Source organism: Patagioenas fasciata, chromosome 2 (genome assembly GCF_037038585.1).
Source record: "Patagioenas fasciata isolate bPatFas1 chromosome 2, bPatFas1.hap1, whole genome shotgun sequence".
NCBI classification, from domain to species: domain Eukaryota; kingdom Metazoa; phylum Chordata; class Aves; order Columbiformes; family Columbidae; genus Patagioenas; species Patagioenas fasciata.
In genome coordinates this window covers 92676306-92748394 of record NC_092521.1, presented here as the reverse complement: position 1 = coordinate 92748394, position 72089 = coordinate 92676306, and the positions used below count along the sequence as shown (strand labels likewise).

Below are 72089 nucleotides of genomic sequence, written 5' to 3'. Positions count from 1 at the left end.
CAGTGTCATCCAAAACCTAAAGCCTTGCTGTCCTGAGGGCACAATGTAGACCGGCTTCTGCAACTCATCTGAGAGCAAAGTGACAGCCTGACAAGTGAATAATCCCAGCAACACAATGAAACTCAACAAGACCAGTTGAAAGCTGATTATTTATTTTTGTTTTTAACTGAGTTACCTTGGTATTTAGGCACTAGCATTACTTAAGCTGTGGATTAAAGTTAGAAAGCTTGCAAAATACTCCACCATGGCCTGTTTTATTTCCCAGGTGCCAGAAGCACCTTGCAGAGTGTCTTGGGGTATAAGGGAAAAGGGTAAGGAAACAATACTGTATTCTTCTGCCTGTCTGCATGTTACATCCTCCCCAACATGGGAAAACCTGGCCTGTGAATTCATTCCCTCTCCATCCATCAACTTGCACAGAAGGTGCTGTAACAATCTCAGGCAGATGACAGAAGCCCATGAATTGTACCTGGTGTTGTTCTGCCTGCCAATCTCATAACAACTGCTGGAACGGGATGGAGGTTCCCTGTGCCAAAACCCAAGCAAAATAAATGAAATCCAACGTCTTTTAAAAATAATGTTGTGTGCTGAGGGAAAATCTATTTCTTCTCCCTTTCCAATCAATGAAACTCGGTACCTGCAATTGTCTACGTGCAGGTGTCTGAGCAATAAAGAGGAATTACTTGTTTCTGACAGCAAGATGTCCATACCTAAAGCCCCTAACTGTATCAGTCATTCCTGAGTACTTTCCATTCTCTGCAATCTGGAAATCCTCTGGATGTACGGCTTAAAGAGAGAAGCCAGAGAGTGGTAGTCAATGGTGCGGAGTCTAGTTGGAGGCCAGTATCTAGTGGAGTGCCTCAGGGGTCAGTACTGGGGCCAATATTATTCAATATATTCATTAACGATTTGGACGAGGGAATTGAGTGTACTATCAGCAAGTTTGCTGATGACACTAAGCTGGGAGGAGTGGTTGACACGCCAGAAGGCTGTGCTGCCATCCAGCGGGACCTGGACAGGCTGGAGAGTTGGGCGGGGGATAACCTGATGGAATTTAACAAGGGAAAGTGTAGAGTCCTGCATCTGGGCAGGAACAACCCCAGGTTCCAGTATAGGTTGGGAAATTACATATTAGAGAGCAGTGTAGGGGAAAGGGACCTGGGGGTCCTGGTGGACAACAGGATGACCATGAGCCAGCACTGTGCCCTTGTGGCCAGGAAGGCCAATGGCATCCTGGGGTCTATTAGAAGGGGGGTGGTTAGTAGATCGAGAGAGGTCCTCCTTCCCCTCTACTCCGCCCTGGTGAGACCCCAGCTGGAATATTGTGTCCAGTTCTGGGCCCCTCAGTTCAAGAAGGACAGGGAACTGCTGGAGAGGGTCCAGCGTAGGGCAACAAAGATGATGAAGGGAGTGGAGCACCTCCCTTATGAAGAAAGGCTGAGGGAGCTGGGGCTCTTTAGTTTGGAGAAGAGGAGACTGAGGAGTGACCTTATTAATGTTTATAAATATATAAAGGGTGAGTGCCACGAGGATGGAGTCAGGCTCTTCTCAGTGGCAAACAATGAAAGGACAAGGAGTAATGGGACCAAACTGGAACACAAGAGGTTGCACTTAAATTTGAGAAAGAACTTCTTCTCAGTGAGGGTGACAGAGCACTGGCACGGGCTGCCCAGGGAGGTTGTGGAGTCTCCTTCCCTGGAGACATTCAAAGCCCACCTGGACATGTTCGTGTGTGACCTCACCTAGGCGTTCCTGCTCTAGCAGGGGGATTGGACTAGATGATCTTTCGAGGTCCCTTCCAATCCCAAACATACTGTGATACTAGTTGTGTAACAAAAACTGCATTAATACACACCCTGGATGAGTCAACCAATCACATGCACTTTTTTTTTTCCTCCCCATTCATTACACTTCTCAAAGACACTACTGAAAATTATATTATTTTAGCGCTGCATAAACAATGTAGATGTAAGCTCTTAACATATAAAGCAATCAAGCTAAGAAGCCAGTATCAAGTGACTTTTTCTTTTTTTTTCTTCTGATAGTAAATGCAGAACACAATAAGCTCAATGTGGTTTACAAGGTGTTAATAAACCCTTGGGTAAACAAATATCTTTATGATTCTGAATGAGTCCTGACACTGGTAGGCAGTCTTAGGTTTATAGTTATTTGCAATGCAAGACTGAAAACAAAAGCAAAAAAGTTTAAGTGCAGTCACAGAAGTGGCAGATACAGTGAGATGGTTCCCTCTTCTGGCCAAACCTGGAGGAGACTAAACTCTGATTTTACTTTTTTAAGTGAAATCAGATCATCTGTAGAATTAGAAATAAAAATATCAGTCTAATTTTACAAAAATTCATCTAAACATTTTTAGAATATATTTTTAGAAATTAGTCCAGAGATGATGTAATTTTCAGAAAACTCTTTAGTGAACATCATAGATCTGGGCTGTGAACTTCATGTTTAGATTACCGTACTGATAAGCAAATATTAGCATAGGTCTCAGAAACATGTCTAAGTCACACTTCTTATAACAAATATGCATTCTTCAAAAGAAAGAAACTGTAAAAAACAGTTAAAGCTAAACTGAAAGACTACTTACCAGCATATTAAAAACCAAAAAAGTCATTCCCTTGTTGACTGTGAATAACCTTGCAATTTCCATCAATGGTCCAATCCAAACACCTGCTGGTATCTCCTTTTTAAATATTGCACCTGAGGACCTAACTACACCGCTAAGAGTGCAGGTGCTCGTTCAAGAGCAAATAATATCTTTTTACCACAAGGTAAATACAAAAATAATTTAATACATGAATTTGTACTGAGAAGTCAGGAAATACCAGGCTGAATTGGAAGAGTGACTCCTAGGACAATTGGTAACAATATTTAAATTAATAATATAATTTTAGAGTTGAATATGTAATAGTCTGGTTTTATATGGTCAGAGACTATTTTGGACCTTATCCAAAGAAATAAGATCAGCAAAAAAAGCAATGTAGAAAACAAAGAAGATGCAAGAACTATTTATAGTAATTTGTTACAAAACACTAAAGAAAGAAACTCATTTTAAGAACCACCACAATATCTTACATCAGTGTTAAAGCTGCTTGAGAAATGATTCTGAGCACAACTGGTAACAGTTAACCACATAAACACAATGCACAAAGAGTGGACAAAGAACCAACAAAGAAACGGTTGAAAAGCCAGAAAAAAAAAAAAAAACACCACTTCCTAGTTAACTCTCATCAAATAAAGGGAAAATGGAAATGATGGGACTCCCACAGGACCTAAAGTTTTATTCTGATTCTAAAGCTCTAACACATAATGAGGAATTTGGGGTTGATGTTGACAGTCGAGTTCTTCTACTGAAATGAATGCAGAAGTATAGACATGAAACCGTGTATTTTATGCTTCACGTTAGCTTTCTATGAGTAGACTAAGTTCAGCCATTTGCCTACTTTGAACAACATCTACTCGCCTCTGGGAACCTTTTCTCCCACATTCATCTCTCTTTTAGATTTGCACCCTGGAGAAATTCCCCTAAATCCAATATTTTTTTTGCAATCCCAATTACTGTAATACATTCCTGACAAAACCCAACATTAAGTTTTGGTGCTGAAACAATGTGCTTTCCAAACTGATACTTTTCTGGGACATTATATTGCCTCTCCTAGGAGACTTATAGCCTCTCATTCGTTGAAAATCCTATCAGCCTTAACTGCTACAATAAAAAACAATAGAGAGATTTCACTGTGCAGCACACGTCACTCAAGCCAAAGAGCTACCTGGTTAATGATGACAAACTGGGGAAGGACATGATAAAATATTTATCCTGTTCTACTCTGCTTTAGGACTTCTGCTCTCTTAGATTTCAGGATCTACTAACAACACTAAAGTGCTTCATAAAAGGATCCTTTCTCCCTCCCCTAAAAGTTGATATGGCCAAACAATTCTGAATCCCTCTGATACCCCTCCTTTTTCCTTCACTTGCTTTGCTTCATTTATTATTCAGACACTGAGTCTACTATCCCTGGTTCATATCCTGCCTTCTTTTTTGTTGTTGTTGTTTAGGGAAAATAACAGCAAGTCAATCAAAGCTTAGTGTTAAAACAGTAACAGCAGCAACAGAGTTAAAAGCAAACACCACACCATTTTGGCTGTGCAGCAGCCCACAGAGAACTGGGAAGCAGGAGCACGGATGGAGAAAAGGAAAATTTTGAACAAGGTGCAAACTTGTGTGTACATGGCAGGAAAAATTTAAGTTGCTGTTGAAACAGTTCCATAAAAAAACTGTGGTAAAAGAGAGTAAATCATTATTAGAATGAAGGGCTACATCCAGAGTAGCAAATAGGGCACAGCTAAGGCACCGGATTGAGTACTAACCTATAATTGTCTACAGTACCTAGCTGCTGCATGTAGTCCACTATGGCCTCATCCCATGGCAAGTAATGCTCTCCCAGGCAATGCCCAGGCTTGGTCTGGGGTCTGTAAGAGTCGGTCCGAAAACAGAGCAGTATTTGCCTGAACATCATAATCAGGAACTGAAAGAACTGAGGCCCTAACAGAAAGAATGCATGGACAATGACTTGGAGAGAGGCCCGAGGAGAAGCATTGTGTTGCACTGGTTTCTCTGATACAGGGGGGCTGCTGCTTACAGTGGCTGCTGTATGGACTTCACCTGCTGCTTCAGCCAAACCAGCCCCCACCTCCTGAAAGGGATCCTTCTGAGGGTCTCTTCAACACGGGGACAATAGCTGCTGTCCAGAAGATGTGTTCTCACTTGCAGACTCAGTCACACCTGTCCCTCACCTGCTCCCCCAAACAATGGCCAACAAAAAGGAGCATGCCCAGAAGCTCGCCAAGGGTCCTCAGGTCACCCAGTGGACCAGAGAAAGACCCCTGAATGCTGACCACGTAAGCGTTGGCAAAAGAAAGCGTGAATATATCAGGCCTGCACAGTACAAGCCTGGGTTGTGAAATCAAGGCAGAGACTGGCCTTAAACAATGGGAGGAAGGGGGGGTGAAGAAGCATAAGAGATGACTCCCGAATGGACATTGTTGAGATCTTCCCACCAGAGGATCCAGAACCACAACAGAGGACCAGCAGGGCTCTATGGGACCGGAGACCAGAGGGACGCCTCTGAAGCTCTACTGGTGGTAAATGCAACCTCACTTCCCATCTCTACTTTAACTCTCCCCATTTCTTTTCCCTTTTCTTTTTCTTACTCTCTCTCTCCATCGCATGTCGCTTTACGGGCAAAATAATAAAGTAACACTGTTTGATTGAATCATAACCCCTTGGCTTTTTGGTTGTCTTAATTTTGCACTCTGAGATCAAGGTAAACGAACCATCATGAGTCCATCACTGAGTGGACCATGAAAGGGTCCAACACAGGACAGGGGTTGTTCTCAATACGCAGTGTAGATAAGGGCAGCCTGTTCTGGGAGAAGGCAGGGAAGGAAAGGATAAGTGTGAGTTTAGCTTTATGGACACAAACTATTAATTTGCCTTTCTAACTCTTCCTCCTCTGCATCGCTTTGCTCAGGCACCCTTTACAAGCAGCTCAGAAGTCTAACATAGATATTTATTGAGTAACACACAAAAGACAGCTAGGACAGATGAGCTATGACACTAAGCATTTATATGGTCACCATACCTCAATAACAATTAGGGTTTTTCAGTGAGGCAGGCTTCAGCCAGGTGGGGAAAGGTCGGTCTCAGTTGTTTCTTGGAATGGCTGCTCCCAGATGTTGTTGAATTCCTATCTGCCAAAGCATTTTTTTTTTCTTTCTATTTTTCCATGTTAGTGGTTTTCCTATTGAATCCCTGAGAACTTTTAATCCAGTTCAGCTATCTTACCTCTCTGCAATTTTACCTTTCCTGCCTTGTGTAGCTCTAGTTTAGGCACTTTGTCAAAACTCAGATTTCATCTGGAGTCTGAGCCAAAGTTACAATGACTTATCAATGCAGAGACTTGAAGGGGAGGCCACAGGCACCGTCTCTTAAAACATCGTAGAGGAACAAGTCCAAATCCATTTGTACAAGAACAAACTTCCTTGCCCTGAATCTCTCCCTCTAGTGCAGACTGTGCTTGTCAACACAATAAATAAAGTAAAATTTAAAATAAATAAATTTTTAAAATCAAAATCTTTCCTACCACAGCAGGATGTTGTCACTATCCAAGTATCTCGTTTTTCAAAATAAATTTTCAGGGAAACAAAACCTTCGTGAAGCAGACTGATCTTAAAACAGCTGAATTTTCTGATATAAAAGTGTTCAGTTGCAGTTTTTCTAACCAGCACTGCCAAAACACTCATAGAGGTACTATGAATGCTAATTATGAATGTTTATGTCAGCAAATTATTTAAAAGATCCTTAGTTAGAACTCTCTCTTGAATATTAAAGTACCACCACTCTCAATATGAACAGTAGCTTATACATCACTACTTTTTTTCCTCAGAAAAATATATCAACTCAGGAGGGAAAAAAAACAAACAACCACACCACACACACAAACACTCCACTTGGTTTCCCATAACAATTTTGTCCTAAAAGTTCAAGGCAATCAGTCAATTGATAAAAATAAAGTCATTTTTCAGTGAAAAAGTTATGAAATAGTCAGAAACGTTAGAAATAAAACATATTTTGCAGGTAAAAGTTATGTTACGGGCTTAAAGGGGACTTGAATGATACTTAGTTTTATGCTTCTCTTGCACTGAAATACAGTGAATTTTAATTTTAAAATGATCTAGCATTAAAAAGTTTTCTTTAAACATATGCTATTTATACAGCACCCAGCTTTTCTTCTAATAGCAAGCTTTTCAAAATACAACTTTTTGGAATAAATCTATAAATAAAACACTACTTTGCTTTTTGTCTAAGCTTAACTTCATCCTTATTGTTGTTAAATAAAAGAATGCCAGAAAGCTTTTATAGAGCCCAGAGAATCAGAATGCTTTGAATATTAAAACAAGGTTTTGTAAATTTCCTGAATAAAGCCAACTTCAATGATGATAAGCAGTACATCAAAGTAAGGCATTTATTTGGCAAAACTAAAGGCAAGAAAGTGCTAGTCAGGAATAGTAACCATGGGAAAAATGGACTCCAAATTTCAACATTTCTAAATGAATGAGGAACATTACATAAATTACTGTCAGGTGTTTTATACCCTACTACACGTAGTTTCTAGGATTTTCTTGGTACAGGAAAAATAGTCAACCAGAATGTATTCAGTATCATAGCTAAAAACAACAAATCCAGAAGTGTCACAAAGGCACCCCAAAGGTACATTTTAGGCAAACAAGAAGTTCCAAAACAGACTTTATTCTAACCAGAAAAGTATAGCCAATAAACTGACGAGAAACAGGGTCTATACAATTATTTAGCACTCCAACAACATAAAATACAGGTTTGGATATCAGTTGAGATTATTGGGGTACAACAACATAAGAATAATAAAGATCCAAAACGTGCACACATACACTCACAAGAAACACCACCAGAGGCCTCTCACTCTGGAGTACTCAGAAGAAATAATCACTCACCTGGGTTAGGCAAGGACTAACACTTGCCTGGGTTAGGCAAGGACTCATTCAAGGATATATCCAGTAGAGAAAAATAACCACTCATCCAAACGAGGAGATGAGGTGCTGTCAATCCCAGGAAGAGTCCTTAGACCGTGTTCCAGTCTAAGGGAAGGGATCCAGTTCACAGACCCGCTGCTCCGAGAACACCACTCAAAGGGGGTCTTTGTCAGGGATGCAGTTTTGTAGCCTGGTCAGATCTGGCTGTGGGCACTACAACATGGCCTAGAAGCTTCTCAGCTTCTCTGAGCACCTCCTTTGTTGAGGACCCTGTCAATCGACTGAGGGTCCCACCCCTCCGGCCCCATGGAGGTGAAGTCACCCTGCCCAGGAACAGGGGAGGATGTGACTGTCAGCACCTTGGCCACCCTCGATGTGTATGTTGGGACAGGCACAATGGGGCACAAAAGGTGCTAAGGAGCCATCAATTGCCCTCTTGAAGGCTCCAGATCTCAGGGGGATGAGAAACTGCCACAACAACATAAAATGTATGTGAGAATTTTAGCATGGCAGATCCCATGAGCAGAAGACTCAAAACCTGAGTCACATAAGTAGCAAATTTCTGGGAAAGATGAAACACTTGGTATTTACATGAACTTCTATACCCTAAAAAGCAGTTTCTTAAGAAAAGGCTCTATCAATTAATATTTTCTCTAAAATATGTGACTAATAATTTTGTTAAACAGCCATGACACTACTTTTCCCTTATATTTTCCTACATCAGTTTCTCATTGTTTTCAAGAAAAAATTAAACCATACCTTGAAACAAACAACTAAACCAAACAACCAAACACCCACAACACACACAGCAGACCTACAGATAACATTCAGAGGTTAAGAGGTTTACTCCTGACTTTTAAGTGACAGTTCAGCTTTCTGTCAAGTTCATGGATGCCATAGTTTGGTATAATTCAACTTCTGTTTCCTGATTATATCAACATAAACTGTAATTTGATTCCACTAGTTTATTTTATTCAGACACACAAATATTGCATATTGTCTTTCAGTTTTACTTTTTAAACTTCATGTAATATAAAGTATTCTTAATTGGTGGGATCCATGGAGAAACATAACAACAAAATAAAAAAACTCAGTTGGGTTTTTCCTCTCTTTCCAAAGGGGTTCTAACGTAACTCTACATAGCACCAACTTAGAAGGTTATATCTTGAAGAAAGACCAGAAAAAGCAGTTCAGATGCATCCATCAAAATTTACAAAAAATACGAGAACTAAACCTAAGCAAGGTGAATATCTGTTGAGATATCATCTACAGGGTCATAGATCATAGAATCATTTTGGTTGGAAAAGACCCTCAAGATCATTGAGTCCAACCATTGACCTAACTCTAGCATTAATCCATGTCCCTAAAAACCTCATCTATATGTCTTTTAAACACCTCCAAGGATAGGGGCTCAACCACTTCCCTGGGCAGCCTGTTCCAATGTCTGAAAACTCTTTTTGTGAAGAAATGTTTCCTAATATCCCACCATCTGAACCTCCCCTGGCGCACTTGAGGCCATTTCCTCTCATGCTATCACTTGCTGCTTGGGAGAAGAAACCAACACCCTCCATGCTACAACCTCCTTTCAGGTAGTTGTAGACAGCCATCGGGTCTCCCCTCAGCCTCCTTTTCTCCAGGCTAAACAGCCCCAGTTCCTTCAGTTGCTCTTCATCAGATTTGTGCTCCAGACCTGTCACCAGCTTCGTTGCTCTTCTCTGAACTATCTCCAGTACCTCATTACAACTTGCCCAGCTTCAATTCTACACCTTTAGATGGCATCTTAATAAAAGCCAACAGCGAATGACAGACTCACCTTGAGTGTCATTCATTTTTGTGGTAAACTGGCATTCATACCAGATGCACCACCACATGGAAGGAAAGTGAAATGCTGAAGATGAGACAGTATTGCAAGGTGTTCCCTCACACACAGTACACTGCAATGACTGATGTGTACTTCTCAAACAGGTCTACATTTACAAGGGATGATGCCAAGCACTTTTCTTTTGCATCTTTGAGGGTCTTCATGCTGAGAAGTGACTCTTGACATTTTGGCATATTGATGTGAAAAGCACAGATATATTTTCCTGCAGTTTTGCATGAGACATATGGGAATTCGAACAAACCTGTCACAAGTTGCCAACAGTAATTTGCAGCTTGTAAGAAAACATAACCTCTGGGAATATCCAAATGATATTAATATAGTCTGGCTAAACAGACAGAGGCCACAGTCACGCCTGGCATATAAGGGCATGACTGTCATTGACTTTGGATGGTGTAACACTTCCTTACACCATAGTTATACATGGTCCCAAAAGACTATCATTTAAAATAACTTCATGTTGGAGTTAATCACAGGCATAACAGTAAAGACACATATATATGTCCTTCATTTCTTTCAGGTTTATTGTGAGAACAGTTGAAGGAGTGAAATAGAAATCACCTTTAAGCCATTGAATGGCTTTTTCCTGAATATTTTCACTCAGAACATGTAGGCTATTTCAGGGCCTAAATGATGGGTTCAATCACCTGGAATACTTCTTACTACACTGTAATTTCTCCAAAAGTAAATAAAAATCAAAATGTCATCTATTGAGACACATCTGGAAATAGAAATAGTAAATTTTGTGCAAAAATAATTGGTTAGAAAATTACTCTTAAGCCACAAGTTTAGCAACTGCTGAAACAACTAGAAGATATAAAGACTTCTGAAGTTATAATGGATAACATTTTTAACATGAGTAGGGAAGACAATGAAATTAGTTGAGCATAAACTGGGGAAATATTCCAAGAAATACAATCATCTGCGAAATTTAAATAATTTGTCTCCTCTTAGAAATCATCATGAAACAGTAGGTTATTGATCAGTACCTCCTCATGTTTTCCGACAAGTATTAATATCACAGTACCACAGTATGTTTGGGATTGGAAGGGACCTCAAAAGATCATCTAGTCCAATCCCCCTGCTGGAGCAGGAACGCCTAGGTGAGGTCGCACAGGAATGTGTCCAGGCGGGCTTTGAATGTCTCCAGGGAAGGAGACTCCACAACCTCCCTGGGTAGCCTGTTCCAGTGCTCTGTTACCCTCACTGAGAAGAAGTTCTTTCTCAAATTTAAGTGCAACCTCTTGTGTTCCAGCTTGATCCCATTGCCCCTTGTCCTATCATTGTTTGCCACTGAGAAGAGCCTGACTCCATCCTCGTGGCACTCACCCTTTATATATTTGTAAACATTAATAAGGTCACCCCTCAGTCTCCTCTTCTCCAAACTAAAGAGCCCCAGCTCCCTCAGCCTTTCTTCATAAGGGAGATGCTCCACTCCCTTAATCATCTTTGTTGCCCTATGCTGGACCCTCTCCAGCAGTTCCCTGTCCTTCTTGAACTGAGGGGCCCAGAACTGGACACAATATTCCAGATGGGGTCTCACCAGGGCAGAGTAGAGGGGAAGGAAGACCTCTCTCGATCTACTGACCACCCCCCTTGTAATACACCCAAGGATGCCATTACCCTTCCTGGCCACAAGGGCACAGTGCTGGCTCATGGTCATCCTGTTGTCCACCAGGACCCCCAGGTCCCTTTCCCCTACACTGCTCTCTAATAAATAGGTCATGCCCCAACCTATACTGGAACTTGGGATTGTTTCTGCCCAGATGCAGGACTCTACACTTTCCCTTGTTAAATTCCATCAGGTTATTCCCCGCCCAACTCTCCAGCCTGTCCAGGTCCCACTGGATGGCAGCACAGCCTTCTGGCGTGTCAGCCACTCCTCCCAGCTTAGTGTCATCAGCAAACTTGCCGATAGTACACTCAATTCCCTCGTCTAAATCATTAATGAATATATAGAATAATATTGGCCCCAGTACTGACCCCTGAGATACTGGCCTCCAACTGGACTCTGCACCATTGACCACCACTCTGGCTTCTCTCTTTAAGCCAGTTTGCAACCCACCTCACTACTCTATTGTCTAGACCACACCTCCTCAATTTAGCTGTGAGGATGCTGTGAGGGACTGTGTCAAAGGCTTTACTGAAGTCAAGGTAGACCACATCCACCGCTTTGCCATCATCCATCCATATGTTTTTACACTTGCATTCTTATTCAATGTATACGTATCTGCAACATACCGAAGCTCAGCTAAATTACTTTTCTAACAGACCTGATAAAGGAGGGTTAAGTTTAACTCAGACCACTCATTTGTCCATAGTAACAGCTTGCCTGCAATGTCCTAAGAATGCTGAAATAACGTACTTTTTAGTCATTCTAATAGCTGTGATTCTGACCCAACAGCAAATCAAACGCAAAGAGAGGCTAGAAGCATAAGTAATCCTTCATCTACACTAACACCCTCAAAAATTACCAGATCTAAAACCTGTACAAATTCTTTGACAATCTAATTTAGCAATCTGCTAATGGAAGACAACCTGCAGCTGCACGATTCTCACACCTACCCACCCCTGCAATCTCCTCTGCTATGACTCTTCTCTTCAAGTCAAATCCTCACACACTCCTAACAGCCAACTCACGTAACTTCTTGCACAGGCAACAGTTTGCTATAGTTTGTTTCCATTAATTTTGTTTAACGTTTGCACTGAAACAGCAGTCAGGCGATATTTTAATTCCTATACAAACTTGCAGTAAAGACCAAGTTCATACCCCTGAAAAGCTTGCAAACCCCAGTCCCAGAATATTTAACATAATTATAAATATGTGATACCAGACCTGATCTTGCATTCCAAAAAGTGCTTCAATGAACCAAAAGTCCCCCTATATTGAGCAGAGGCAGCAATATGCCCCGTAAGACCCAAAGTCTATGATATCCAATCAGTACAGTCAAGTGATATACAACTTAATTGGGACTGAAGGACCACAGTTACTGAGCAATGTGCATCTTTCTATGCTACATGCTGCAACTGTTTTTATATCAAACCTGTGTAACCACTGGAAAGCCCTGGGGAATGCTGTTGACTAAAGAAACAACTGATGATTTAATATTCAAAATGAGAGGTCTCACTAGATATCCTAGGACCATGCTGGCATTTTTGTTATCACTAGAATCTCTGTCACTGAAGTCCCTGTTTATAACATTATACAAATAACATTATACAACTGCGGGTTAACACCCAGATCATGTTGCAAAGCAGCTTAATTTTGTGATCTTCCTACAATAGTTAACCTCAGATCACTCAAAGCAACATGGTATTAAAAAAATCATATTAAGTCTTTTTTTATTTTAAACCCCTGTGTTTGATTATAAGATACTTAACATTATGATTTATGGAACAGAATATTCACTCCTGAAAATTGATATCAAATTCATAATAGGTGAAATTTCGCTAAAGAAAAAGACGTGCAACCAACAGGTTTAGAATTCCTTGGGATATTGTGCTATAGACACAAATACAGAAAAGATAGGCACTAGTTTTGTTTACTTTTTAAAGGTTGGCTTTCTGTAGGTTTTGAGTCTTTTTCAATTTATGTATGAACTAACAGGAAATTCATCATCCTCCTCCATTTTTGTCTTTTTTTTGTGATGATCTATGGTACTGCCTCAATGATTCTACTTCACCATCTGTTTAACCTTATCAGTAAGACACTAGAAAACAAATCCTGTGCAGTACAATTTTATCTATACTTTGGTTATTCCGATCACAAGCAGTTACCCAAAACTAAGAAAAATTGTTATGGAGACTTGAAATGTGCTGCATAAACCACTTGTGAGTGAATTCAACTAAGGGCTCCTGCACTTTTCAAGGAAAAAAATTATACCCCAAAATTCCACTCATGATCATGGTTTTCATAAGCGAGAATATGCTACATTAGATACTAGACAAATAGATAATACTGGGCCGTGCTAAGGTATTGGTAGAACAGAGCTCAGAGCACTCAGAAGCAGGTTGAAGTTTTTTCATAAGCAAAAGACCTCAGATATCACAGCCTTGGTAACTTATTTGGGCAAAATAAGCAGCAATGCCATTTTGCATTTGAATCTTCAGTGCAAAATAGACATGTTTATCCTATAGAATAGTAGTTAAATTGGAAGTCTTATAGAGTACTTATCCATATACATTAGAAAAACCTCAGTGTAAGAAATAAGCAAAAATAAATACCTCATACCGTACACAGTCATGCTGATAACCATAAGTAGTCTCTTAATAAGAATGCTAGTTTATTAATTCTATGATAATTGATCCTTCTTGGGTTTTGAGACACTAGAGTCTCATAAATGGGCTACTGAAATTTTAAAGCAAATATAGGGCATGCCAGAAAGTGAAGTGCAAGCTGTCAGCCATACTGATTGGTTCTTCTAATTCCTTACAGAAAAAAGACTTGCCAGAGCAGATTTTTTTTCTTGTAGGCTTTCTCAAAGAATGGACAATGATCTCTTTTTCCTAAACAGCAGCCAGGAAATCTTATCTAATTATTGCTCCATTGTCTGCAAAGGCAGAAGCCTTTATGAAGGACAAAAATCCTAAATGGAATTAAAGAACACCTCTCCAAGAACTTGTTTGACTTTTCTGATTTTTCCTGGCAGAAATACCACAGTCTTACTGCTTCCCACTCTCATCATCAGAAAGAAATGAAGAAAATGAGAAAACATAAAGAAGCAAATTGTGACTGTCTCACAAAGGTCCTTCAATATTCAGCAAGCAATATTCCAAGTAGATTGTCCACCCGAACTTTTTGATCCAGCAGTTTTTAAAAACAGAATTCAAACTGATCAGTTTTAGTCTTATTTAGTTCCATGTACAGTACAAGGTCATAAAAAACAAAGAGGTTTGCTCTGTAAATGAATGCAAACTGTTCTACTTGTACGTGACATTTCAATAGTTATGCAGAGCTGCTTAGGGTTTCTGCCATGGCCTTTTATCCACCACTCAAGTGATAAAGACATGAGTAAACCTCAAGGAGATGGTGAGAAATTACCACAGGAGGTAGTATAGAATCAACAAAAACTGCCTCATATTCCATGCCATGCCCTAGTACAGAACATGGTTAGATGTGTGGAATTTCAGTGCTATAGAAAATATAGGGTATATTGCATCTCACTGGCTAAAAAAAAAAGGCTGCTATTAATTATAGCAGTTCCCTGAAATTCTCCAATTTATTCCAGAAACTGCCGTAATCCCTCTCCTGACAGACCCTTCAGTATTTCACCTCTCAGGAGAGCTGCATCAAATAATTTGTCCCACTCGGTCATGTACATTATAGAACTGCACATCTTTTACAGTAGGACTTCAATACAGTGGGCAGCCCAAAAGAACGAAGCTGATATCTTCTGACAAATGCCTCACGTGAAAAGAATTGAAGTATTTTTGTTTACAAAATAAAACAGTCAAACGCCTTGTATTTATTGTTACCCAAATGAGAGGCCAATAACATAACACAGGCTTACCCTTAATACACAGATTTTAGAGAACAGCTATAACCCAGTTACACAGTTTATACTTCACCAATCTCAAAAATTACCTTAGAGGACCACCACATCCTGCTAAGACTGAACTTGGTGTTCTGCATTCTGAAGGAATTGCATCACTCTTAACCACCCTTACAATCTCTCTCTTCCTCATACCTACAGAATGCCAAAAGCTTTGAAATGCATTACTATGCAAATATCTTGGGTGCCTTTACTACACATTTATATTGCAGAGTAATCAATAAATTATTATTTCAATATTTATTGGAATCTCAGAATAAGAAAGAAGACAGATTACACAAATCCATCTTAGTTGATTAATGGGTACTCCAGCAAAAGGCATACACTGATGGAGTGGGTCAGTATGCAGACTATATTACTGAATATTTCAGCTCGGTTGTAAATATAGTATCTGTTTCTCTTAGGGACTGTCACACTGAGTGCAGTATAAAAGGCAATAAATTTCAACAGATTAATTAACTCTTTGGTTACTGGGGCTGTGTGTCACCTATCCTGGCACCTAATAAAAAATCCCTTAATGCCAAGACATAAAGAAGGGCCTCTTTGGAAATGAGTTATTAACAGCATTTCGTGAATAGATGGAGAAATTGTAGCCCAGCCATTTAAGTGTCATAAAGTGCAGCAAAGGCTGCTGGAGGCCTCTGAGGGACGCCAGGCAATACCATAACAATCAAATCTGAGATGGAAGAGGGATTGAGCTGTCCACTCAGAATTTTTATATTGTCAAAGAGCAGCGAGGAAATAATGTGATCAAGAAGTGAATTAACCTTGTGTGTGAAAGAAAGGGGATGATCTGATGGAAAAGGCAGTAAAGTAAAAATCACTCCATAATGCCTACATTGCAGGCTGGTCATGAGGGGCCCCTAATGTCTGCAGGCTGTCAGGGAGCAGATCCAGCCCTCTCAGTACCATAAACCCATTACCTGCATTAGTCTATAATTGGAATACATTTATTCATACTTTGTAAGTTCTTAGGGTCCTGGTGCTGGCTAACCACACAGCATTAGTTTCTATAAGTGTTCTCTGTTTCCATCCTTGTGATAGAACATGGACAGTCTTCTGGGGCAATTAATACTCAAAAAAGGGATGAAAGGCTTACATACCATGTTACATTCATATGTATGTCTACATCACACCATATTGTTTAATCTGGTTTCCTCGGTGTCAACTGCCTATGAAGCTATGCTAGCATTTCCAGTAAATAACAAGCTGCAGAAATTTGCACTGTTGGAACTGACACAACCATATGGGAGGACTACACCAAGGAGGAAATAATCCATATCAGGTCTGACAAGGTTGTTTTGACCTAAATGTCTTTAGTAGCACGCTAGCCAAGCAAGAAGCAGTGAAAGTCACAGAGTATACTTCTGTCACGCAGGGAGTATGCATTTTTTTTTCCCTCCTTACACAAGATAGATTTTCCTTGGATCACTCTTTATGGAAGTGATGGACACAATCAAGGAGTACATTATGTCTACTGGGCACAAACCTCTTACATATACGTCATGCACAATCAGATGTGACATCAGTGAGATCCAGTATAAAAAAAACCCAACAAAACATGCATGGACAAACACAGTTAAGTGACCCGCACAGATAAATTACACACAGAGTGGGCTCACACTTGATGTTTTGTATGTTTAAAAGTATTTTCTGTTATTAATTAAGGCTGACTTCCTTATAAAAAATGTGTTCACTATTACTGCAAAGCAGAACATAAAACAGCACAATGGGTGCTAAAGGCCATCTAAGCAATTGGTTGCAGCATCACTTTATGAACTGAGTACAAGAAAAGCATCCTTTAAAGAAGGTCTAACAAATCCTTACCCTATTAGAAATAACTCAAATTACAAAACCAAAATGCAAATTTAACAAAGGTTTTAAAATGTACTATGGCTCTCCAAGTATTCTTACTTTAGTGAGTAAAATTCTGTTATCATCCCTTCCAGCACAATTTAGTCCATCTAGCAATCAAAACCAGGCTAAGAAATGGAAGCCTACAAGGTCTCGTTGTTGCTGCCAAGAGAATTTGCCAAAAAGAGAATTTTTCCTGGCCAGCCTGAGAGGGAGTGCACAGGACCCCTGGTATAAGTCATCTCTCAATATAGCCATGTTCAGCCACCATCCTGAGGATACCACTTGCTTTTGGCTTACAAATCTCCCCAGTCCAGCCCCTTGCACTTCTGACTCTCAGAATGTGAGCACAGTTTTAGTTTTACTAAGAAGGTTTATTAAGATCTACTGTCGTACCTAATTTTCAGAGGGCCTAGAATAAGTACTATTGTAGCTCTTGCAGTCCGCCCTTTCCTCTAACTAAGGAAAAAAAAATGCAACTGACATTTTTGTAAATACCACTTCTTAGACAAGCTTTTGTGAAACAGTGTGTTTATATTTATGCAGATGATTTGCTAACAGTAGGAAGGGATATAAAATTAAACAATCAATTTTATAAACAGAAAATATTTACTACTTATGGTGAACATATTATCTTCCTCAGATTCCATTCAGCAGGTCAACAATAGCAGGAGTTCAATGAGTTTGTAAAGCTTTGGATGTGCTTATAACAAAGAGATTACATTGTAAATATAACCCTTGAGTTACCCTTCTCTGCTCCTTCAAGATTGTCCACACTCTCGTAGGTGTTCATGACAAACATGCAAAATACCTAATGTCTGTCAGTATTATATCCACTTTTAGTTACCACCAGAAAATATACAAAAGCTTCTTCTAGGAGCATCTCTCCAGGGCATGTAAAAATGCATCCCTAATTTATCTGTCTCTTTTGTTCAACCAGCCAAATATCCAAAGCATGAAAGTGAACAAGGAATACTGGAGAATGCATTCAAAGCTGAAATTAGGTTAGTTGCTTCTCAACTCAGAAGGACAACACATAATGTATACAAATCTATTACGCATGAAAATATGGAATCAAACTGTTTAGCACTGAGCAGATTTAAAAATCACTTTCACACACACACACACACACAAAAAAAGTCTTTCTCCAGGTCTGCAGAGCAGCAGTGAGTGCCAAGCAAGGCCCAAATACAGCAAAATTAAATCTAGCAGAAGTCCAGGCACAGGCTGCGAAGCATTGTGTGCAGCAGGGATACAGAAACCATTCGTCCTATTCCTAGACTTCCAGTTCAGTATCAGGTGAAAACACCTCATCATTTTTAGTAAACTCACACTGCTAATCCAATTGCTTGAAATGAAAAATAGTTTTGCCAAAGAATATTACATTGAGGCAATATTTGCTGAACCTAATGGCATTTGAGCACATGGCCACAAAAAGTGTGTGACCAAAGATCAATTTTTCAGACTCTCAGTTTGGTGAGAAATAGACACTTTGTTCCTCAGCAAACATTACAAAAATTGACACCTATATTAAAAGCTTGTTTAGTAGTTCAGTTGCATTTTTGTTCCTCAAAACTTATTACTTAATCCACAAGCTTCACCTTCCATTTGTGAAACAGGTACTTCAGTCCACAAACTACTAGGAGGAAAAACTACTTAACCCAAAGTACTGTTCATGTTCATTTTCGTGATCAAAGAAGCCTTCCTAACCCTGATTAATTCTTGATTTTCAATGAACTAAAACCAGGTTGGATTAAACTTTTTCCGTGACTACACTACATGCCTAAAGATTTAAAAAAAAAAAGTTCACAGAACAAAAACGTACATATATGAGTAAATTAAAAAGTGACAAATGCAGTGAGACAGCAAAATTTCGAGAACAAAGACAAATCTCCCTGTCTCCAAAATGAAGTGAAACTCTCCTCTAAGCTGAAGCATTCTGGGACAATGACCACTGGGCTGTGGAAGGAATTAACAAGCTCTAAGACTACAAGAAGTACTGCCCACTGTGTTATGAATGCTTCACTCACTACTTCAGTTTTCTCACCTATAAACAGAAGTTAGAATAAAAACAGCATGGTGTTGAAAGGCTATTTGTGAGAGCTTATGTCACATTCAGACACTGCACTAGTTCAAAGTATTATAGATAAATGGCTGGACTAGAAGACCACATTTCTATGCAGATGACTTTTCACTTCAGGAAACAAGCAAACAATGGTTTTCATTCTTTCGTAGTGGAAAATGTTATAAATAGATGGTCTAAGTCATGAAACATCACTGTTCATTGCTTAAAGTTATGTCTACCATCAGAAGCAATCACTTTAAATTAAACTCCTACTCAGTTCAGTTTTGTAGTCACAGAACTTTAACATCTACATGGGGACAGCAGCATGTGAAACACTGAAAATTGAGACTGAACAATCCCAGAGAAAATGACACAAAGGAACATCGTTTCAACCTGAGGGGGAAAAAAAAAAAAAAAAAAAAAGAAGAAGATGTCTGTGGGTTTTGGAAGAGTCACTGAAATATGTCCAGATACCTCAGCCAAAAGCAATGATTCTGGTTAGTGAGCCCAGGAGAAATTGTGCTGGTGAGTGAACTATCAAATAGCTCCTAATAGGGAGGCTCAAAACTAGCAGAGTTCTAGCTACTTCCCATAAGGAATGGCCTTTAAGATGGCTGAAGCATAATATCTTACAAGCAAAGGACCATGAAATTAATATTTTCATACAACCAGGTACTCTTCTAATACAACTGTAGTATAGCACGTTTTCAGAATGCCTAATCAGGGTTAATGCTCACACAAACACATAGAATAATGCTAACTATGCTTACCAGTCAAAGCGTTTGCCACAGCCAATACCATAGAAGTACAGTTATTCATTTTAGTAAATCGACAAAATTTATTTTTCCCTTGAACTTTTTTTTCTCTCCTGCAGTAAATACGAAAAAAACCCCAAAAGATTAATCTTCAAGATTAAATGCATTGTGTACATTCGAAATAAAGGCCACTAGTTTCTATCTAAACAAAAATTGTTCAACACTACCTTTAATCCTTTACAGTGAACCCTGCTGGTTCTTGCTCACAGAAGGATTTTCTGCCATGAGCTTTTGTGCTCCAAGTAATTTTCATCTTCCTCATGTACCATTAATAATGCTACTGCTCCAGGTATCACTAAACAATATAATTAATGGAGCCAAACTACACTGCAACCTAGCCATGTTGCAAAGAGATTTGGGTCTATAAAGAACATACTGAAGGCCTTGGAAAAACTGGCTGAATTACCACAAATAATAATATTGTGTAGATTCACGGGGGGAGAAAAACAAAGAAACAAACCCACCCCAACAACGACACACCACACAAAAACCAAAACCCATCACCTTCAAACATAACCAAGCAATTGGAATACAACTGTAATAAACTGAGAATAATGAGCATGATATAATGCTACTTATTTGTAAATATCAGTTTAAACTGCTTAGCCAAGGAAAAAATCTTGGACCATGGGGGAGAAAAAAAAAAAAAAGAGCCTTTAGATTATTGGCCTAAGTTCAGCAGCAGAGTTAGCAATTTATGGACTTGATTATACCTTCAAAATGAACAATAACCCAGTAACTACTGCAGTAGAAAGGTACTAAATTTTTATGATATGGGGTAATCAGGTTGGCTACTAAAGACATAGTAGACATGCTGCAAAGAAGAAACAATTCACATTAAAATAGCCGAGTAACAAATTCCTTTTTTGAAAAGGATATTTTTCTTCACATGATGTCTTTAGCAGACTGTAGGCTGTTTCTTTAAATGAATGCATATGACACTTAATTTTCAGGCACACTTGGTTACAGAAACAGGCACTGCACTGTATATCATGTTTAGAAATAAATAGAGCTGTCATACCTGGATTCATATTGACATTTACGTCAGACTCTTAATCTGTATAGATTTGACATATAGTAAAAAGTCAGTCACCCCACATATAAATGATGCTTACATATTCATAATCAAAATGTTCTTGGTTGTTTACTCAGTAAAGCAAAACTAGTTTCTTCATACACCTCTACTATGGCAGTAAAGAGTCTGACATTTCAGCATATTTGGAGACAGTATGCTATTTTATTGCAATTACTATTTCCAGTTAAAAAATAAGGGGCAAAAGTTGTGGTGATTTTTCAAAAAAGTAAGATACTAATTTTTGTAAAAGACTGAAAAGAATTGGTTTCTTTGCTTCATGGTGCAATGGGTACTCACAGACTGTGGAATTAGCAATTTCCTACAAAATTAGTAAACTTTTCCCTTCTATTTAGTGCATGAGTTGTTAATAAAAATGAAAAAAAAAATCAAGTACCTATGATTACTCAATAAGCAATGTAATGCTTTTTTAATTACGTAATGCCTACAGGAGTAACTCAGCTGCTATAAAAATGATCCAAATTAAATTATAAAATATAGCATTCAGAAATTAATGTAAATAATGTCCAAGTATTTTTATGACTCTACTGTGGTTTTTCCAATGTCTTGCTATATTCTGGAACTTAAAACAGTTTTTATACTGTCCTCTCCTGAATGTTTACGTAGTAAATTAAGCCCAAAGTTGGGCATCATCCCTGTGTAGTTTGGTGTTGGTCACATTCACAGGGATTTCCAGAGGCCAATAAAGTCACATATGACATGAGAATTTTTAGGACATTGAAGATAACTTTCTAGATATCAATTTATCTTTGTCAGCTGCATTATGCCACAAAATATTTTTCTATTCAAGCATTTCAGACAGACTCTGGATACACTGTATCTTACCCTTTTTCAAAAAGCCAATATGCAATGCTTTAGATCTAACCATACTTCTTAACTGGATATTTCTTGAAGCAATAAAATTCCCAGTGTAATCCACAGCCCATGGGCTCAGGTATCTGTGAGTCAATATGAGGTTTTAAGCAGCACATCGTGTAATGTTTATTCAAGTTTACTTCAGTTGTGAAAGACCATGTAAACTATAGCCACACAGGAAAGGAAAAACACAAACTAAAGTGAAACTGCTGAAATAGTAATAATAATAACTCAAGAGCTCAATAAGACACAGTACAAAAGTCTAACCAGAAACTTGAAGAGTCAGAAGAGACACTTGACTAAGAATCATGCTGTTCTGAGGAACAATGGAGATCAACACTTCCATACCTTTCAGAAAGCTCATCAGATGTCCTCATTGAAAATGATGAGATATTTATGCTTCACCTCATGGCCTGTTAGCTCCAGCTATCCACCTAGCATGTTAGTAATTGATAATTGGTGTATACTGGAAAGTTACATATGATATGCTCGCACTCTCTCCATGCACAGTACAAGACACCCAAATAAAAAGTGACACAACAGAATGCGTATTATACCAAATGGGCTGTAGACTATATGAATTAGTATTTTCTATTTTCACCAGGTTATTCTAAATCATAAACTCCCCTAGTCAGAAGTAGCATACTAGTTTTGATGCCCATAGAACAGTGACAAAATTACTTTACAGGAGTGCTGTTTTATCATATTTGCAAGATACTCATAAGACACTATAAGATATCATAAAAACACCCATGAGTACAAAAGAAGCGATGTGAAAATTAATTTCAAAACCTTCCCATGCATACCATGTTAGTTTCCTCAGAATAAATTATGTTATGGAGATTTTCACAATCTTTCTTGTCTTCAGAAAATTTGAGAATACATATAAAATCCATTATGTATCATAGCAAGTTTTTAGTAATACAGTGTTTTGCTTTTAACTGTAATAGTAGCTAATTTCCAGCTGACACTATTTTTCTAGCACATCAGCAAACCATATAGAGTTCTTTGACTCAAGCTGTTAACTAATATTATTAAATAATTCAGCAGAAGAAATCACTGAAATGTAAATAATACTTCAACCCTGTTTTAAGAGAAATTAAGATGTAATGATGAATGAACTTAGGAAACTCAGGACTTTTTATTCAAATTTATCTCAACACAATATAAAATATTTTGATGCTTATCTAAAACTATCATCCTCCAGTCCAGTTTGTCCAAACCTATTCTCTCCCTAAAGCCACCAATCAGAAGCATAAAACAGACCTTGTATTCTCCTTTCCTTCTTCTGAGAGATATCAGTCCTTTCTTTCCAGTACCCACTGGACACCAACAAAACAGTTTGGTTTGTCTTCCAGGAACATGCCTTGCTTGTCAAAAACCTACTTTCCAAGTTCATGTATCTCAAAGTACTGTATAATGTCTCCACTTATGTGTTCCACGATCTTCACAGTGCTCTTCAGTCCCAGACATATCCAAGTTGAGAAACCTCAAAAGCTCCCTACAGCTAGCTCCTTAGCTGAACTTTAGAGGCCAACAACTTAAATGGCTCCAAAGCAAGACAGAAGGTGAATGGGATGTTTACTAGTGGCCATTAAACACTCTAGACACAATCTTCACACAAGTCACTGGCACAAGCCAGAGGGCTATGCTATCAGGAGGACTGCTTAATGTATTCCCAGCTTCTATGCTCCTCTCTAGACTCCAGCAGCAAGTGAATAAACAGACCTTTGATCTGACCCAGTATTTTTTAAGTTAGGTCTCAAGTCCATATATCCTTCAACATTTCATGAAAGCACACATCACATAGCTTCAGGATGAATAAAGAGCCACATCCTTACTCAGCAAACTTACCAAATCTTACACTTGAAGAAAGGGTATCCATCACATCTTAAATTGTCAGAAGCAGGCCCTGAATTCAATCTTTGCACAGCCATGACACACCCTATTATTTACAGTCTGGAAGGTTCTAAACTATTATAACAATCATGCAATAGGACAGTGAGAATTTTTTTAACGGAAAACATTCTATCAATCAAACTGCCTCACTAGCACTTATTCTGCCATTGTCTCCAGTGTAACAAAAGACCTGCAGGCACAAGTGAGACACCTTTTACTTGCATGCTCTGGAGTGTCATCAGTGTAATGCTCCCAATTTTGAGTCATATGGCTGTTCAGAACTGCTTGTGAATCAAAATAAGTTATTCTAAAGACAGCTGCTTGTGACCTAAACTGACAGGCAAAGTTACTTCAACTCCCTCAGATCAAAAAGTACAAAATAATTTAATACATTCTGGCTCATACACAATATTTCTTGTATCAACCAGTTACGATTCTAAAATTCCCTACAATTTTATTCCAAATAAGTTGTAGAATATACACCCACCCTCTCTGAAAAAAGTACTTACTGTTTGCATTTCCGAGTACTAGCATGCATATGCACCAGTGACAAGACAGAAATAATGAAGTTGTACCTAGACAGTTATCAATACTTGATAGATTATCTGTCTGGTCATATGTTCCGTGTTTTAAGTGCAATTTAAAAATTTAAAAATCAGTATTACAGCACTTTGTAATGTCAGAGACAGAACCTTAATTTAGCTTTATAGTTCCAGATACAACCCTTGACTATGAAGTGATGCATCACGCATTTCAAACTGGGTATTCTATAATCATTGAGGCTTTTTTGTTACTGTTAAAACTGCAATTTAGTTTCTGAGCCAGTAAGGTACAGAAAGTACAAGGAATACATTAGAAAACATTTTTAAAAATTGGCTAAGAAAAATCATTGCAGCTGGAATTTACCACAGAAAATTATGGGAAAGGATTCAGAAAACATTTATTAGAAAAGCCTAAATAACATATATGTTTTAAGGACAAATACATGCTTTCTAAAATTGCACTAATATTGTGATACTTAGCTATCTATCCCCAGTTTGGATGGGCACTTATTCCTAATTTTAAAAATACTCCCAGCAAAAAGCCCATCAAGTTTGTCTTTTACATGAGCCTTATTTACTTTGTTCTCATTCCACAGCATTTCAGAGTAACAGCAATAAAAATTACAAAGCTGGCAGGAAAATCTTGCTGTGAAACATACGGTATTAAATTATCAGTAACACCATTGTATTTGTCGACAAGAGAAGAAATCTATTTATTCCTTTTCTCCATGCTTCAGAGATAAACAGCTTCTCTTCCTTTTCTTCAGCCAAGTTTCTAGGTTCACCTAACTCCCACAAACTCAGTGGATGAAAAGCTATGACAGCCAAAATGCAATTTCATCTAAACAAAATACTTAGTTTTGCATAATACTTAGCTGTCTTGAATGCAAACCCTAAAGCACAGTTCATAGAAAAACAGGTGACTTTGCCTGTGATTCACCACCATTTTTGGTAAAGACAATAAACCAGTAAATTACATTAGTTTTAGCTGTGTCAAGCCTCACAAACTTCCTAATTTGCATATATCATGGTTTAGTCAACATCAGAGATTCTAAAATTATTTATACAAAGCTAAAAAGCACACAGCTCTGCGGTGGGTTCAAGCTTTTGAAAGTCGTATTAATTTGCCTTTCATGCTGAAATATAACAAAAAACTCTAATTGTTTTGTTAACTTCTTTTTATTTATCAGCCAAGCAAAAATGTTTGTAGATACTTGTGTCACTAATGGTGTATCTATTTATGTGTTTCATAGGGTAACATACCAGTATTATTTAGTTTTTGCATACATTTTTACCACTTTTAAATTCTTCACAGGAACACACACTATGCCACAAAGATATTACTGTCCACAATCCACTAGCAAAAAGATGTGTACCTCTTAAAAATATTCAATATTTGTATTCCGTTCCACAAACAAGAAATGCATAACACCTTTGTTCTGGTTAATTCCCAACACACTACGTAGGCCATGGACACAGGCATATCATTTTACAGTTGAAAAATTAGAAATCCTCATATTCAAAAAGCTGGAAAACAACCTAGGCTAGACAACAAAGCTGAGAAAACCTAATATGAAGATGGAACCTCTGCATTAGATTGTAGTGAACAAAAGTTCTTGTCAATAAAACTACAGCCAACAGCATTATTGTGTATCTTCACATATGTATTCCAGAAGAAAGACATAGGATTAAATTCACACACAGAGTAAGCTTCCCTATTGGTAGCCTGAGTTGGTCAAGAAGAAGTAGAGACAGGCAGCATGAGAAAGCTTTGACATCCTTAATACTTCCACTGCCCCTGCTTGTGATGTACAATATCTGTTTCCTGGATAAAAAGAGAAGTCAAGTCCCCAGAGCCTGGATCCAGTACCTTTCATAAGCCCTAACTTCATTTTTAAAAACGATAAAAGAAAATGTGATTTGCTTTCCAGCTTTACCAGTAATCCATACGCGTTCATATTGCAGACTACAAAAACATCTGTGAGATCAATAATAAACATGCTACTCGTCGTTCATTCTTCTGCTTTATTGAAAGAGAACATTCTCCAGCATACACCCTGCTCTAAACTTTCTCCAGTCTGAATGATGGAATTTGGTAACAGGAAAACACATTACAAATGGCAAAACGCATGTTCTTTACGAATAGGTAGGAGAGCCTCTGAGATGAAAACAAGCAGTTTAATTTCTACATTTCTTAATAACAGTAATAGTTTGTTATAATAAGACAGCAATACAATAGCAAAGTCTCAAATATTAGGGAATGTCAGAATCACATTTGCCAGTGTGTTCCTCCTCAGCACTCACTGAGCCTCCTTTTCAGAAACAGCTATTTCGCTAAAAGGTTTTTGGGGGGATTCAAGTTTTTTACAAGCACACACTTTCTTTTTGGCATTTGTCACTTAACAAATATGCTTTAAAAATATTATTTTAAATGCTGGTGCACTCATTGCTACTGTCCAGAATACATACTGATTTACTACACTAGCATTTGAAAAGGTAAAGGAAAACTTTTAAAACACTGCAAACATAAAAGCTCAAATTTTCCAAATGCTACAGGACAATATATATTTATGTATAATGTTAAAAACTTCTGCACATTGTTATCAGAAACACAGCACTTCCATTTTATAGCCTAATAGGATTAATAACTAGATTTTATGTATTTTCAAGTTACGTTTAATTCATACATTTTCCCAAAAATGCCTTTAGCTACTTCTAAGCATTTTACCTGATTCTTTTGGCCATTATGCTCTCTATGTATTTTGGCATTATTGCTCTCATTTACCTTTTCTCATGTCATTATTAAATATTTTTATTATTTTCTTCCTGCAGCCTCACATAGACCATCAAAAAAAAAAAAAAAAAAAAAGCCTCCCTGTAGAGTAAAACGCATTTTTGTGATCTTCATGACAGCAGCAGTTTCACGTGGGTGATTTACTACTCACATTAGACTAGCAGAGCATTAGCCAAACCTGGGAACAAAACCTCTTCTCAGGGACTCGCAACTATTTCGGTTTCACCTCGAGGTGAAAAAATAACTGTGCACCCCTGGGGCTTTTCCCAGAGCATGAGGGTACCCACCGCCTGACCGACCCACAGCTGCCGACACGTGCCGGGGGCGGACACGCCCTCACACCTGCTCGCGGGGCGGCCGTTAGCGGGCGGCCGTTAGCCCCGCCCCTGTCCCGCTGCTCCCTCAGCAGCGCACCCCGAGCGGAGGGACTGTGGCTCCTGCCGCCCGGGCCATACAGAATCGCAGAACGTTAGGGATTGGAAGGGACCTCAAAAGATCATCAAGTCCAATCCCCCTGCCGGAGCAGGAACACCCAGATGAGGCTACACAGGAAGGTGTCCAGGCGGGTTTTCAATGTCTCCAGAGAAGAAGACTCCACAACCTCCCTGGGCAACCTGTTCCAGTGTTTTGTCACCTCACTGTGAAGTTTCTTCACATATTTAAGTATCGTATTCCAGTTTGAACTCATTACCGCTTGTCCTACTGTTGGTTGTCACCGAGAAGAGCCTGGCTCCATCCTCGTGACTCTCACCCTTTACATATTTGTAAACATTAATGAGGTCACCCCTCAGCCTCCTCCAAACTAAAGAGACCCAGCTCCCTCAGCCTTTCCTCGTAAGGGAGATGCTCCACTCCCTTACTCATCTTTGTTGCCCTGCGCTGGACTCTGTCCAGCACTTCCCTGCCCTTCCCCACAGTGGGACACCAGCACCCCGGTTGTGTTCCAGAGGGGGCGGACAGCAAATAGCGGGATCATCTCCGCCCCGCCTCCAAGCACCTGCTGAGAAACCCCTGGGAAGCCTCAGACCCGACCCCCTCCCGCAGCGCTCGGGCCGCCCACGGAGCGGCGGGCGGTTCCCAATGAAGAGGCCCCGCCCCGCCCTGCCCTCCCCCCGGCCGCCAGGCAGAGGATGCCGTCACCCGCCTCAAGGCCGAGTAGCGGAACGCCGAGCGTAAGCGGCGCTCTCTCGATGCCTTCGGTGCTCGCGCCGAGCCCTGGCATCCTCGCCGCCACTTCCGTCTGGAGAGAGCTGGCGGGGTGCAGCGGCGGTTGGTGGAGGAGGCCGGTTGGCCGCTGCCGCCGTGCCCCTCCCCCTCCTCCTCCACCGAACAGGTACGGGGGCGGGGCCGCTCCTTCCCCGCGCACTGGGTCGGGTGGGCAGGGCGCGGGGTCGCGGTCGCTTCTTGCGAAGCGTCACCCGGCAGCTGGGGGCCATGGCCGCCACGGTGAGGAGCGCAGGGGGCCGGGGCGCGGAGGAGGCGCCGTCCCTCCGCGATGGGCGCTCGGGGCCACTGGGCAGCGAGACGTTTCGTTTCCCGGGGAGAGGGGTGGAGAACGGCGGCCTGTCGCGGCTCCGGAGCCTCTGTCACAGCCCTACCTGGGGCAGCTGGTAGCTGCTTGGGCAGAGCCACGTCTGCCCTGGCCTCGGAGTGTGGCGTGAGCCAGCCCCCGGCAGCTCGGGTGGCAGAGGGCTGGGCGCAGGCGAAGGGGCGATAAGGAATCTTCAAGGGTCGCGCTGGTCCCTGCCTCCCTTCCCTATTATTATTTATAATTTTATCGTTAGTTTTAATAATTATATTTGTAATTTATGATTTATAAGCCTGACAGTATTTAAGAAGCAACTATACAACACCGTCAGACACATGGTGTGAACTGTGGAGTTGCCACATGCAGGGACAGGTTGTCATATGCTGCCCAGAGAAGTGCTGGAATCACTATCCCTGGAGGTCTTTAAAAGGCATTTAGACGAGGTTCTTAGGGACATGGTTTAGTGCTGGAGTGAGGTTATGGTTGATGATCCTGAGGGTCTCTTCCAACTGAAATGATTCTGTGATTCTATGACAGGAGTTGGACTCGATAATCCTTGTGAGTCCCTTTCAACTCAGGACATTCTATGATTTTCTTTTGCTTTTGGCGCAGGAACCAGGTACCAACAAGCAAAGGATATGCTCAGGTCTCTGACAGAAGTAGTTTTGCGTCCTTGTAACTCAGAGTATCCCTGTTACTGTGCCTGCTGCCAGGTGTTTGTAGTATCAGCTCCAAAGGAAATTAATCTTGGCAAGGGCTAGCATGGAACTTGCCTTGCATGGCACAGAAGGGTGCTGAGATGCTAGTTTCTGCCATACTGATGCCTTTAACAATGTTTTTCAGGGTTAAATAAAGAAGTTCCAGCACTTCCATAGTGTTTCTTCCATGACTGATACAAGCCATGAACTTTTTAGAGGTTGAAGAAATTTTGCTTTTCTAGTTGCTTGTTCATTTGGTTCTTTTTCATGTAATAACCAGTATATTTTACTTGTGCTTTAGGTTAAAATCTTGCTCTGCATGGGATTTTTTTTCAAAGGAGAAGGAGCAAAAGGTCTTTGATCTGAAGAATGTGTTGTTTGCATTTTTACACAGAGGAGAGTAAAAAAAGAAGGGGAATATGCTATTTTATACACATCAAGACAGCTCTTAATCCACCTAACTCTTCATAAAACATTTTTGCTGCATGTTCAAAAGATGGATCAGTTGCTTGAGAGATTTTGGTGAGAGGATAAATAACATTTTTGATAGTTAGAAAAAATATAAGTTTGAGAAGTCACAGTAGACTTCAGAAGAATTCTGTCACTGTTGGTAATGAAATTACTTGATGAAGAGTGTTTCAAATGGATGCATACATTTACAGTTTCTTCAGTTTTTAAATAATATTCCTTGAATGTGATAATTTTTTTTGTTTCCTTTAGAAGGTAATAGAAAAAAAACAATTATTAGGCATTATCTTCTTTTGGGTGGCCTTGAGTGTGAATAGAGATATCAGTGTTGTTTCTTTAGTAGTAGACTCAGTAATCTGCAAGAAATTAAATGGACAGATTATAGAAACTGGTGGTGTTCCTGAGGAAGTATTTTGAATATGAATAGTTGAAAATTGGAGAATTGTGTTAATTATGGTGTGGGTTAATGTTGATAGGCAGCTCAGGACTACAGAGCTGCTTACTCGCTTTCCCCCTGCCCCAAGAAGAATGAGGGGAAAGGAGGAATAAAAGCAAGAAGACTTACAGCTTGAGATAAAAAGTGTTTAAGAAGTGGAGTAGAAGTAGAAAGAAGTAGAAAAAGAGACAGAAAACAAAACAGGTGATGTAAGAGCAATCACTCCTCCCACAGGCAGACCGATGCCCAGCCAGTTCCTGAGTAAAAGATCGCTAACCTCCCTAGACCCCCTCCTCTTGCTTTTTATTGCTGAGCATGATGCTTTATTGCATATAATATCTCAGGTTGGGTAGGGTCATATGTCTGCTCCTGCCCTTTCCCACCCTTCTGCACACACCCACGTCTGTTCACTGCAGGCAGGGGAGAGCAGAGGGAGAAACAGAAAAGTCCTTGATGCTGTACAAGCTCTGCTCATCAATAACTAAAACATTAGTACATGTTTTTGGCATTGTTCTTGTCACAAATGTAAAACACAGCACCATACAAGCTGCTGTGAAAAAAATTAACTCCATCCCAGCCAGATCCAATACACTTGTTACTGTTTCTTGTTCCCTCTACTTCTGATCCTTACACAGGTGGTACACAAATAATATCTAAATTAGTGGCTAGAGTGGAAATTGTAGGTACAAAACTATGCATTATGCAATTCACTTCATTTTTGGACTCTGGAAGCACACATGACAGTACATGGCTGTGTCTTCTGCTGGGCATATGTCATTCTCTGTGTTTCAGCTTAGGTGAAAAATGAGGCTCAGATCATTTCTGCAACTCTTGCTCCTGCTGAGGAAGTGTGACATTAACAAATGCTATGTGCCCAGCAAGAGGAAGTGCACACTGGACAGGAAAGATCTGAACAGGTACCAATGAAAATACAAGTTCAGCTAAGATGTCAGTGTTGGATAGATTTCCAAATACATTGTCATTCCTTCATGGTGATTTGCTTCTTGGGCTTGAAGATGAGCATGCTAACTTCACATGCAGCTCTTGTGAGGAGAGTAGTAATTCATATCCTGGTTTAGTGACCAAATAAGGATCACCGAGTATCTTCTGCAGGCACCTTTACTCTTCTTACATGATGGAGGAATGCTATACAGGCAGGACTGAAGGGAACTGCTCAATCATCTAATTCAGTCTTCACAACTTTACATAATTGCTTTCATAAACTTCACCTTCAAAACAGTTCAGTTGTTCCTTCTTTCCTTTTTTTTTTAGGCTGCGTCAGAGTACAGGTAGTCTAGGGATGAAAAGGTAGCTCCTAGTAAAGTTGGTTCATGATCACTCTGTGTCCATTTGCTCCCATGCTTTTGTCCTTAAAATTGTAATTGTTTCTCCTCTAATGGCAATCCCTGTGATACTTTTATTGAAAGCAAGTCTGTTTTCTTTTCATCAGGGTTTTGCTATGCTGGACAACTTGCATCTCATTTCAGTTCTTAAGATGGACAATCTCTTCTTCCATCCTCATACGTTTTATACAGTTCTTCAAATCTGTCTTTGAGAATGATCAGAACTCTGTGTGTACTGTACATGAAGGCTCACTAATGCATCATTATATGACATTGGTACTTTTCTGGTTTTACTGAAAAGAGTCTACTTAAACTTTGTCTTTTTCCATTTTTGTGGCTACCTGATTTTGGGATTAACTAACAATCCACAAGGGTAAACTTTCTATCTCTTGCTTTTGGTTTTCAACTGACAAATTCTGAATTTAAACACGAATAGTTGATATAGTCCCTAAACTACTGTTATAGTCCCCAAACTGTCCTCTCGGAACTTTAATAAGAATCTAGTTCCAACCTGACACTATGTTGTGTCAAAAAAAGGAAACAACCACATAGCAAGATTTATGCTAATCCTTTTTTTCAGCTAAACTTGTCATTTCTTATATTGTATAGTAAATTACCAATTTTCCTGTAGATTACATTTACTGCATTTTTGCCATGATGTAGCTTTTATATACTAGCATATTTTCCATTTAAAGACAGCGGGAAAAGCGTTTTTCATACATGTGTGATAAGTATTTTTGAGTTAGGGAAAACAAACCACTACGTAGTTGAGACAAACAGAATTTAATTACTGACTGCTGGCTGACCTACACTTAAAAATCGTGGGATAACTGACTGACCAGTGTGTTTATCTTCAGGCTGAAAGTAAAAAAGGAAAAAAAAAATGCATCAAACATTGTATTCTGTGCTGAGCGGGAGAAAAGAATTATTTGCCTGTCAATGTATTAAGCTGCTAAATTCCTTCTCCAGCCTTCAGTTATCCAATTTTGTTTTCTATTACATGTGGAAGTGGCTGCATGTGGCTAATATTAAAGGGATTGCCATACCATAGACCTCCTCAGATAATCTATTTAATTTCTGAGACTGGCTTTTTAATCTTCTTGTTTCTATCTTCATGTTCTTTTCTTTAGAAGTGTGTGAGAAGTAATGAATGAGGGCATAACTTCTTCCACTTCAATACTTGTAACCAGTTGTAGGCTCAAATATGTCCTTTTTAGCAAGGCTTCCCCTGTAATGGACTAGTCTGGTATATTTCACTGTGAAAATGAAGTATAGACAGAACCACAGTGCTTCAATACCAGTTCTTTTACTGTGATTTATCATGGGGATCACTTCTCTTCCAGACCGTCACTCCTTTGAGTACTAGCAGAAGAGGGCTACTTTGAACTGTTGTCAAACTGAAGCTGGTTTTCAATGGCTGGTGTTTTGGGATTTGTTTGGCTGTTTTGTAGAGTGTAGGAATACTACTTCCCACATGAAGCAAAAGTGCATTCATAAAATGTTGTTTGCCTTTGATATAAAGTGATGTTAACTTTGAACATCAGAAAAGATACATAAAATTTACTAATAAAAACAATCCAGCAAAACTCTTAAACGTTTATATTTTCTGTATAAACATCACTTGGTTACTGTTGTTGTTGGAAGTGTGTATGTTATGTCCTATCTGACTTTAGCATTTCTTTCAGCTTTCTGATAGAGGACACACAGAAAGAGAAGAGCAGAAAGAAGACAACAGTAGCACCGAATGCAGCGAACTAGGAATCATGGATCTGAAATTCACTTCGTCAAGAAAATACATTTCCATCAGTGTACCTTCCAAATCTCAAACTATGTCACCTCATATCAAATCAGTAGATGATGTTGTAGTTCTTGGCATTAATCTCAGCAAGTTTAGCAAACCTACTCAGTTTTTCATCTGTGTTTCTGGAGTTTTTATGTTTTATCTAATCTATGGATATTTACAGGTAAATGCTATGAACTTATGTCTTATGCCAGTTCTTCCTACCCCTTTTCTTTTTCAACAGCATAATAATAGAGTATGTATTTCAATATGTATAGATGTTTAAATTAGATATTATCAGTAATTGAAAGCAGAATCTCAAAAAGCAAAAGATGAGGTAGCCTTTTGTGTCTGTAACTGACACATCTGCCTAATTCTTTATGCAGTGCGTGTGTTTTCCATAACAAATTACTCTGGCTTTAAATCTTCCTACAGCCTGCAAATTTATAAGCTCACAAGTGCCATTTAATATGGACACTCAAAATATTAGGTGCCCATTCCTAAGAGATTAAAATTAACAGTAAATGTGTCTTTTAGAGAAATTTTGTATTAAATTTATTGTGAACTGTTTATAAATTTTGGATAAAAACTGTCTACTGAAGTAAATGAACTGAAAACCAACTGAAAAGCAGACAGGAAATGATCTATAATTTGAGATAAAGACTAATGGATCAAAGGTATTCCTCCTGATGAATCGTTCCATTAATTTCAGTGGATTTACACCAACAGTAAATTTTCTCATTGCAGTTTAGAGAACCTAAATTCTCTTTTTCAATACTTTGCAAGTTATGCATGGCAGGTAAATTCTACTTACTGTGCAGCAGCTGCAAAGGCTAGATTTGCATGTATGTGAAGAAAAAAAACCCCTTGATTTTGGTTTGATTCAATATTTCGGTGTCCATATGTGACCTTGGTGTTTTTTTGTTTTTATAGGAATTGATATTTTCAGTGGAAGGTTTTAAACCTTTTGGTTGGTACCTCACTTTAGTGCAATTTGGATTTTATTCTATTTTTGGACTAATAGAATTGCAATTGATTCAGGACAAAAGGAGAAGGTATGTTTTTTTCCAGGCATTTTACCTGCTGCCCATAAAGTTAGAAACTTTTAATATTTATGGTAAATTTAACCTGTGTTGTTTGAACGTGAGTATTGTGAAGCATTGGTAACAGTTCTTTAGTTAAAGTGAATTTACTGAGCGATGTTAGAAAACGTTTTATAAGCACCCACTTAGATTTCAGACCTGTAAGTAGTCTTGTTGTCTCTACTGTCACTTCATCTCGCTTAGCGAGCATATTCTACCCTTAAGGTAACTGATACAGACTGACTCATGTATGTGTTGCATGGGATTATCAAGTCTAGAATGGGGCCAACAGCACTTCACAGCATGTGAAGCCATCTGCCACTGAATGTCTTTTTCTTTGAACCTTGGCACCTCCTCACTAAGAGGTTCCTTTGACACGCTGTGCATCTTGGAGAGTGTCAGAGGTCTGCTCTCTGCCATGCAACTGTGTAGGTTTGCTTCAAAGGATGTGTTTATGTTCTGCGTTTTTTCATTTAAGATAGCACTTGTAACACCCTGCCACAGAATTATTCTGTGTTTTCACTGCAGTTGACCAAGGAGATTCTTGCTGTCTTGAATCCCATGGGTATGGGACAGTTGATATTACTTGATGTGGCCATGCTGTGTGGCTTTTTGCCCAACTATAGCCTCTGCAAACTGCATACTGAGTTCCTCTGGAAGCTTGGATAGAGGCTGTCATGTTGTACGTGAATTTTAAAATTGCTTTACAGCATTCTGTCCTAGTTGAGCATGACTAGTTTTCCTTACCTGTAGTCAATCTTAGCTGATTTTGCACATACTGATTTTAGGTAATAGAATAATTTTGTAGCCAAACAATGTAACTTTGATAAATTAATCTTTTCTATTTTGAACATTGACAGCTTGTATTTCAAGTTATCTGACTTTTTGAGTCATTATACATCAGATAATATTGCATAGTTACCTTCTGAGTGTTCTGTAACTAATATTTAGGTTTTGGTTATCAAATAGTTGCTAATGCTTGCAGAGCATGACTCTGTAGGTAAGCTATGTTGGAAATCTAGATCTCAAATATATTTGAAATTCTACTTTTGATAACCTAGGCATCTTCTTGTGCATGCCAAAAATTTATTTCTTCATTTTTATGCTGAATTCTGTTTCTTAAATTTCTCATGCATGCCTCAGAGTATGCCTACGTCACTTAATGAGTTATGGGTAAGATAGGGTTACAGCAAAACATCTCCATATGTTGCTTAATTTGGCTCTGAGTATGCATAAAGAATACCTGAACATATGCACAACAATAACTGTAAAAAAACCCACAAAGTGAGCACAACAATTGCTAAAAATTACTGTTAGATCATCTGTTATCAGTGCAAACAGTGCATCTGAAAATGTTCAACAATCCCCTCCGTTCATGATATCTGAATCGCTTCTTTCTTAGTTGTGTTGAGTTTTATAAAACAATGGTACTTTTTTCAGCTTTCTTCATTCTAAAAATATCAATGTTCCTGTGAAAACTTCACCAAAAAAATTGACACAGTGACCATGACAGCACTAAGACTCAGGATATTTTGGTATACCAAGCTTCGGTGTTTCTTTTGACAAATTATCTGAAGCCTTTTTCTTGATTCTTCTGTAAATAATATACCTTCTCAGAAGGAGGTTAAAGAATTACTGCTTGAATGCTTCATGAGCCATGAAGTTTTTATTGTTTTATATTTGAATGCTGTTTATTAGCAGTATTTGAAATATGTGAAATTTGGAATCAGTCATTTATGTACGTTTTAAAATTTCTCTTGTGGAATGAAATTCAGTAGGAAAGACGGTGAAGTTGTATTACAAACATACTCCTTTTTCTAAATTTTTCAAGCTAAATCTCCTCTAGATGAATCTGTAATACCAAGATTTGTACACTTCTGTTTTTCAGAATTCCTGGCAAAACCTACGTGATAATAGCGTTTTTAACAGTGGGAACTATGGGTTTGTCAAATACCTCTTTAGGATACCTGAATTACCCTACTCAAGTAATCTTCAAGTGCTGTAAGCTGATTCCAGTTATGATAGGTGGGGTTTTTATACAAGGTAAGTGTTAGTCCTGCTATTAGATGATTTTTCTGTTGTTTCTTTGGGAGACAGTCATGTATGGAATCATGTATTCGTTAAATTCCACTGAGGTTCTTGGATAGAGAGGGATAGGTAGTATATTTCCTACAGAAGGAAAAACATGAATTTCTGAAGCAGCTTATCTGAAAATGTACAAATGCAATTAGATGAACAGAAAACGTGGGGAAAAATAAGTTATACAGCTCACTTGCAAACTTCATTTTTATGCAGGCTTTCTTTAAGTAATGCAACTTTGTTTTCTAAACAAAATCACTTCATGAATTAAACATTTTCAGTACTGAAATGGAAAACTTGAAATGGGAAAAAAAGATCCAGCCATGACTCGTGAAGAAATCCCTTACTTTTCTTGCTTGAAAAGTTTGATTCCTAAATTCCTAATTAAAATTCCTAAATTTTTATTGAATGATCAATCAGAAATACACTTGGTTTTACATGTCTTTGGTTTGTCCTAAAAATCATAGTTCAAATTCCAAGAACAGAAAAAGTGATCTGGAGGACAATGTGTAAAGACTACAGTTATGTGAATAAACATGCATCAGTATTTCTGGATTTGGAAGCCTTAACTATATTATAAAAGTTTCTCTTTGTTGAATACACAAGGATTCATTAAATCAGTAAAGCTTCACATGGGCAAGTGTTATGAAGTAGAATCTAGAATTATATATTTTTGTTTCTGTAGTTAATTTTGGCTTTCTAGTTCCAACATGAAGCTGAAGATTTAGAGGTTACAGGTTTACATATGGCCATGCATGCACAGTATGTACCTTTTATTCAGAGTCATTTTGTATCATTTTAATACTGAGAGACTGGCATTAACTTAAAGCTTTATGAAACTTTATATTGTGTCATAGTAGTATTGTATTCTCAGAAACTGTGGTTATTGTTTATTATTTTTAAAAATTTTCAGTTAAAATTTTCTGTTTAAAAATGTTGCCTTGGAAGCTTATATTGGACGTCCAGCTTCTGGGAAGGGAGTATGTTATTTCAAAAAAGATATACTAACTCCTGCCTTTTCATTTCCCTACTCTTTCGATATTTCTTTCTCCACCCACCTCCACGTTTCATCTCTCCCAAACCAAGGAACAATGCAGGGTTCTAAAAGTACCCAAATCATCTGTAAGTGTTTGGGAATGACTCCTCTCTAATCAATAAAGGCAGCCAAAATGTTTCGCATGAGAGAAAAATCTTAAGAAAACATCTAAGCTGTCCTGAAGTTGCTGAGATGGTGCTTTGTCGGGGAGGATGTGCTTTATAGCATTGAAAGTGTGCTTTATGTCATTATAATAACCCTAAACTGACCACATGAATCACATCAGTATCTGTTAAGGTCCTTTTTCATGTCAGGAACTGCCGTTGTAGAAGAAAATGCTTCAATCATTGAAAGGCCAGAAAATTAAGTCTCCTACTGAAGTAAAGGAATTATGTTGGAACTGTTTTTTCCTTTGCCTTCTAGTTTGCTAAGCAGGATAAACATGGAATTCTGAGAGTGTTAACACTCTGTTCATGTTCTTTGCATCACTTTTGAAGGAAAACGTTATAATATTGCCGATGTGTCTGCTGCCCTATGTATGAGTCTTGGATTAATCTGGTTTACTTTAGCTGACAGCACGGTTGCACCAAACTTCAACTTGACAGGTAAAGAAATACTATATTTTAGAGTTTAACAAAATGCTTGTTTTTTCCTGCAATAAGAGTTCATAGAAGTTCTGAGAGTTCTTGGTGGACTGCCTTCAGGTATCATACAGATAATGCAGGTTTCATTGTAGCTTTGCACTGACAGAACTATATTTGTGACAGAAGAGGTCTTTTCTTCCAAGTGTTAGTTTTTAGGTTCTTAAAATTTCTGGAAATTCCATCCTTTAGCTTGAAATGTCTCATGCTTGTTCTCAAGAAATACTTAGTTCCCAGTAGATATGTTTAAATAAATATGATAAAATTCAGTTTGAATATTTGAAAACTTCAAAAGTTTAGTTGTCTTTTCTAGTTAAACCTTTAAGTCTTTTTTCCATTTCTGAACCATCTACTTTATAATAATTGATGTTCTCACTCAGATTTGCTGTACTTCTTACTTGGAGTGCCCACCTTCTAACTGTTCTACACTGTGTAATATCAGAAACAAAGAAAAGATTTTAACCTGCTTGGGTTTAAAAACTTGGTTGAATTTCTTTCTCAAATGCAAAGTGAGAATTACTTATTCATAAAATCCATGTTATTTACTTGGCTGATGTTTGGATTACTACTGAACATTGAAACTTTTGAATATTCAACTTTTAATGTATTCTGCTTTTGAAATTCTGCGATGAGTTACAAGAATTGTTTTGACAGAGGTACTGTGTGAAATCTCTATTTCTTAATAGTGGAGGCACTGATTTATAGGTTTTGTTCCTAAAAATAATAAATTCTTGGTTTTAAGGAAAAGACTTCTTGTCTTCACAAAATATTATTTCATCTACTGTTAGTAGTGATCAGTTTGTGATGTTGTCTAAACCGTATGTATCTTTTGCTCATAAATTAATTCTTATGCCTTTTAATGTAATTTTAGTGCTAATGGTAGTGGGAGAGATTACAAATGTTTGCGAATTCTGTAACGTGCTGTGCATTTAATGTGTTTATGTGTGGTGTAAGTGGCTACTTGAAAATAAATGTATTTTGAGTACAGTATAATGTTGGTATGCTTGTAATTCTGATAGATGGATATGTCTTCCCTTTACAGCTATTTTTTACTATGACCTGCAAGTGTATTCAGATGTTAATATATTCCTTTTATAAAAATTGAATTGTTTTAAATATATGCTATGACTCGGTTCTGAAAAGATTTGAAAAGTTGATTCATCGCCTGAATGGGGTAAGGTAAAGTGCAGCAAGTGTAGCAAAGTCCTGATGCCCTCAAAGATGTGCAAAACACAAGATAAAAAACTTTAAATGTCTTCAGAGAATAAACAGGATTGTCTTTCATTGTTAGTTTATTTTGAACACTTCAAGTCTGTATATATTGATGCTAGAGCACAACCATTTGGAGGAATTTAGTAATGTGAAAATAGAATATAGGACTAGAATTCAAATCTGGATCAAGTCTGGATGTGCCTTTAGGAAGGTAATTCAAAATTATCTTGCTCACCTGAGAAGGTTCTTTCTGTATTTTTCTGTTCCCTATTACCTGTTGTGTTTTATTCCTATGTCACTTAATTTAACCAGAAGAAAGTTTTTATAATGGGAAAGGTGGAGTTTTTCCTTTTCTTGGATGAATTATGGAGACAGATGGCCCCTTCCTTCAAGAAATGTACTGATTTTTGGTGTCACAAAAAGATGTAGCTGCTGAAGTGCAAAAACAGTTATAAGAATGGCAAAATGCAAAATGGCATGTTCTTTTGAATAATTACACTTCATGATGTAAATCACATAATAAGAACTGAAAGCAGAGAGGCAGAATTTAATTTTGAATTTCATAGAGTATCTTCAAATAATGACAAAGTATTTAAGGATACTAAAACTTTCAAAAATGTAAACAGCAAATTAAATCACTGTTTTCTAAAGTTGCAGTTTTATGTTACTGCCTACTTACTGCACCCTAAATTACTGATTTTGTTCCATTGTTTTATGAACTTTTATGTAGAATTGTTGCCACACAAGCCAGTATGATTGTAGCATAAAGTCATAGAACTTCTACTAACTTGTTAAGAACAAGCCGTTTACATTTCACTCTTGTAAGTGAGTGAAACTGTGCTGTGAAGTTAAACAAAACACATAATCTTTGTTGTCTGATGCAAATACTGACAATGGAGCATGAGCAGATGTGAAATATTATCTGGATGAACAGTTTTACAAGTCCTTTTATTTCTTTTTTGTTTGGTTGTTTTTTTTGTTTTTTCTTCCCTGCTATTGAAATCTAATCTCAATATTGCTGGGCCAAAAAAGGAAACTACCCAGATTTTGTTTACACATGAAAGAGGTCAGCCAAGAAAACAGAACTCTTCTGCCAGAACAGGTACATGTTTGTAATTAAGGAAGAGGTATACTCTTCAAGATGGAGTTGGTGCCAAGAGCTCTAAGTATCTCCTAGTGTTATCAAACTGGAGAGGTAGTAGTAGATATCCTAAACAGCTGTGAGTAATAGATACAGGACTTCCAAAAGAGAAACCAGAAGGAGACAGTCTTGAAGTATTGGTGGTACAGGAGCTTCCACTGCTCTGACATTACAGGTGTAAGTGGGAATTAACTATTTTCAGTGAGGACACAGTTAAAGTATCAATTCCACAAAAAATCCACCACCCTAGAATGTTTGTACAGGTGCAGTTTAGACTTTTGCAGACTGCGGTGTTTTGTCCTTGGCTTCAGTATTATTAAGATGATATTATAAAACTTCATTAGCTGCATCTACTGTGTTTTCTAATCTTATGTATGGAATGCTTTTAAAATCATAGAATCATAGAATGTGCTGACTTGGAAGGGACCCACAAGGATCATCAAGTCCAATTTCTGTCCCTGCATAGGACAACTCCACAGTTCACACCGTGTGGAGTATTAAAGAGGTCTTAATGGGCAGGTAAACTACAAATAATTCAGTAGTTTAACACATTTGCATGATGGGGATTGCAAGTGTGAGAATGCATTGTTGAGGAACTTCCGTAAATATCCAATAGCTTATAAATGTGTAAGTAGTGTTAACATTTTAATGACTTCAAACATCACATTAATAGTGTAAAATACAATATAGTGTAGTGTTTCAATCAAGTCTGCTGATGCAAGACCTCTAGGTTTAATTTCTTTCAGACTAATTTAGGACCAGTTCTTCCAATCATTATTACTCGTGCTTTACATACTACATAGCATTACTGGCCTTGTCCATTGTTTTGGTGCTGCTGCTTGGCAGGTGCAGTGCTGTAACAGTGAGTGGAACAATTCTTCTCATACTCCAAACTGTGTATGTATGTAATATTAACATGTGTTTAGTCCATACATTTCTACTTTCCATGCATGCTTAGATTACAGGTAACCTTTTCATCTCCATCTAGTGCTGAGCCCATGTATCTGTCCAGTGGTGTGACTGGGCCATTAAGTGCTGCTGGTGTTGCAGTATGATTAAGAATGCAGATGAAGATGCACTCAGTCACTTTACAGAAGTGATCTGCAGCAAGGCTGTTGCTGAGCTGGAGGTGGTGTTATACTTTTGGACCAGAGCTGAATCCAGGGAGTTAATTTATCTATACTGTTGTTCATAGCATAACCAATATTATTCAGGTTATCATATCATTTCCATTGACTCCTACCTTTTCCAATGCCTGATATCTTTGAATAATGAAGAGCCTTTTTTTTTTTTTTTTGTTCCCTTCCCTAGCCTGGGAAAGGAAATGGTTCCCAAACTAAAGACGCTGGTTTGGAAGTTTCCATATATCCAGAAGCTGGCCAAGGAGATGCCACCTTAAACTTCATTGGTCTTAAAAATGTTAAATCTTTCAATTCTGGAAATCCTAGGAGCTGGGATTTTTTTCTCTGTCAGGAGGTTATACTCCATTTGGCCTGTCAGAATGCCTATTTTGAGGCCTCTGATAGTAAGAACATAATATTAAGAAGACATAGCACTGTTTGTTTCTAGTCTTCCATTCCTCACTCTTCCCTGAAATTTAGGATGTTTCAAGGAGCCAAGAATAGAGCAGACAGTAAATATGATTTTGATGACTGATATCATCTGTAATGTTATATACTTAGGAAAACTGGTATTTCAACCTGTGTGAGTCATTAATTTTTACCTTTTGCAACATTAAATAAAACAGTTGCGATAGTCATGAAAGAATCAGAGTTTGGAGGTTGGGAAATGACTTGTAACTGGCATGGATAAAGAGTTATTAATTTTTGTTATTGGAAAGCTGATTATATTATTGATGGTGTAGTGAACAAATACGGTACCTGAGCTATAGTTCTTTGAAATTAGTATTTCAACAATGGAATAGTTCCACTGTGAATCCTCTTGCATTTATTTTGTAATTACATCTAACATTTCTTTTTGTCTCTGTCGGGAAAAATAATCTAAGATTAACTACTCAAAAGAGTATGTTCTCTGGTTATTTATCTTCATTAAAAATACCTCAGTAGATGCAATTGACATTCTTTCACTCTTGTTCCCTACAAAACTCCAGCGAGCTTCTTTATAGCAGTGTCCAGAGGTTCCTGTCAAGCTTAGACATGCAGAGCTTGGGGCTTGACTCGTGGAGGGAGTGGGTGTGGTCAATGCTTTATAGTGGCATAATGAAATAACGTTTTCTGACATTTAGAATATGATATAGAGGGGGTTTTATTATTTTTCTATTCCTGAGATTTTTAATTTTTTTCAGGGTAAGTACAGAGTGGTTTTCATCACTACTCTGCTTTGCTGATAAATATTCTGAACAGGTTTTTGTTTGTTTGTTTTCTTATATTAGGTGTGGTCCTAATATCCCTTGCCCTCTGCGCAGATGCAGTTATAGGAAATGTGCAGGAAAAAGCTATGAAGTTGCACAATGGTTCTAATTCAGAAATGGTAAATATCAGATTTGCAATTTTAGAAGAACATGTTATTTTTAGACAAGGTGCACAATGGCAAAACATGAGACTTAATTTGCTTTTCTCTTGCATATGTAAAGAAAGGCTCTTGGTGTGCTATGCTTGGGGTCTCTGTTTGGGAGCTTTTGGTGGCTTTTTTGTTTTGTTTTGTTTTTCAACCTTCCGCGGGGCTAATTTCTGTGTGCAACTTCAAATGCATTTTGCAGCTACAAAGCCACTTACTTTTAGCAACAATTTCTTTGTCTGCCCTGCAGACCTGAAATCAACAGAGTGTTTTCTGTATGATCATGCACTTAATCTCTGAAAAATATATACTGTTCTTCTGGTATATGTAAGCATGTATTACATGGAAGACATGGCTTTTCTTACTTTACTAGACCTCTGATTCTAGAGTGTGCTAGCATGTAAGAGGCAGCCTTTTTCCTAAGCTTTTGAAATCAGTAAAAGTGGCTTTCAGAATGGGTGAATATGTTTGTTCCTGATTCAGTGAAATACATGATTTTGAAAAAGTCTTGCTCAGTATTTTTTGGATGCTCATTTGGAATGTGGATTAGCTGTTTGTATGGTCTGACATTTTTTTCTTTTTAGACAAAACTTGAGTTTGGCCTTGGCATCTTCTTCTCTAAAATTGAGTAAATATAAGAAAATATTTTTATTATAACAGACATCTGAATATGACACAAGTAAAAAACTATTGAAATTTGATTTGCGTATTTGGCATGTATTTGACATTTAACTAGAAAATCTAGTTTTTCATTTATGAGCTTTATAAATAGAGAGAAAAATCAGTTAGAAAGAAGCTTCATTTTTGGCTGAAAGGGATTTAGGTTGGCTGAAGAAGTTTGAGTTGTAGGTTTCTGGCAAGTGGAAGAATATACCTGAAAAGGGTCACTGTATTCTTGGCTTTGATTTTTGTACTTTTCCTTAGTATTCACTGCTGACTGCTGCCAGAGGCAGAGATCTCAGCTAGATGGACCTCACCTAACCCAGCGCAACCTTCTATAGCTGTAATCTCTGAAATCCAAAACAAAGTACAATCTGTAACTGTTTTCTTGCCCACTTTGCATCTTGCCAGCTGACAGTTGTTAAGTGCCTTACCTGCAATGCATGTGTTGTCTACAGAACTTTGCTTTTTATTCTGCCTTAGTCTGACAAATGTTGGTCTTCATATTGTATACTCATACTACTTGTAGAGAATCGGTCTAGTGATTAAGAATATAAAGGTTTTGTTTGAGGCCTAGAGGTGACACTCCAAGATTTTGTTTGGAGAGAATTCAGTGCAGAGTACAAGCAGAATTTCAGAAATAACTTTTCTCAACCTGAGACCGTGCATGAAAATTTAAGAGGTCTTCTGAGTTGGGGATGATGTTAACAGTGATCTGGAAAGCAAGTTGAATAGTAAAGGAACCTGTCACCCACAGGTTCTCTGTTTTGTGGCCAAATTTGGAGCTTGCCATGGATTAAACAGTGATAAAAAGAGAAAGGATGTGTTGTAGCTGAAATAGTAATCACTGCTCTGGAAAGTTATACCTGACTTTGCCTTGTGTGTGATTGTAAGGAAGTGACTTTTATCTTTCTGCCTAACGGGGAACTCGCAACATGGTGCTTGTTCCTGGTTGTGAAAAGTGAGGTTTTTGGGTAGTATGGGAGAAAAGCCAGGTGGAGATGCAAGTGAAGAATTAGAGACTAACTTTTGTGTGTATAAACACTGTAAAATAAGTGCTCTGGAGATCAGATAATTGTTTAAGAGGTTGAAAGCAGTTCTGCTCTTGAAATGTATTTCCATACTCCAGTATTGCAGAGCAGTGATAAGGTTCTTTTGTCTTATGGCATTGTTATTGATTGTTTGTAGATTTATTATTACAAATAGCTGAGATAGTGTAACAAGAAAAGAATTCATGAAACTCGTGTGAAAAGATGTATGCCAGTAATTAACATCAAGTTTTGAAAGTGTAGTAAATCAGTGTGTTCTAGCTGGTAATCTGTAGAATTGTTCACTGTCTCCCTTCTTTTCACAAGAAAAGGCCACTAAAAGTTGCCCAAACAGCTGAATGCCTCCTACTGCATGGGAGGATGAATGGATGGATGGGCAGTTCCAGCTTCTGATGTTGCCTCTGCATGGGGAAAGATAGGATGAAATTCTTATGTTGGTTTTGTATGAAGCTATGAGTTATATAAGGGTACAGACAAAATTAAGAGCTTACCTGTTTGCTGAGTTTAGTCTCTTCTGAGCACTGAACTAGGTCAGAGCTGTTCATATATGAAAATCTTGTGTTCTATAACCATAACGCAGGTGGGCCATGTATGTGAAGTGGCACAGATGAAAGTTCTTTGACACTTTTTCTGGCAGTGCATAGTGACTATGTGCTAACCCTTTGCACATTTAATATAATGTGGATCTTTATTGTTCAGGATGAGGAGCAGAAAACAAAATATGTTTAGTGTATTATTCAAGCAATTTAATTATATAGTTGCATGACGTTTTATTCAGGCTGTGAAATCCTGAATTTGAAGGATTTACCACAGTCAGTGTTGACCTCAGGATATTATTAACGGACTAGCTTGCAAAACTTTTTTTTTTAATGTAGCTGTGGGAAGGCAGGATGTCTTGAACACTTGGGCAATTTTTTACTGTACATCAGCTACTATAGAAATCCTAGTGGAAATATATTTAAACACTGTAAATTCAACTCTGAGAAGTTGAACCTGTTAATAGGACCACATATTTGAAAGCATTTAATTTTGTCCTTCTGTGTAATATCACCTGGTAATTATTTTCTCTTAAACTGTTCTAGGTTTTATATTCCTATTCAATAGGTTTTGCTTATATTTTATTTGGATTAATGTGCACTAGTGGATTAAGCCCCGCAGTAACATTTTGCTCGAAGGTATGTATAAAGATTTGCTTTGTTTTATGAAAAACCTCATTGGAAAACTGTGCTGTGTGGTTTAGAAAATCTCACCACTTCTCTGAAGTTATTTTCATCATGTAAACTGGTTGACGTGTATAATTCATACATTAAGCAAGTTGTTACAGTCTTTGATGTATGAGATAGGGTGACGTTTTAATAGGGTGGTGTTTTAAAAAACAGACCAAAATCACAGGACCAGACTTATGAGCTTATAATTTCATTATTATTTTTCCCTTATTTAACTAAAATTAAATAAGGATCTTTGCATGGATGCGTTGTTGAATGGCTTATTATTGCTCAAGCAATTGATTAAAGTCTGTGTTTTTATGTCATTTTACAGTACCTCAGGGTTTGTTTTACATTTTCCTAACAGGTTTTTTTTTTGTTGTTGTTGCAGCATCCAGTTCAGACTTACGGTTATGCATTCCTTTTCTCTCTGACTGGGTATTTTGGCATATCCTTCGTTCTAGCGTTGATTAAAATCTTTGGTGCCCTTCTGGCTGTAACAGGTACAAACAAATGATATCTTTACTGCTTTTGGTATAAAAACATGAAGTAATCCTATTTTATTGTTTAGGACAGAGCCCTGGAGAATTGTTCTTACTCTGGCTTTTTTCTGTTGGTTGTGCTGCCTGATTGTGGTTTGTGTAGCATGGATCTTCTCCGGTAGTATGTGTTTGAGAGTGTCCTGATCCTTGCTGTGCCACAGTTTCAACTTTGAAGAACCTCTTAAGTAATCTTGTCCTCATAGCCTGTGTTAGTGCACAAACAACAGTGTTCTAAAACAGAAGAACCAGAAATTCTTGGAAGAATTGACATTCAAGATGCTAGGAAAAGACAGGTATTATTTGAAACATGGAAGGAAAAGGAAAGATATTCCAGTAAGCCATAGTAGGCAGTGTCATAGTCTCTAAGCACAGAATTTCTGGAGATTTCCAGCAAATGGTATTACTAGAAAAACTATGAAGAACTCTCCTAAAGCTTCTGCATGTCCATACACTCTTGGTGGAATGCTGCTGTAGCAATGTTAAATGTACACTCCAGGCTCGGTTCAGAATAAACTCAAATGGAACAAATTCTAACTTTTGTGATGGTCTCATCAGTTCTTTTTATTGAACTGAAGAGAATAAGGAATGTGCATTAGTTTTGGAAGTCAGGATTTGAACTAAACAAACTTCTGATGGGCTGTGTAACAGCTGCTGGATTATCTCTAAAGTGCAACTTTCATATTCACAGTAGTGGTACAAGCCTATCAATGACAGAAGCAGACGATATAGTCTTTCATTTGTTCTTGATTTCTGACGTAATTGTCTGACAAAAAATTGAAACAGTCATGCTTTCTGTTAAATGCTTAGTACAGCATATGGCTGTATCAGCCTTGTCAAAGGAAACAAATGTAAAGAACTCTGATCAGTAATACATTGAAAACATTTGGGCCACTCACTGATGTGTCTCCTAGCCAGACATGAATGTGGAACAATAAAATGGGCCTATAAGAAAGATGGGAACAGACTTTTTAGCAGGACCTGTTGCAATATGACAAGGGGTGGTGGCTTTAAACTAAAGGAGGGGAGATTCAGACTGGACATGAGGAAGAAATGTTTTACAATGAGGGTGGTAAAACACTGGCACAGGATCCTCCAAAGAGGTGGCACATGCCCCATCCCAGGAAACATTCAAGGCCAGGCTGCATGGGGCTCTGAGCAACCTGATATAGTTGAAGATGTCCCTGCTCATGGCAGAGGGGTTAGACTAGATGACCTCTGAAGGTCCTTTCCAACGCAAACTATAAGTCCCTAAAGTATGTCAAAAGTTACTGGAATGCTCTCCAGGCTAAGAAAGTCACTAAATGCCATCTGGTCTGCTCCTGTGGTAGTTCACGTACAAATAAAAAGTCTCTGTGATTAGTTGTTCTCACCTAATAATATAATAATTTCCTAGCAGTAAATGCAGTCAGACCTATCTGCACTGACGTGTTCCAGGTATGTATCCAGATTGATGAAGAAAAGGAGAACATGAATCAAGAGGCAGTCACAACCATTATGGATTTTCAACCTTTATAGAATATCAGACTTGGCTCTCATCCCTTGTGCAACTGGCCATATTCTTCATGTTGAGCAATCAGTCATCTGGAAAAATCAAGTGGACAGATTGAAATCCTACTCGCTGATATTGGCCCTCTATGAATGAGGAAGCCACTGAACACGAGTCTCAGCACTGCTCTGGGAAGTAATGTCATCTGATTAGGCTTGATCTTTAGTAACGCATTGGCTGATGTGTGCCTTAAAAACAATGAAAGCTATTAAAACTGAACAAATTCTGGGTGGAAGGGCAACTGTACAGCTTCAGAGAAGGAAGTATGTTCAGATCCTGTTGATAGTTTGCTGAAGATCCTTAATGGAAAAAGCAGTATATGGTTAAATCAAAGGAATCACTAGTAAGACAGATGCAACAGAAATTGGGGCCCAGAAATTATTTGTACTAGTTTACTGTGGCTTGTGAGACTAGTTTACTGTATTTGTGAGACAAGTGAGTGCTTTTAACCTGTATTATTATGAGTTCCTAAAACAGCCAAATGACTGGAGTGTTTACAGATCAGAATATCCTCAACTGTTGGAACAGGAAATGACCTCGCAGTTCATTTTAACAGCAGTTAATTGTAATGTTAACATTTTTCATGTATCTTACACTAAAGGAAAAGTCTGACACTTGATCATTTTTCATCATCTTCCTATACACCTGTTTTCAGGCTGTGCCTTAAATTATTACTTTTCACTATATGCAACTGCTGTAGAACATAAAATTGTTTATCTGTAGAAAATTGTTGCTTCCAAACATAAAACGTAACTCAAGTGTATTTTTCATAAGTCAGTCACTGCCTGCTTACCTTCCTCTACCCTTTCTATAGCTGTTAGAGTAGTCTATCAAGAACAGTTATACCAGGCTTGTTCCTTCCTCAGGTTACCCTTTCTTAAATCTACAAATGGTAGTCGCAAGAACCCCAGGGGAAATGTGTAGCAAGATGTCATGGAGCTGCTTTCCTCTCTTCCCTCTAGCCCTAAAAGCTGGTTTCTCTCAGGTGATGCTCTACTTCATTCACAGTAGTGGAGAGGAAAATACAGATAGTTGCTTTCTGACCTGAGGATTGCATGCTCTGCTTTCCTATAAATTATTATCTCTGCAGCACTTCTGTTCGTGGTTGTTTTCAACAAAGTTCAGTATGTCTCCTGAATGGAAATTGGCCTAGATGAGAGGGTTGGTTCATGTACTACAGTAGCTCTTAAAAAAAAGTCTTACTGTGCTTAAAAAAATGTTTAAAATTGTTATGGAATAGCAAACCTTTCCCAGGTTTTGTTGTGTGTGACCTTGACAGTCCTAACACTGGAGCCCTTTCTGTCTTGCCTGTAGCAATGTGAAAATGTTTATTGTGCCTTGGCAGAACACCACATTCATTACTGTCCCTCCCACCCCCCATCCATCCTCTCCCTTCTTGGGGGGGTGAGCGGGGTGAAAGAGTTTAATGAAAATTGTATTTCTATTAGCAGAATGAGAAATTATCAGACTTAATTGGGAAAAAGAAGAAAAGGCACTTAATTTAGAAGGAAATGGTTACATAAATATTTTAATTAATAACTGATTTGAAAGAACAGAAATAATCGTAATTAGAACAACTGAAGTAATTTAAGCATTTTTTAAATTATTCATCTGTAAACTGTTTTCTAATTAAAACTCAATTTTCTTTTTCATTCTCCTTTAATTTTTCATGTAATAGAAAATCATTTTACTTGATGCACATAAATTTCTAAAAATGTAAAGAAAATTATTACGAAGAAGTTGAGATTGAGGCAGTTGAAGCAATGGTGAAGCCTATTTATTCCACTACAAAACATGCATTTAAGTAAATATATGTTTGTGCAGCAGAGCTGGGGAGAATGAAGCTTGCTTTACTAGCCATGACAGCATGAAAATACATCTGTAGTCATTGGTTCCTTTTGTCAGTATATTGCAGTAAGACTAATGTGGGCGTAGTTATACAAGTAAGGCTTTCCAGTATGATATAGTAAAAAGTACTTCATGGTAACCAAAATTATTTTCTGTTAATAAAAAGCATAGTTTTCTTTAGGTGCAGACAATTGTACTGGGGTCTTTCTTAAGTGAGAAGCCTGCACTACCATGTAAACACCTTCTCGGGCCCTTAACCTTCATAGCTGAACATTTGCGCCTGACTGCATTGTTAGTTTTTAAAAACAAAACAAAACATTTTCTGTAACTTCTACTCCTTTTTGTTTCAGTGATAAACTATAGAGACTTCCCAGTACACAATTTGCTAGCAACCGTGTATTCTTGTTTGTAGAAGGTAGCATTGAAATTGTTCAAATAATTGTTGGAGCTGTAGTCAATTGGAGAGTAACCCAAACAGATAGTTTACTTCCATCTAGGTAACCAGATTGTGTTCTCAATGCTCCTCATTACCTCGATTCTTTCTAGTGTTAAGAACACACGTAGAAGAATTTCTCTTAATGGTTTTGATGGAAACTTCCTAATGCATAATCATTGAAGTGGGACATCCTTGGTCTCTTAGGTTTCTGACTAAAATTGTGTTTCTCTGCACTGTTAGGTAAATTTTCAGTAACTTCAAAAGAATGGCAAGATGCTGATCCCATTCCACTTAAAAATGAAGCCCAAAACACAACTGAACTGTCACAACATGAGGTGAAAATGGCAAGAGATTTGATGTATCCAAATAGTGATACCACTTCTTTCTGCTTTAAGAGATTAGCTTATACCATTAGTTACTTGCAAGGATTGTTTGTTGCTTTAAGATATTGTGGATTGATTAGTTAAGTAGTCTTGTCCTGGAAGTTCCTCTGCTGCAGATACTGTGACTGGAACTGATACCACTGATGCAGTGAGCTTGTTTCAAATAGTGTCTGGTTCTAGTGCTGTTTTGCACTGGACTGGGGCATCTGCAGTCTGTGTTTGCACAGGATGGTCATTGTTTTAACCAGATACTTTATCACTTAATGAGGTTATCTACTAATATTGAAGGCTATATTATGTTATTTTGCTGTAACTGCATTCTTAAAGAAGTAAATATCTGTTTTCCTCTGCAGTAACAACAGGAAGAAAAGCAATGACCATTGTGCTTTCTTTTTTGTTCTTTGCAAAGCCATTCACATTCCAGTAAGTATTTATAATTTTAAACGGATTTTAATATATTTTATAAAAAAATGTGTTCTTAATCATGGAAATATAACAACAACAACAAGCTTAAATGCTTTTCATTTTATATCCTCTACAAATATTGGCAATTTGCTGTAAATATTGACTGGCGTCTTGATGCTAATCGTACTAGAGAAAATATTTTCGTTTTTTTCTAAAGGTCTGGAAGACAAGTTATTTCATGTGTTGCCTTTTTAGCAGCAGTAGTAGTAGTTTTAAGAAAAATCTTACATAAACTCTAGTGCTTATGATACTTAATAAATTGTTTGGGTACTTTCTCTGTAGAGAAAGATTCAGCTAAAGGAAAGCATTTTCTCCATTACAATATTGTTTCCCCTTTTATGAGCTCAGGTTTGAGTTCTTAACTATCCCTTTTAAATAACTGCAAGTTTCTATTATCTTGACATATTAAATTGCAGGATTTTTGAGCTTGGATTTCTTCCTTTTTTTTTGATTTTAAGGAAGAGCTTAAGTTGAAAAATGCATCTAATTGCTTCTAAAAATCCATCTAATTGCTTCTGTTTTGAAACAAAATAGTATTCCATTTTATTGCTATGTATAAATCTATTTGAGATTTGAGAACAAAGCTTACAGCCACATGCCCAAATGGAATTTACTCCAGAAAAAAATCTTGAGGCTTAAAATAATGAAAACAAAAATGTGCCTACATTGGGAAGTATGGATATTAGGCACTGAGTGAGAACATGTTTTGGACTAGTAATAGAGGTTATATTTCTCCTAACTGTAGAAAGGAAAAGAATATTAAAACCCCTCGGGACTACTTTATTCATGTGTGAAAGAACATCTACTGTTTAGTTATTATTTAACTATAAATGCACCTTAATAAGCTCTTCAGCCAGGATGGGAAAAGTGGAACGATAGTAATAATAAATATTGAAGCAAATTCTTTCTCAGAGTCCACTAATTCGTGTTTTGTTTTGGCTGTTTCTTCCTTAAACGTTTTTGTCCTTAGTGTAGGGGCTTTGTTTTTATTTAATCCATAAATATTGGTATGTACTCACCACAGCTAAAGTACTAACAGTAATTTTTTTCTCCTCCTTTCCCTCCCCTTTAGGTACGTGTGGTCAGGTTTACTGGTTGTCCTTGGCATATTTCTTAATGTTTACAGTAAGAATATGGATAAAATCAAACTGCCTTCACTACATGGTCTTTGGAAAAAAAGTGTGGAAGAAAGAAAAACAAGGACGTTGTCACAAACTGTATAGACAGTGGTTTATGCCTTGTCTAGACTATGACTTACTCGTTACTGTTTTGTTGGAACAGTCTTCAACTGATTCACTTTCCAAAGGGAACATTATTAAAACCAAAGGAGCTGAAGGCATATTGTCTGTTTGCAGTTTGCTAGAAATGCACATTTTTGTGAACCCTTTCTTCAAAGCACTTGAATTCATCGTAAAAGGTATTGTAGGCCATTGTCAGATGGCATTATCAAGCAATGAAGGACAGCAGCTCCCGGCAAACTGCTGAGAAGCTGCATTCCAAGTGGGACACAGTGGAAGACTGATTTGGGCATTTTAATAATATTGGCCATGTGGCTGATCTGAGATTAGTGGTTCTTTGTTAATTGTCTAGGCAGAGTAATTTAAATGTAATACTTTATTAACATTTAATGAAACCTAATCAGCAACTGGTTGACCAAATTGCGATTTTAAAGGTAGAAGGTTTAGAATATGTTGTTACTCTTTTTCATTTTAAATAAACATGTTGTGGGTGGTTGGTTTTTTTTTTTTTTAAGTTATTGATTATATCACAGAATTTTGTATTTATTGTAATAATTGAAGTTTGTATGGAAATCTTACTGTGTTACTCTTTTTGATGATTGCTTGCAAGTAACAGAAAATCAGATTGAGTTTGTGCAGCCAACACCTGTGAATTTAGAAGGGGGGAATGGGCTTTTGGGCCTGAACAGGGTGAGAACACAGAATGAAAAAGTTGTGATTGAAACAGTGGCATAAAAAACTGTTATTTGGCGATTCTTTGGTGAAATTTTTAGTGGCCTGTGGCCCTCCGTATCATAGTAGTGTAAAGAGACATGGAAGTCTTCTAAATCAGTATCATCAAATCAAAACTCCTCATTTTCAGTATTGGAGTAAAAATAACAGCATCTGCTAATGTACTTGGAATAGGTATTGTGTCAGTCTGTGCAGTCCTGTGATGAACTTAAGAGGATTAGGGTACAGATTACAATTTTCTTTATTTAATGACAGAAGGAGACAATATACTACCAGTCTGTCTTTTTCATTGTGAAATTAGGAAGATTAAGTCCATTTATCTGTCTTTTATACTCAACATGCTTTTGAATCACTTGTCATCTCTTTTATTTTATATATTTGGCAGTAGCACTTTAAAAATACGAATCACCTTATAGTTCATTGTTCTCATGTGGTCATGATTTTTTTCATTCTTCTTGTCTCCCTTAGATGCATCTTTGTGTATGTTCTTTCAACTTAAACAAAAGTATATTGGAAAAAATAATTGTATAGTGAGGAAGAATGTACAAAGAATTGAAATATCTCACAAGTTTGCCTTCTGCCAAAATACTAGCTTATGAAAGTATTCAAAATGTGCAAAATGTTTTTCAGACGTTTAGGAAGAATCACTGTTTCAAGGAGATTGTGATCAAAGCACAGACACAAAATGTGCCTTAAATTTTGCCGTCTGAGTTGGTAGCTAGCATATGCTGTATTAAGTCCGTTACAAAATATGGGGTGTTTCAAAAAGATGGACCCACTTTCAAAGACACACTGATTTCAAATTGGGTCCACTTTTTGAAACACCCTGTAGAACATGGAATAACAGAGCCATCTTAGCACCATGGGACAAATAGGTAGAGTGGAGACCTGCACTAATGTAACTGCACTGTTTCCAGCACTCAGCCTACTCTGGTGTGTCAGCAAAGCCTTTCAACCCATATTCACCCAGTATTGCCAAGTTACACAAATTTATTGCATGTGACAATTTTATTTTTTAAATTCCAAGCTGCTGCATGATTGATTATGTCATGGATAAGGTAGAAAGGTGCGAGCTTGATGAGCAGACGCACCTTGAAAGAGAGGAGTGGCCTGTCGTGGCCATCCATTTTCATGTTGCAGCCAAAGTTTTATGACAAGATATGAAAAAGGGTTACAATTTCAAATTTGATGGAAGAGTGCATTTGACCAAGTCAAGGGGTTTGATACACATTCCTTTACCAGTAATATTTATCGACTCATATTCACTTGCGTTCTTTTCACTACATGAAGTTCCGCTTTCCAGTGAGGGTAAGTTACCTATCAAACTCAAAAGAGGGACAGTTTTTGAATAATTGAAAAGTAATTATGGAACATTTACTGCTCTGTTCACTAGCTTGGTGAAACTTGGTGATTAGCATTTGAGCACTGTTTTGACAATTTTTCAGTCTCAGTTTTGCCATCTGTAAACTGTTTGTTGCTAAACATTATTGAACTTCAGGAAAGCAAATTATGTGAAAGCTACCATAAATGCAGAAAGTCATAGTAAATATAATTCATTTGGCATCTGTTTTAAATGAGTAGATGAGAAGTCACTCCCAGAGTTTCTGACTAAAATTCAAATGTAGTATGTAGGTTACCAAACTGTTTATAGAATCCAGTTTTGTCTCTATTTTGTCTCTTTGGAGAGCATAGTGTTCACAATAATTTGCCTTTTAATTTATTCTCTATTGTATACAAGACTGAGTTAATGGAGCACACATTAGGGGAAGTTTTGATTTATTTTTTAATTCTTTTTTTAAACTGTAGAAATGCACATTTTGTTTTACAGGTGTACTTTTAAAAATGTTTTTTATAGATGAATATTGTAGGCTTAGTGTCAATAGCATACATTTAAGACTTGGAATTTTATTTTCATACATGTGAGTCTCATACTTGCTAATTAACAATATGTAAGCGTGGTAGTGAAAATGCGCACACAAGTGAGAGTAGTTCAGAATTTACCACCTGTTGTGGTCTGTGCAGTTTCATACTTCAACTGAGACATTAAGAAATGCTTCATTTCAGTGAATTGCTGTTTGTGTTTGTTTGTTTTAACAAGCTTTATAGTGCATGCAAGTGACAGAACCTTATAAATCTCCAAGTGTTCTTATTACAACATTTTGGTTTAGGATCTTCTGTACTGTTTATGTATGTATGTTTTGTGTTGTCTATGGAATATGAATAAGGGCTTGTCCACAAAGTAACTGTAAATTCTTTATTTTTTGTGTAAGAACACTTATATTGGGGTGTTGGTTAACCCTTCCTTAATGTTACTATGTAGGCTGATTATAATATACTTTTGCATTTTATATGCATTTGGCTCCTGGACTCTTTACAGCAGGCATTATGAAACTACAGGAAAAAAACTTTCATTCTGTCACTATAAAATTTATTATCTAAATATAATGTAAATTAGTTTCTTCTTATGCTACACAACTTTTTCCTCTCTATAGAAAAATTGTGATATGATAATTTGTTATAATGTTCACACTGAAATTTAAGGCTGCCCAAGATCTCCATTGATGTCAGTAGTCTACCTGTGTGACACCCTCCATTTCTGCCTCCTGAGGAGGACTGAGGGAGCTCTTTTCCTAAATTAGTGTGCAATTGCAGTTGCTTTCATATTACATTTTTGCATTTCTTTGACACACTTTAATACCAAAGTAATTGACTATGCAGTGGATTTCTTCAGTATTTCAGTACATCAGTATCATCAAACTGCTGGTTCTTCAGCTGCCTGTATGTGAACATGAGCGTGGAAGAACTAATGCTCTGAAAAAACCCCTAAAACCTACAGTGTTTCTTGAAACTGCATTAAACTGGTTTTCTTGCTCTTGTTTTACCACTTGTGTGGCAAGTTCAAAGCACACATTTTAAGCTAAACTGAGGCATATGTCATTCCTACTTGTCTTCCTTCCTTGTCTTTCTTACTTCTGGCTGCTGACTCCCTTTATAACATGCTCTGTTGATGCGCTATGGATTGTTTCAGGTTTCTATTCCTGCATTTAAGGGCTCACATTATACTGTTACAGATTGGTCACATTCCATATTTCTGCTTCATATCAGTTATGACTGTCTGGATGATTCTGTTAAATTCTTTTTTTCTCCACAAAAAAAATCTTTCCTTTTTATACTTTCCATTATTTTTGGAAAGGTCTTGATGAGTACACGTATGAGTTAACTCCTTGACCTCATTCCATCTTCCAAGAAAATCTCTCTTTTTCCCTTGCTTGCCTTTGAGAACTCAAGGAAGAGGAAATAAATTATCGCAAGTGCTCTTTTTTCTTTAGTAAGTGCCTTCCTTACTAACCTGGTTTGTCTTAATTGTTTCTTTTCTTTCCGCCTCCCATGCTCCCAGGCACAAACAAGTCTTTCTTTTATGTTTGACCACTGCTTGTTCAGTCATGGAAAGTTTTTGAGTTGTTTACTGTTCTGGAAAGATGTATAGAATTGCATGTATACTCTGGAGGGCAGGAAATAATAAGTAAACTTCACAAGTTAAGGAAGTAATTAAGTGGATTAATACTTTTTTTTCTAGAGGGATTTTATACATGGTTTAGGTAATAGCTCAGAATTTGTTAGCGGAACGTTTTTTTCTTTTACATTTTACTTGTTTCAAAATCCTTATATTAATTTTAATATTTAATATAGAAGTCCTGACTATTCAGACAGTTTATAGACATTAATTTTAGTCTCGCCTATGAGGCAGAAAAATTCTATCTCCATTCCACTGATGAAGCAGAGATGGCAACGTGCCCAAAGTTGCCATAGTAAGTCAGGGAATAGATGTTAATACCCTCAATTATTCCATGCCCCAAGTCCAACAGACCCTTTCTGTACCTGAAATAAAACAGTACCATTGTAAGCTCGGTTTTCTTTTACCCTGGTATTGGATATTTTTAAATAATTTCTGTTCTATACTAGCATAATTTAAAGTGAAACTAAGGCAGCTGTAAAATAGGCTTCTTGCCGCTTGTTTGAAGCTGCTTTGCATTGTGTGCATTGTTGTTGTCTTTGTTGATTTGTTCTGTTTTCTGTGAGCACTGTTATGGGAACAAGCCAGAGCCAGTAGCAGCTGTAGGAAAAGCATCATGACCTTCCCCTTCAGGTGACTGGTCTGAATTCAATCCACCTGGCTACTGGTCAAAAGCTGCAACTATTGGAAAACGGCGAGGAATTGTTGTAACAAGAGGAATTGTCATAACCTGAGGAACACAGTGATGTCATGCTGGATCTGTATCTTTTTGCCATTCACTTGTGGAGAAGCAAAGATAGTAACGCAATAAAGAACATTTGAACACAAATGCTCAGCTTAGAATATAATGCTGACTTAACGCTTCTTTTCTATACTTGGATCAATTTCTGCTTTTTTTTTGTGTTTTGTTTTTCTTGAGGTATGATAGTAATGTATTGCTTCTCTACACTTCTGGATATTTAAATATTTTTACTTTGTCAGATTTCTCAGTTTTATGCTGCTTCTTTTCTTGGTCTTTTATTTTCAGTGTAAAGTTTCACCTTGTAACCTTCACTACGCCTGTAGTATTGTGTCCAGTTCTGGGCTCCCCAGGACAAGAGAGATATGGGGCTACAGGAGAGAATACAGCAAAGGAACATGAAGATGATGAGGGGGCTGGAACATCTCACGTATGAGAGGAGGCTGAGGGAGCTGGGACTGTTCAGCCTGGAGAAGGCTCAGGGGATCTCATCAATGTGTTTAAATACTTTCAATGTGTTTAAATACTTGAAGGATGGCTGCAAAGAGGATGTAGCCAGACTCTTCTCAGTGGTGCCTGGTGACGGGACCAGAGGCAGTGGGCACAAACTATAACAACAGGTTCCCTCTGAACATCAGGAAACACTTTTTTGCTGAGGACCGGATGGCCAACCACTGGCACAGGTTGCCAGTAGAGGTTGTGAAGTCTTCATCCTTGGAGATACTTAGAAGACATCTGAACACTGTCCTAGACAACCAGCTGTAGGTGGCCCTGCTTGAGCAGGGGGGGTGGACCAAATGACTTCCAATATCAATCATTCTGTGATCATAAATCTTACGATCTTTGTGTCCAGATTCTAATGCTTCCACTTTTTCTCCTGTTTCCAAAGTGTTATTTGTTTTAAGTATGTTTATTATCTCTGTTTGGGTTGGCTACAGTAACTCCACTGAAGCAGCTATGGTGACAACACCTGATGGTGTGATTCTGGCTTCAGAGCACAACCCCTTTGAGAGAGAGACCTTCATGTGGTAACTGCTTCTCAATGCAAAACGAGAGTATGTGAATCTCTTAGAGCAAATGCAAGAAACTGTTAGAGTAAATTGATTCTCTTGACAGAGCACTATTTGAGTTATTCATTAAGGAGCTCAAAGTTGCTCTTGATTTTCTACATTTAGCTCTTAACCATGCTCTTGAGTGTTGGTACAGCATCTGATCTGCAGGTGGCTGTTCAAAGTGTTGCTACAGTGTTCGCTGCCTATTGGTTTTCAGCATTTTTCATGAACATGGTCAGTTGTGGTGGGTGCCATCCTAGTTGTTCAAAGCCCAGGTATAAATAGAGTTGTGTAGTATCAGGCATCTATATGAGCATTATCTATGCAAAAATCTCTGTCATGCAACAGTCCTAGTTCCATGTCAAACTGAAGCAAAATTGCAATGTCAGGTTGAACATTTGAACCTCAGAAGTGCTGGAATACACATGCACAATAAATGCCGCTGTAACCATTGTACAATCTGTCAAATGGTAATCTGCTGTTTACCTGTAACTGCAACAGTAAAGGGAAAACATGAAATAAATATCCCATTGGCTTTTGTTAGTATGGTACATCTGAATACAGAGTGTTTCAAGTTTGGCTTCTGCTGCAAACTGTCTCCTGGAATGGACTTAGTGATGTGTTCTGAATGAAATATCCTGTCAGGCCTGGACGAGGGCTGTAGAGCAGCAGGCTTTGGCTATGGCCTAAGTCTGGTTGGTTCTGTGCTGCCAGCAGGTCTGCTTTGCTCTGGGGTAAAACAGCAAGTCTTACCTGTCCTCAGCTTACTGAATTTCTAGATAGCACCAGCAGTAAACTTGATTTACCAAATCAAGTCTTACACATAGTTTCAGAAGAGCTTTTGTGCTTCCTGCCTGTGAAGTCTTATGGAAATGTAGACATCTCAGAAGTCTCCAGCATTCATAAGAAAATGAAAGGTGTTTTTTAGATTGTGGAACAGGGTGATCTCCCTGGGAAACGACAAATACAGTGTTATTACACAAGAAAGGCTGTAGCTTCAGTTATAGTCTGTGAAGTAGTTGGTGTGTGGTTCAGTACACCACTAAAATAATCGTTGGGAATTCAGACACATTTATAGGATCCATTTACTGGTACCACTTGTAGAAGAATGACTTTCCTGACAAGCTACAGTTCCTATTTTTTCACTTTTGCCTCATTCGGAGTTCCTGAACTCCTTTATGTTTCCACAGCATTGCGGTAACTATTGACACTCAGTCCTAACATAAATATGAATATAATCAAACCTCTTGAAAGTCTTTTTCACACTATTGTCCACAAATGAGGAACAGGAATGAGGCAGCAGTGACATCTCGGTAATGAAACATTGTGAAAGTTCCATGGCTAACTCTTGTGTATGATGTGATATCGCTGGTGCCAAATGCAGAGGTGTATCTTCATTGCATGCTTCTCTGTACTTCAAAAGCTGTGAGCCCTCGTGCTAGTTTTGTTCCATGAGAACTATCACAATGCTTTGCAAGACTACACATTTTAGATAAAGAGCCCTCAGCATGAAAAATTAAGGGGACTGCAAGCAATGTTTAGAAGGTGGATTATGTGATAGGCTATCTATAGAAAGTCGAGACACTCATCTCAGCCTTAATTTGAATGGTCAGGTCCAGCTAAATAGTTGTCCCTCATGAGCAAAAAAGTTATAGCAATAGGAACTGGAAATGCCCCATCTCGTCTTTCAGGACCTGTAGTTCAAAAGTTAAAAGTACCCCTTCGGACTAGCATTGAGTGGGAGACGTGGCTCTGACTGCTGTGGCTGGGGAGAGAAAAACCACATCATCCAAGGGTGAACAGTGCTGTTTAAATATAGAAAAGGCTTCTCTGCTCACCGCGTCTAAAATCATAGCCTGCTATGTTAATGCTCTCACAGCTAATCCAGTAAATCTGCTTATGCTTACAAACAGGTAAAGGTATACCTATTTATTTTGAACTTGGTGGGTGTTTCAGTTTGAGATAGACATTGCAGCCACAGGATTTGGACAAGCATGGACATGTCCACAAAGAGGATTTGAGGCCCGTAAAAGGCTTTGATGCATAAAGCAGAGTTCATATAGGCTTCATGCAGCGACTAAGCAAAATTTAAGCTCTTTAGGCTTTAACATGCCTTTAATCTTTTGTTGTTCTAGCCTAAAGTTAAGATTATTTATTTTGTGTACTATCCAAATTTTGGTACTGGAAAATCATTTTAGTGAGAAATACATGAAAAAAATGACCTTAATAAGCAGTTCAGGTTAATGGCAGTTTTCTGTCCCTAGTTTACACCATCGTGTGCAGTGCAGCTAATAGTAAAATCTGAATGTGAGTGCTTGGTCTCTTCAGATGAGGACTGTACTCTTGCTGTTTGGTGATATCACCATCCTTCATTTTAAGAAAAGAGAAATTCTACATTACATAGGTAAGAACTGATAGAAAAGTAGCTAATCCTTAGCAGGAGTCATACCTGATTTCCCTGGACTCCTTAATAAACAAGTCATGCCTGGTTGTACAATCTTGGTTTGCAAACTCTGTCTTTCTTGGGATTAAAGCAGCCTGAGATTAAACAATTGCGCTTGCACACTTGCCAGGAATGAGACCAGTTGCTGCCTAAAGTTTTTGAATCTCCGGGCACAAAGGTAAAGGCAGCTTGAATTGACCATCTTAGACTTGGTAAATTTTGCATTGCAAGGCAGCTTTGATATATTTTTTCTCAGATAAAAGCTCATTTTTTCTAAGAAGTTGAAGCATAGGCTGTGTACAAATGATACATGTTTGGCTTCTAAATAGAAATGTCACTAGGTGGGAGAGCTGGATTTTTTCCTACCAAGAGATTTGTGGTGAGAAGAGGTGGAGCTATGCATAGAAAACGTGCAATGTGGTGTCTTTTATCAGACTGTATTTTTGCACTGTGCACTGTGGTAGGACGAGGAAAGAACATCAATAAAAGAAAGAAATTAAGATACGCTGAAGAGCAATAGCGTCAATTTTTTGCTATTTTTCCATTACATAGTGTTGCATGCAACAGCTATGAAGCGGGTTTCAGTAATTGGAGTAAGAATCAGAACAGGGTTTTTTTCAAAGTAATGGAAGACAGTTGATATCCTGTTGAGCCTTAATTGCTTTACTGTTCTGAAAACACCAAATTCAGTCACCGCAGAAGAGCACCAGGCTGCCTCTCTCTGTGCAAAACTTCCCTTGCTGTTTGTGGAGATCCACTGTGAAGACTGATCATAGATGTATACCTTGATCGATGGGTAAAACATTCTTTTTAGTTATGCTGAGACTTCATGGTGAGAAATGGGATGGCTTCAGTCAGTCATCTTTGTTGCAGGTCCTTCGAAGTTGGGAACATCTGTGCCGAACTGAAAATGAGCAAACCACATTTGGTAGATCTGCAGGTGGCTGAAGGGAGCTGTATGGGATTCAGTGTGTGATTCTTCAGTCTGGTAGGTTTCTTCTCCCAGGTCTGTGACTCTTGGATCACTTTAACTGTCCTCTCTCGGGTAATGAATAGTGTTAAAATTTGTATTTTTGAAAGTGCAGACACTTGTGTTTTGCACAGCTTGGGGAGGTTCCGGTTGATTTTGTTTTCTTTATATTTTTCCCAATTAATATTCTGAGGCACAGAGGATTCTTCGTAAGTAATTTTCAATATTGACCTTTTGTCCCCTGTGTAGTTTATTTATTGAGACTCACAGTAAGAGCTGTCTGCATCTCTTCTTCCCTGTGTTCATTTCTATTGTTGTAATCTCGCTTCAACAGAATTGGTAACCTCTGTTATTTTCTCAGCCTCATGTAGTAAAAAATGGTACATATCTGAAGCTTATCACAACAGCAAATAAGATGGTGCATAACACATCATCCTCTCCAAATTGCCACAGCAGGGAGGACTAGCAGTGCATCCATTACTTCTGTTATTTCTCACAAAAAGCTTAGTTTTGCTGCCTGTGGATGTTGTAGGGCAGCAGCAGAAAAAGAGCTGAGGCAGCTACATGCGGACATGGGCCTTCAGGAGAAGGTCCTTTTTTGGTCAGAGGAGCAACCCACGCTGGATTGCCTGCGGTTTTATCTCTGTATTTGCTTCTCTCCCCTCACCCTTTTTGGGTTTGTGTTTCTTGGTTTGGGTTTTTTTTATTCCTGTAGTCTAACTGGAGAATACCAGTTAAAAACATGGCATCCTGGTTACTAGTTTTATACAATGCAAGTAATTTTTCTATTATTTTGCATTCCTTTCACCATGATAACTATGACCTTATTGAGTGTTCACAGGATTAGTCTTTTGTTATCCTTTTGACCTAAGGATATGTGTAGTATTTCTTTATGCAAAGAAGGTCTTGAATTATTGTAAACATTGAAGACCAGATCCCCCAAAATATGTAAAACTTTTGCTCCTTTAAATGGATGATAGACACCTAAGAGTTTTGTGCCCACAAATTTTTGTGATGTGAGACTCAGAAAGCTGCCACACACTACATTCGGCATACTTCTCACTGAAAAAAACCCACAAATTATCTCATATGTATTGAGCATATAGGTTTTTACTGTGGAATAGCTGACAGTGTAAGATCACATTCTTCCCTATCTTGCATTAACTTTCATGTATCTGTGATATGAACTTCATTACATTTTGCAAGAAGCTGGATTAAATCTGAGACTGAGCAGGGGGATGCAGCCGTACTTCCTTGAATACACATTTAACCTCAGAACCTCAGAACTCTCTTTACAAGAAAAGATGGAGAAAAATCATAGGAAAGTTCCATTGCTTGTGGAGTCTATTAATATCCAACTGTTAAAACACCAGTAGCATGTGAGTTGCACACTGTCATAGGGGTCAACATGCCCTCTCTCTGCTAAACCACTTAATATCAAGTGTGAGTTTATATTTGTTATATTACCCTACTGCTAAATAAAAACAACACATTTCTCTAACAAGTGTAATTTCATCTCACTGCTTGAGCTACATCCTGACTCCCTTAGCTCTCAATGAATGTGTGTAGTCAATTGATGATTTGTTTTGACTGTGTGAAATAAATGATGCTTATGGCTCTAACTTAATTTAGTCTCTTTGCCTCTGAAATGCTGGTATCCAAAAACATTTGTTACTCAGAAGTCTGTGGCTGACACTACTGCAGATTATTCTATAAACAATGGATTAATACAGTACCATTCAGTCATGTCTCCCTTTTTCTACACTGTTGTCTATTAAAATCTATAGATAGCGCAATAACTGCAAATACATACAAATTCAATTGAATGCAGTGCATTGCACAATGTACCATAAAGCCTGTTGACACATATGAGCAGCATGGACTGCAGATGTATTGTTATTTCACCGCAAGAAGACTCTAACTGCTACTTACATTTCAGAGCAGAGCAGAAACCTCAGAAAAACAGAATCTCATGTCTTTGGGATTTCTTCCTGAAACAGAGGAACTAGTGCTCCTGATCTGCCAAAAAAAAAAAAAAAAAAAAAAAGAAGCCAAACAAGCAAACAAAAAACCCCACAAAACCCAAACATCTTTCCTGAAGAAAAATTAAGTATTTGAGACCTTTCCTTGTGAATGAAGGACAGCGCACTACTGTGAACTCATATGTTCAGTATGCATGAAATTAGGGGTTTATGCAGAATAACAACAATTGATGAATTTTAAATAAAATTGTGGGTACAAATAGAGTTTTCTAGAAAAACGTGAAAAGCAAAAGCATATAGTTTGCTACAAAAGGAGATTGACTAGCTTCCCCCTGTTTCAGCAATTTAAACTTATTAAAACTCAACAGCCAAACTGAAGCAATTGAGTGTATAATACTTGGCTTGGGCTGAGGGTAGATTTAATGATTAGGGAAAATATTTTTATGGTAGGAGAGTCAGAGGTTTCTCCAGAAAAACAAAATCCAAGGAAGAACAGTTTGCACTTAATGGAAAACTCTGTTTGATCCGAGATGTTACATTTTTAGTTAATGATACCATTCAAAAGCCAAAAGAAACAAAAGAATGACAGAAGCACACGGGACTTTTATCCAGTGGTCTAGTTACCAGACCAGTCGCCTTGGCTGATGGAGTCTCTTTCAATCCCTTTTTCTTGAGAAGGCTGTAATGTTACTGGAGATCATGCTAATTAATACAGTAGGTATCCTCAAATATGAGGATGGAAAGATGGAGGGACACTGTCCCACCGCATTGTACAACATAATCTACTTCAGCATTTTTGTAGCCAGCAGAGAAGTGAAATAATAGAATTAGGTCTTCTATGTAGGTTTTCTGTAAAAAGAGCATTGTATCTTACTGGTTTTACAGGATGAAGTTGAATCAGCACATTTACAAATGATTTGGTTCAATTTTACTCTTTATATTTCCCTAGCATTGTAGCTGGAGCATCAATACCTGAGAATCTGTTCCTTACATCTCTGTTGCTCCTCCAAAGTGAGGCTGGGATGGCAATTTAGCAGGAGGTCAAGAGTGCATTCTTGATGTGGAGAAATATTGGGGCCTGTTTGACCCATCCTTTAGAGATCTGGCCACTCTGAAGATCCTCTAAAACAGCAAGTAAAGGGGAAAAATGTCAAAATACTATCTTGCTTATCTTTGCTCTTGCTCAAGATTTTTTTGGAGTAGGGGCCTGCATGACCATGGGCTTTTTTTAATTTTTTAGTTGTGTCTTCATTAGGAATATTGAGTGCTAGTACTTTGAGTTTCTAAATTGGTATTCATGTAATACCATATTTGAATTAGTTTATTCTAAGGAAAGTCTTAAGCTAAATTAAAAGTAAGTTCAGGTTTTGATAGTGTAATAATGCACAGAATGTACATTTTATGGGGAAATTGTAACTATCCCCAGCCAGAACAGCATAGTTTGCCACTTTGCCCTCCCTGCCCAAACAGATCCACCTTCTCTCTGCGTTCCATCCAGGCATGCAAGGGATAAAATGTTGAAGGAAACTGTGTAGCATTGTTTTAAAGGTGCTTAATTTTGAGGAGCTAAAATGCCTCTCTGTCATGAAATAGTTAGAGCTTTGTGTCTCTTCAGGGCTGAGGTGAGGTTGGGAGCTTCAGTTACATTCTCTGCTTTGTTCTGTGTTGTCTCCTAAGTTTAACCTTAATTGAGTTTTCAGGATTTACAATGCTTGGTTTAGAGAGAGTATTTGAACTGCCTGGCTATTGCTGTTCGTGTTGGAGTGACACCTGCCCAGCTCTGCCCCGCTGGCTCCCAAACAGCCCTGCAGTATGAGGTCGTCCTCCTCATGGAAAGCGAACAGAATCAACAGGCGGTCAGCCGCACGTCAAAAGTGACGAACTATTTCTCCCCGTTTCACAGAAAAAGACAAGAGGACGGCTGACACAGGCATGCTGTACAGGGAGACTCTTAACATGGGCCTGCTGGATCCCAGCCTAGTGCCTTTATACCTTAACTGCTGTGTTTCTCTTCCTTTGTTTTAGAGGTGGCACTTTTGGACAGTGGCTTTATGCTGCTTTTTCGGGAAACAGTATCATGTAGCTTTACTCCCATCAGCTGACAGAGAAATAAGAATTTTATCAGCTTGATAACTGCTCTCATTCTGGCTCATCTAACATTAAAAATGTAGTTTGAAAATACCTTCCAGGGCTGCTGTGGTGGCCCAGATATGGCTGTGTCAGAGACCCCAATTCATTTCCTAGCCTTTCAGTCCCCTGGACACCACATTTACTAAGTAGACTCCCTCAGGTTTCCCCACAGCAGGCAGAAGGGCAGCTGAGCAAAGAGCTTAGTCAGTACTTCAGCAAGTGCTTGGATACTTGCTGGAGATTCATCAGGAAATGCTCCTGATGCTGTAACTTCCTAAGGCGACCTTAATTAGCACACAGGCTTGCAGTCTTCTCTCTGCCAGGATGCTCTCTCACAGCAGCAAAACGGAAGTAGGTCCCTTTCCCACCAAGGTACAAAGGGAGCTGGGAGACTCTTTGGCAAAGCAACCCCAAAGCAAAGAACTCCCACCCTCACCTGTGTGTTACGGATTAAAATGTTCATGTGCTCGACTTTATTTAGGAGAAATAATGTTAAAATCTTGAAAGCCTGAGTATTCACAAAGTCAACTCGATCCGTACATCAACTCAAAATTCCCTGACTTGCTACCAGCTCCTCCTGGATAAACAACAGGCTACAAATTTGTCACGAAAATTGGCAAATAATGTTGAATTATAAATATATTTGAGAAAATTGTACTGCGTTGGCTGACAATTCATTAGAAAAGAGGAGTTGAAATTGATCAAATGAATTGTTTGTTACTAATTATTTGCCTAGTGCTAGCTGTGATGTGAGACCTTGAGGGTGGGAATAAATTATCTTAATGAGGGATTAGGTTAAGGCATGTTATAAATTCTCATTTCAGGAGCTAACCCCACCATTAATATATTTGCCTATAACTATGAATCTTCTTTAATAGCTGCCTGTCTTCTTTGCACTGCATAAAATGTTCTTCCTTTGTAAATCTGTGTTCTGAAAAGAAAGTATGTGGCCTCACAGATTTTATCTTTGTTAGAAGGACAAAATGAATACCTACAAGGAAATAACAGTAATGTAGATTGTAAGTTATATTTCATTATGGAGGAAGAAATGTTCATATCCCAAGGACAGATGAAGTACCAGACACCTTTTACTATGAGCTAAACATATCCCTGCTCTTGAAAACCTTGTTTGTACAGCGCGTGTTGCCTTAGAGATATGGTTTTCTAAGAGAAATGAAGATGGAGAACTAGGGATAACAAGCCTTATACAACTTGGAAAGGAAAAGCGGAACAAGGATGCAGATATTGTTTTGCTTGTAGTAGAGTCACCGAATCACAGAATGTTAGGGATTGAAAGTGACCTCAAAAAATCATCCAGTCCAATCCCCCTGCTGGAGCAGGAACACCTAGATCAGGTTACACAGGAAGGTGTCCAGGCAGGGGGAGTCAAGAATTGCCTCTTATGATCCAAACACTGTGCAAGCTCATGATGGTAATGTTTGCCTCAGACAATCCAAGTAGTGAGGATTTTACATCTGATCTTCCTCCATTAAGTTTCTGTAGCCACGTTACTTTCATACTTAATTATTATAACTGCTATTAATAACTAATAGCAAAATCTGAGACAGGTGTTTCATAGACTGGTTGAGATAGGGACCATTTCTCTTGATGTGTTTGTGCAATGTCTCGTAACTACATACTACTGCAATATAACGACCATGTAATAATAAAACATTATACTTTTATCTTCCAGTCTCTTTCCTATTTTCATCAGTTATCCTCAAAGTGTTTTTAAAAGAAAGGACATACTATTATCTGTATTTCTACAGGCAGGTCAGCAGCCAGTGTCACTCAGCAAGACAATGTGGCAATAAACACACAGCCACACAGCTCCTCGTGCTGTGCCTTACATGTATTGGTCCTGTGCATGCTCTTTCCTTTGGGTATTGCTGCCTCCAAAGATGAGCAGTTCTGGCTATTTTGTAAGCTGAGTGGAGAAGTAGGAGGATGTGTTTGGTGGCCTTGCCTTTCTGTGAACTGTTTTTGTTTCAGAATTTATTTGGTTGAATTTCCTCTGAATTTTTACGGCATGATATAATGCTCAATTTGCCAAGAGCTTTAGAGCACTTCTTAAAATGATACTTCCTTTATTTTCGGTTTGTCAAATATACACTGCTGGGTTTTACTATTTACCTGTCTCCTCCTTTCTGCAGTGCTTGGTGTATAATCAGTGAAGCTCTGGCAGCTTTGCAGGATCTCTGTGCAAATTGTCAGAGCTCTTTGGAGATGCTCTTCATCTCAGTGGAAACAGAGCTGGGTCCTCTTGATTCCAGAGGAACTTGTTTCCCAGCATCCTCAAGCCCCTTGCTATTGAAATTCAGAACATTAACAAACTTCCCAGCATTCATTATCCTATTCAGGATCGATTCAGAGGCAGCACTTGTGTGTTTGTGTTTGTGCAGGAAAGATTCATCACATTTTTGGGTCAGCTACCTTGTCAGCTCCACAAACACATACACATGCACACACAGAGGGAAGTAAAAATGAGCTTCATATGATTCATTCATGTCAGAACTCAACAACTTTAAGGGCGCAAATATTCTGTAGTCACTCATGAAAAGAAATTTTTAATAATAAATATCTAACAATTAATGGGCTGGTAGCTGCAGTTGTCTTCAGGGCATAATATCTAATTTCCTTGCAATGTTTCATATCCTTACTTTTCACGCTGCAACAGTCTATCATTAAAACCGAATGCAGGTTTCTATCACTTTTATTTATTTTTCAGATCAACTTATAAATCAGTGCCAGGCCTTGTTACAGATGAGTTCCAATAAATTATCAGCTGTGGACAAATTCTGAATGTTAAACATTCTCTGTTTCTCCCTTTTTTTTTACTTACTGTGCTCCTGTGTCGCCCTCTGAGCATGGAGAGCACAACAGGCAGGGGGATTTGGAGGGTTTTTTTCCCCTTTTAAACAATAACCTGGCTACTTAATGACATGTTATCTAAATAATATAAAAATGTATTTGTTTCTCAGGAAAAAAAATACCTAGAGAAACAGTTTCACGCAACCTGCAACAAAATTTAAATCTCTTACTTTGGTAAGATAGACATCATCTCTTTTACTTCTAGCTGACAGGTAATTCCCGGAGTGATGTGCAACCCTAATCTAACTAATATTAATTCTTTTACCAAAATTCTCTGTTGGTGGCCTTTGGAAGGAGGTCATAAGTGCTTTTGTGAGCTGATTCTAACTTTTCCTTAGCTGATCTGTCACTTCTAAATTGGGTTATTGAAATTAGGAGCTCATTGCTGATTTTGACGTGACTCTATCAGTTAAGTATATTAGATTTCTGGTTTTACAACTAGGCTGAGATACATCAAATGGCCTAAAGTTACATCGCCTTGTGTGGCTGATGGGAAACTCTGACTATTGTAATCAGTAAAATGAGCTTTAAAAATATTCTGGGCTACAGTTGTTTACAGCTGGGGTGCAACAGTGAGTGTGGTCCTTAGGTTGGATGAAGTTTGTATCCCATGAATATATATGGAAGTAAAGATGTCAAAAAAAAAATCATTTATACAAAGCCTTCTCCAAAATGTTTGTGTTCTCTCCCAGTTTTCACTTTTGGATCTCCTCCATTCTACTTTAAAAGAAATATATATATATAAACTTTTATGCCTCTTTTCTCCTTCATATCTCTCAGGTTTTCAACACTTTCCCCCTATTGCTAGACATCATTGTTTTCAATCCACACAGAGTATGATTTGGTTGATTTTACTTCCCTGAATTCAAGTAAACTCCAACCCATTCCTCGAATCAAGGGAAATTGCTGAGTATTCCTTCTATTCTTCTCCTTTCAAATTTTTTTTGGCATAAATCCCCCTATTATTTGACTCTCTGATAGTTTATCAAGTGATATCTCTGGACATTGTCTGATGTTTACCTTGCTGGATAAAATACATAATTTGATTGTTGAGTGGCAGATAACATTAATCCTTAGCATAAAATGCAAAATCCTTGAAGAAGAACAGGAAGAACTTCTACATAGCATGGCTAAACTCTGGTTTAGATGAGAGCCAGAAGTGCAGAGTATGCAGCAGTTTTAGACACTTACTTTCTTTCCATTTGTATTTAAAACAAACAACCAAACCAACTAAACCAATGAACCAAAAAACAAACAAACAAAACAGAACAGGAAAAAAAACCCCTTGTAACCATACAGTGGCAACTTCTGGCTTCATCTGAATGCAGTTAAAAAATTCTTGGATTATGTTTGTGGTCTCTTCTGATTCCTGCCTACTGAATAATTTTTAATCTTTTTATGGATTTCTTGCCAAGTACCTGCCATTATTTCATTAAAGCAGTTAGTTTTCTTCCCCTAAATTATTCCTTTAAATATGTCTCCTTGCAACTGGCCAGATAAACCTGTCTTATTCTTATGGCAAAACAGTTATATATATATGTTTTATTGTTTCACCTTGACCCTCAGATTAAATGTTCTTCATGGCAAAGATACTGTTGGTTTCCTGGTCTGCTCTACATCCACTCTGGGCACAACGGCAAATACACAAACGCAGGTACAGATTTGAGCCAAACACCCTCACTCTGATCAAAGATGTAACTGTTTCTACCATACACATACACCTGCTTTGCTCTATTTATCAGTTCACATGAGTGGCTGACAAGGGGAATTAAGGATATCTTCATCTGCAAAACCTGCAAATCTAGGGACAGAGGAAAACTACAAGTTGAACTTTGCTATCCTGCCCTGCCCTACTAAATTTAATTCTGGCCATTTGCACTGTTCGTGTGATGTGAAAAGCTTCTCAGAATAAGTAGTGAGCTGAGAACATGCAATTCACAGCTCTCTCACAGAGCTGTATTTTAAATCTGGACCCAGCAAGAAGCAGCAAGTGACTTTTGCATCCTTCCCCTTAATTCTAACTGGGTAATGAGGGAACTGACAGAGTAAAAGGCAGACACAACCTTTTCCATTCTCTCCAGTGAGCCTTTTGAATTTATTTCAAAAGTACTTAATGGAGCTGTCAGGAATGCATTTATATATCCGTTTAAATCCCGTAGTGGCTGAGCTAGATGGGAGAGATGTTCCTACCACACACTGTGGGCATGAGTCTTTGCTTACCGAAGGATTCGGGTTCCTGGATCAGTGTGAGGAAAACTTTGAAGTGCTTCTGTGGAACTTTGTCACTCCTGTGCTCAGGTGACACCGCTCAAGCTGCAGGAGATGAGGAGCTTCTCTTATCAGTCTGTCTCTCTGTCAGCAGTATATCTTTGCAATGTAACATCATCCTATGAGACCATTCTATTATTCTAACAATGATATGTTACACGTTAGCCATAACACAAACATGTCACAAACAGATCAAGTGTACACCAAATAACAGCCAGATACACATTTTCTATTACCTGTGGTGCTGAACTGCCAGCAGGTTGAAGACCAGATGTTTCAGACAGTTATCTGAATTCATACTAAGATGCCTAGATTTAAACTAATATTTAGCTGTGTATGCTCAGTGTCACGGAAAAGCAGGGCACTTTTATTTCTGTGTTTATACAGAAGCTGATTTCAGGAACTCAGACTGAAAAAAAAAAAATGGCGGATACTAACATATTATTCTTGAGAAGATTCTTGATCTTCTAAATCCGCTGTGCTTCTTTGCACTGTTTGGAGCAATGTTGCCTTACATTAAGACTGCAGGGTATTATGGATCAGGACTCAGGCTTCTATCCACAGCTCTCCCATTGACTTCACATGAAGTCCAGGGCAAATCTCACTCTTTTCCCATTTACTCTTTCTCAGTTCCTACAACAAATTGGTAGGAGATACTACTTCCCAGAATTGCTGTGAGGCCTGATTACCTTGCAGGGTTCTCGGAGCTGTTTGAATGAAAAGCACCATTATTATTATTATTATCATTATCATTTATTATTTCATAGGAGCCCTTTGCATTGTTCTCAGGAGTAGCCTGTGCCTAGTGGAAGACTGCCTTCCAATCTTTCTAGACATGAGCTCTATTAACATACAAACGAACAGGTCACACTATTCTTGGAGCAGAACTCTTTAGCATGTTAATGACAAATTCACACTAGTGGCCCCTGAGTGCTCTGGAGAAATACAGGTTTTGCTAAGCACTTAATAAAAAAAGGCCATCATAAAAGATGTCACTTGGGGCCGATTAATACTGTTGCAAGAGATAAAATAGAAGAGGAAAATGACATAAATTTATCTTTTCATGGGTGAAAAAGTGTGGCTTCCATATGTACTGCAATCTTACTATTAACGTAGTATTCAT

General features: G+C 38.1%; 1 protein-coding gene across 9 annotated transcripts; it reads left to right on the top strand.

Annotated features, from left to right (window-relative positions):
• The first annotated feature begins 28128 nt into the window (after positions 1–28128).
• SLC35B3 (solute carrier family 35 member B3) lies at positions 28129–55345 on the top strand. 9 transcript variants are annotated; one of them, XR_011737549.1, is made up of 13 exons: positions 28176–28265; positions 29460–29680; positions 30855–30979; positions 33091–33369; positions 34119–34240; positions 36156–36310; positions 37880–37987; positions 42769–42866; positions 45685–45777; positions 46199–46310; positions 48762–48880; positions 50420–50514; positions 50916–50991. XR_011737549.1 is itself a non-coding variant. In XM_065830249.2 (12 exons), the coding sequence occupies exons 3-12, from the start codon at positions 30926–30928 to the stop codon at positions 52248–52250; spliced, it is 1242 nt and encodes a 413-aa protein (XP_065686321.1). In that variant the 5' UTR covers positions 28176–28265; positions 29460–29680; positions 30855–30925; the 3' UTR covers positions 52251–55345. The 9 variants fall into 9 exon arrangements, 8 of the variants coding, with proteins under 8 accessions (XP_071660663.1, XP_065686320.1, XP_065686321.1 ...); XM_065830249.2 differs by lacking the exons at positions 48762–48880; positions 50420–50514 and adding an exon at positions 52100–55345 and having other exon boundaries at positions 50916–50985; XM_071804560.1 differs by lacking the exon at positions 50420–50514.
• Positions 55346–72089: the final 16744 nt, after the last annotated feature.

What these genes read in the sequence shown, in the direction of transcription:
- SLC35B3 (XM_065830248.2), top strand. Translation starts at nt 30,926, where the DNA reads ATGCTATGTGCCCAGCAAGAGGAAGTGCACACTGGACAGGAAAGATCT. An exon ending in ATTCAGGACAAAAGGAGAAG is followed by an intron (nt 34,241 to 36,155) that starts GTATGTTTTTTT and finishes TCTGTTTTTCAG; the next exon opens with AATTCCTGGCAAAACCTACG. An exon ending in CAGTAACATTTTGCTCGAAG is followed by an intron (nt 45,778 to 46,198) that starts GTATGTATAAAG and finishes TTGTTGTTGCAG; the next exon opens with CATCCAGTTCAGACTTACGG.